The following is a 65,435-nucleotide window of genomic DNA, read 5'->3' as shown; positions in this document are numbered from 1 at the left end:
GGGGGCGCAGGGTCCGGAGGCAAGGGGGCTGCCCAAAGCCCAAGCGCTACCGGCTTCACGGTTTGCCGGGCAGCCTCCAGACCCTGCACCCCCAGCTGGGCGCTTCCTCTCCTGGACTCCAGCTGCGCTGGGGAAGCGCCGGCTGGGGGCCCAGGGTCTGGGGGCTGCCCGGCAAACCGTGAAGCCGGTAGTGCGCGGGCAGCCCTTTCCGCCTGGCTGGGAGTGGGAGGGAGGAGGGGGTGGAGTTAGGGCGGGGTAGGGGTGGGGAAGGGGTGGAGTTGGGGTGGGGCTGAGGGTGGGAAATGGGCGGGGCCAGGACCCCATGGAGGGTCCTCTTTTTTTATTTATTAGGTATGGTAACCCTAGGAAAAGCGGATGCACCAGTTACAGCAGGTTCCCCATAAGATGAGCTGTTAGGATTGTATCAGCTGCAAAAGTCTGTGTTGACTGTGTATTGAAAGTCTGGACTTCACACACGGAAGCCGAAAACTTTGGGGCCTTCTTCGTTGCCTTTGAGCAGAAGTGAGCCCTAAAGGTCTGCACATGTATGAGCAAATGCTGTAGCAGCCCACCTTGATCATGACCAGAAGGTATTGTCTGCTCTCAGAAAGAGTCAGTCAGCTCCCTCAGCCAACTCTACCTTATGCCAGCCATTCAATAGGGAGGAACTGGAATCAGCAATTTCCTTCTTAAAACTTTTCAAGGCTCCTGGGCTTGACAAAATCTAGGGGGAGTTCCTGCAGCACACGAGCTCATCTTGATGCAACTTTCTGCAGCACACGAGCTCATCGTGATGCAACTTTCTGCTAATACTCTATAATACTTGTCTGGAATGCTGTCCAGTTCCAAAGGTCTGACAAAGATCATGAATAGTGGACTTCTCCAGCCTGGAAAGAAGGCAGATGACCCAAAGAACTATTGCCCAATCAATCTGATCAGCCTGTTGCCGGCCCAGAGGGCCCCGAGGGGGCAACAGGGTTCGTTGCCCGGTGTGCGCCGCACCAATAGACACACCAGGGTGGAAAAGCAAACCAAATTTATTCGAGATATCGAAAAGGTGCTCAGGAGACCAACATGTCTCAAATCAGAAGTGCAGCAAATACAAGCAAGTTTCCCATTTTATATTCCAAGCTGTTTTGAGTAAGCCTTTGTTCTGTTTCTCCCTCCTATCCCTCCCTTCCCGAGCAGTTACAGCAGGCAGTACATTGTGGCATGTTAGAAAAGTTCCCGTTTGCATGCTTCTCTTCGACCTTGCAAGCTAAGACGTAGTAGGCTTCTTCCTCCCCCTTATCACTACTGTTTTTGCTAGTGTGAGTGAAACTGCAGCTGTCTGCTAAAAAGCTGTCTGTTACATATTCTGCTTCAGCATTTAGGCTGTTAGCATGGAGGCTGGTTAAAGTTCACAAGATGGAGTTACTGTGGCTCACTTAGACCCAGAGCAGGGGAGTTTCATTGGCACTTATGGCCTTCCCCCCCCCCCCCCCCCGAGTTACCTGGTAGCTATGCCTAGTGACGCCAACAAGCCTCTCTTTGTACAAAAGACTGGTACTTAAATTACTGTTTTCTTTAATCAACCCACAGTTACCTCATTACCAGGCAGAGTTCTGACTGGGCTGTAGTGCTGATGATCAGATGATAGACTGGCATCTTTTATTGAGGATGCCTTGGAGGCAAGACAAAAATTGCTACTGTTGTTGTTGACCTTCCATCAGCATAGGACACAGTTTGGCACTGTGGACTAATCTTAAAATTATAGTCCATGTATTACACAAGAAACTTGTAAATTTTATTATGCAGATGATTTCTTACAGAGCAGTGATTGTCATGTGTTGTGATGGTTCAAGTCACCCACGTCAGATCTATAGCTGACCTGCTGCCCACCTCAGCAACTAAGTTCACATACACTGATAACATCTGCCTGGCCCCAAAATGAGTTTCAAGGAGCTGGAGTCCTGCCTGTCATCTGACCTTGATACCTTGGCCAAGTACTTTTTGAAGTGGTGACAAATTAAATGCACTGAAGACAGTGTCATCTTCTTTCCATCTTGCTAACTAGTTAGCTCAATAACAGCTGCTAGTCCTTCTGAACAATTTGCCAATTGGGACTCGATAGTGTAGACATATACATTATTAGCTTGACTTAACAGGGCTTATGTTGACCTAAATTTGTAGTGTAGACTAGGCCTTTGTTAAGTTAAATAGATTGAGCTGTTTACGTCACAATAAGGCATGTTTTCTAATCCTTTAATCATTCCCGTGGCTGTTCTCTGAAACCTCTCTAATCTCTTAACATCTTTCTTGATTTGTGGACACCAGAACTGGACACAGTCATAGGCGTGTGCACGGGGTGTGCTGTGTGTGGCCCGGCACACCCTAATGCCCTGAGCTCTGGCTGGGAAGGCTGCTCCTCCTGCTCCCCTTCTCAGCTGTTTGCCGGGCAGGCTCAAATCAACTGCTTCCTGCCTCCCTGCTCCGGCAGGGGCCGAGTGAGTCTCTCTCTCTCTCTCTCTCACACACACACACACACACACACACACACACACACACACACACACACACANCACACACACACACACACACACACACACACACACACACACACACACACACACACAAAAAGCCTTAGGGTTAGGTGTGGGTGGGAGTGCGGGGCTATCAGCAGCAGCACAGCCAGCCCCTGCTTGCCTAGGGCTGCCCCGCACCTCTTGGGCTGGTGGCCATGGCGTCCACGGGTATGGCTGCTTCCTGCCAGCCAGGCTCCACTCCGGCCACAGCAGGCAGCAGTTGACCCAAGGGAGCCCAGCTAGGCTAGGTCTGGGTGCAGTGGGAGAAGCTCCAGATACCGGCAGGAGCCATGCGGGGGTGGGGGAAGAGAAGCCCCAGACGGGGCTGGAGCCACGTGGGGGGAGGGAGTGGGTGTGGAGAAGCCCGGACCCGAGCAGGAGCTGCACTGCGGGGGGAGAAGCCCGGATCCCAGCAGAAGCTGCCCGGGGAGAGAGGGGAGAAGAGGAGAAGCCCGGACCCCGGTAGGAGCTGCACTGGGGGCGGGAGAAGCCCGGACCTTGGAGCGGGGGCGGAGGAGCCACAATGGGGCAGGGAGGAGAAGCCCTGGACCCTGGCAGAAGATGTGGGGTTGAAGTCCCCGTCTCGGGAGCCCCAGCCACCCTAGTGGCAAAAGTTGCAGGGCTGAAGCCCTGACCCTACTCTGTGTGGAGCTGGCCTGAGCCCCTCTGTCTCCCATTCCACTTGTGGAGCTGGGGCTGCATGCTTCTGTGGGGTAGTGTTTGGCTCCGCAGGGAGGCTAGGACCCTCATCTCATGGTAAGGGGCCCAGGGGGGTTGGATAAGGGGTGGGGGCAGTCAGGGGACGGGAGCAGGGTGGGTTGGATAGGGGGTGGGATCCTGGAGGGGTGGTTAGGGGCAGGGGGTCTCTGGAGGGGGCAGTCAGGGAGCAGGGGGGGTTGGATGGGGCATGGGAGTCCCACGGTCTGGCGGGGGGTGGATAGGGGTCAGGGCAGTCAGGGGACAGGGAGCAAGGAAGGTCCTGGGGGGACAATGGGGGGGTGTCTTTGGAGGCGGTGGTCAGGGGACAAGGAGCTGGGGGGGTTGGATGAGTCAGGAGTTTGGGGGGGCTGTCAGGAGGCAGGGGTTGGAGAGGGGTTAGGGGAGGCAGGGAGCAGAGGGGGTTGTATGGGTCAGGAGTTCTAAGGGGGGACTGTCAGGGGGTGGGGAGCGGTTGGATAGGCGTGGCAGTCCTGGGGGTCTGTCTAGGGGCAGGGATGTGGATAAGGGTCGGGGCAGTCAGGGGACAGATAGGGGATAGGGTCCTAGGGGGGCAGTCAGGGGACAAGGAGCAGGGAGGCTTACATAGGTGGAGGAGTTCTGGGGGGCAGTTAAGGGCAGGGGTCCCAGGAGGTGGTAGTCAGGGGACAAGGAGCAGGGGGGGTTAGGGGTTCTGAGGGGGGGCAGTCGGGGGCAGGAAGTAGGAGGGAATGGATGGGGGCAGGATGGGGGTGGGGCTAGGGCAGGGTGGGGCTCCCTGGGTGCACACCCTAATGAAATGGGCTGTGCATGCCTATGGACACAGTATTCCAACAGCAATCACACCAGTTACAGTTTAGAGGTAAAATAAGGTCAAGCAAAGGTAGGGTGACCAGACGTCCCGATTTTATCGGGACTGTCCCGATATTTCCTTGTTTGTCCCGCGTCCCGACTGACGTGCGGTCGGGACACTGGACAAACAAGGAAATGCGCCAGAGCCAGGAGCCCGGAAGTGCTCGCACTCCCCCCCCCCCCGCCCCGACTCCACCCCTTCCTCCCCTGATTGGCTCCCTCCCCGAATCCCCGCCTCTTCCCGAGGCTCACCATTCCTCCTCCCTCCGCAAGCGCTGGAGGGAGGCCCAGGAGACTCAGAGGAAGCGCGGGGCCGGGGTGAGTAAGAGTCCGGCCTGGCCCCGAGCAGGCAGGACTCAGTTGGGTAGTAGGGAGAGGAGGGGGGCGGCCCGCGGGGCCAGGCGGCGGCTGTTCTCCCCCCTGGGCAGCCGGACTTGGGAGCAGCCGCTGCTGCAGCTCCCACTGCCGCGGGGGGAGGAAGTGGCCATGGCGCTTGGCGGCTGCGGCTCTGGCGCCCCCGAACCCCCCGAGCCCGGGCCTGCTGCGGGGACCCAGCAGCACGCACGCTGGGCCCAGCCCCTGGCCAGTCGCATCTGGGCTGCTGCCCAGGTGGTGCAATCCCGCGGCGGCCCCAGGGCGGAGGCATCGGCAGCCCAGCCCCGTTCGTTCCCTGCGGGACCCGAGCGGGACGGGGGGGCTGGGGCCTGCTGCCCCCACTCCGGGGCCGCCGCGGGATAGTACCAGCTGGGCAGCAGCCCAGACATGACTGGCCAAGGGCTGGGTGCAGCATGCGCACTGCTGGGTCCCCGCAGCAGGCCCGGGCTTGGGGGGTTCGGGCGCGGGCGCCAGAGCCGCAGCCGCCGAGCTTGGCCATCGGCCGCTTCCTCCCCCCGCGGCAGTGGGAGCTGCAGCAGCGGCTGCTCCCAAGTCCCGCTGCCCGGGGGGGAGAACAGCCACCGCCTGGCCCCGCGGGCCGCCCCTCTCCTCTCCCTACTGCCCGACTGAGTCCTGCCTGCTCGGGGCCAGGCTGGGCTCTTACTCACCCTGGCGCTGCGCTTCCCCTGCGTCTCCCGGGCCTCCCTCCAGCGCTTGTGGAGGAAGGGTGGTTTTTTGTTTGTTTGTTTGTTTTTGCCACGCCCCCCCGCCCCCGCATCCCGATATTTGACTTGGGTGATCTGGTCACCCTAAGCAAAGGTAAAATAGAAATGACTTGAGCCACCCTCCAGCAAACCATGCAGGAGAATATTACAGTTTTCTGCTCTGATGTGTTTTAATCAAAGGGAGCTTTATTACTTCTGATTAAAGCAGGGTTTTCTCCCCCACCCCCAACTCTCTCTCCTTTGTCTTTTTCCTCCATTCAGATAGTTACAGATCCCTGTCCCACTCTCCTCTGTTTTTCCATTTCAGACAAAAGGAGTTAATGTTTTCCTGCTAGTTCCCAATCTAGACAATTAAGAGCCATCAGGACCAGCTCTAAGGGAGCAGAGAGGTTTCACCAATTATAGCCTTTCCTTTATTGTTCATAGTGTTCTCTAGGTTTTCCACTCCACTGGGTTAGCTTTCAAGGCTTCCCCTGTTGCAAGTGGGAGTGCTGCGGCCAATCCCAAGCTACTGATTCAGCTCACGAAATGATGGCTCTGCGCACAAGTTAACCTCTGAACTTCAGCACCACTGTAGTCTCTGACACAGTCATGCTTCAGTTTCAATGGAAAACCCAGCCTCATATGAGATGAAACTCACTCTGGTGCAGGGCAAGTGGGAGGTTCGCCATGCCTCTTAAGCCCCATCGTGCAGGTGCTTCCAATCGAGCAGACGTGCAGGATCACCTCCACTCCCCTGCATGCAACACACTGGGTCCAGGGCCGTCCTTACCCATACGCAAAGTACACAGCTGTGTAGGGCAGCAGGAAATTTGGTGCCCTGCGCAGCTGCATGCTGCTCCAGCTCTTCCCCAGGGCCCCCCACCCTGCTCTGCCCCGCCTCTTCCCACCCCGCCCCCCACTCCCCCGTAAGTAGAGCGACCTGGCCCCAGCCTGCTCTGCTCCCCTGGCTCCCAGCCATGCTGCCTGGCGAGTGCTGGGGGATGGTTCCCCGCTCCCCCCAAGCCAAGCCAGGGGAGCAGAGCAGGCTGGGGCCGGGTCACTCCACTTCCCGCAGGAACTGGCCAGCCCCACTCCCCCGTGGAGGCCTGGGGCGGGGCCCCACACAGCCCCCCCACGGAGGCCTGGGTCCAACCCCTCCCCCCCCCCCGCTCCTCCCCGTGGAGGCCTGGGGGGCTGCGTAGGGCGCCAAAATAGTTAGGGACGGCCCTGACTGGGTCTCCACAGCAGACTTGCATAGGTCAGCATGGGTAGGGGAAGGGTCACAGGGGCCACATTCGTAAGGACACGGTATCCTAAACTCACTGAGCTGGTGGTTCAGCCAGGGCTGGAGCAGAAGATGTGAAGTGTATATGTTGGGGTGGGGACAGTGCCATACCTTTGGTTGGGGGGTGTGTGTTGATTTAATCTCCCTAACCCCCACCACTGCCCTGCATTTCACCACATAAAGCCCGGTTACTCTGTCTCTTTGCCACTGTAACATATTTTACCCAGTGCAGTTGGTCTGAAGTAGGCCCTTTGATGGTCTGAAGCCCCACAATTCAGTGCTGTGCAGAGGTCTTATGCAGGGTGACTGTTACCACCAAAGAAGGCTTTTAAGTCTTCATTAGAGACAAGAAAGCTATATATTAAAAGGTGAAAAATTCTAAGAGTTTGTTCATGTCATTTTGACTTTATATTTCCCGTCCTGCAGTATCACATACATGTAAAGTAGTGTATGTATGTGTGAGAGTTTACCAGAGTAATCCAACAAATGCAGAGATTTAGCAATGTGCATGGAATTCTATGTTCATTGCATGCATTAAACATCCAAATCAAAGAAGTAAATTATTACCTTGAGGGGTTAATCAAGAACATCTGCTGCAGTGGAAAACTTTGTGGTTTTTTTTGTTTTGTTTTGTTTTGGGGTTTTTTTGCATGAGGAAGATAGAACCAAAGAACAAAATTCCTCCAGTCAATAAAAGATGTTGTCATTACAAAAGTGATACAGACTTCCCTGTTAATATGGTCTCAGATCAGCAGAGTTTTCTCCTCTCCTCTCTGTCAGGCTGACCAATCAAACAAATATCACTTCCCCAGATCTCACCTTGAAGTTTCAAATCTCTGTGACTCAGTAGGCGTTATCTCCCAGTAATTGACACACATACCTCAGAAACTCAGAGAAGTGGGGCAAACCCTATTTACACTACTTAAGTATTTTCCAATGGCTCTCTCACCCCAGGCTCCCCCTTTATTATTACCGTGTCTCCTAATCTCACTGCATCACTATGGACACTGCAGTCAGAATTCCATCCCTGTACTAAAAATGCTAGTGCTTTGCTAGGGAGCCAATACTTTATTCCTTATGTTAATCTTTTTTTACACCTTCCCTCCCCCCAGTATATTAGCAGTAAGCAGTAAAAACAAAAGTGCTGATGCCTTGGACAAACCATTATTTGCCAGACTTCGATTCTAGCTTTCAAGTTAATGAAACTTAACACCAGTATTGGAAATCATGTGTAGCTGAGATTAAGTAACGTTTCCAGATACTGCCAATAAAACAGTGATAAATTATGGGTCTATAAAACTCAATCCTGCGAGGTGCTCCGTCTTTGAAGTCAGTGAGAGTTGAGAGGGTCTCAGCCACTTGCAGGATTGAGAACTAATTTGGCAAAACGCTCAATGATTTAAAAAGTATTTATGAAAAATTACTCTTCTGCTTAAAAATGGTTGAACCATTTTTGCTCAAACTTTACAATACAAACACACAAAAAGTCACCTTTGGAAAGAGACTAAATTGGAAAATTTCAACTCAAAGCAGCTGGAAATGGGGGTCAGAAGAAAAACATTTAAGCAGCCTTAGCTATAGCAGGTTTCAGAGTAGCAGCCGTGTTAGTCTGTATCCGCAAAAAGAACAGGAGTAATTGTGGCACCTTAGAGACTAACTACTGCAGTAGTCCATGAAAGCTTATGCTCTAATAAATTTGTTAGTCTCTAAGGTGCCACAAGTACTCCTGTTCTTTTAGCTATAGCAGTCACTGCTGTTCCTGATAGAACCCCTGGTTCGGAAAGGTATTTAAAGCCCATGTGTAACTTTGAGCATGTGTTGATTCCACTGAAGTCAATGCCCTAAAGAATTCATGTAATTAAGTAATTCATGTAATTGCTGAAGTCGGGCCAGAAAGTGTTCTTCCATTTTTTCCTTCTTTCATTTATCCAAGACATATTTTTTTAAACTTTTCGGATTCTCCCTTTCTATTTAGCACCTTATTTTTCTGTTACTTATTTCCTTTTGAGATATTTGTTTTTATTGCTGGTTTTCTTTGCTTCTCGTTAAACTTTTCTCTCATTATATTACATACTTTTTCCCTCTCCTTCCCCCATGATCTCTTTCTCCTCTAACTCCTCTGTCTCTCCTTTCAGTCTCTCAATTACTTCCAACTTCCTTCTCAAATCCTCCATCTACCTCTGTTCCTGTTACCTCCTGCCCTCTTTTCCCTCCAGTGCTCCATGCCTAATACTTAAACACGCACATAACACCTTACAAATATGAAATATCACAGCACCCCTGGTGGGGGGGGGGGGGGGGGGAGGGGCGGGACACCACACATACTGTGGTTGCCACTGAAGAGGCAACATTTGCCAATGGCTCCCCCACTTTGTCTATATTTAGCACATTTATTTCCTGCTCTAGCTCAGGTCCCAGTTTGTTAACTGTTGGCAAATGCTGAGTTTCTAATGGTAAGAGCATCATAGGCAAATACAGAGGGGTGAAGAATGGGTTTCTAAGGACGGAGGGAGAGGATGTGGCTTTCTTTTATTCTAAAACCCAAATGTGTTGCTAAAGAAGATGCTGTGCTCGTGACCCAAGCTCGCAATAGTTCGTGGTTGCTTTGGAAACTGCCTTGTGGGCTCATAAGCTCCTGGACCTGGTATTTTCTATAAAAATGAAAGAAACAAGTAAGTAAATGAGGGAGATGTGTGTGGAATAAAGAACAATATACCCCATTAGTAGCAGTGCAAAAGGAAAATACGTATCATTATTACTACTTGTAATATTTATATTGCACTAGTGCCTAAGGCTGTAAATAGGGATCAGGCCTCATTGAGCAAACAGATAATAATACTTAGCTCTCGTATAGCAGTCTTCGGCTGTATTTGTCAAAACACTTTGCAAATGGGGTAGGTATCATGATCCCCATTTTACAGATGTGGAAACCAAGTCACAGAGCAGTGATATGACTTGCCCATAGTCACCCAGCAGGCCAGTGTCAAAGCTGGGAATAGAAACAAGATCTCCCAAGTCCCAGTTCAGTAATCTATCTTCTAGGTCCTGCTGCCTCCAATAATAAAGAGATGGTCCAGAAAGAGCTTACAAAGAGACCCCTATAGTTTAAATATTTATGCATGTGTGTAATCCAACTGATTTCAATGTATCTGCTCATGTGCTTAAAGTTACATATTTGCATAAGCATGTGCAGAATCAGTGCCAAAGTTCAAGATGAAAAACAAGAGGTGGATATGACAGTCTGACAGGGGAGAACAAAGTAATAATGAGATGATTCTGATCAGTGTAACAAGGAGCAGTCACATCACAGTAGCTGCCTGGTCATAGAAAGCTTCACACACTTTATTGAAAACACAAGGCAATGCTATTTAACATATGATGTGGCTCTACCAAAGAAAATGAGATTGTGGGAGGGAACAAGCTCTGTTCCCAAAGTTTATTCCTACTCAGAAACCCCATAATTCCCTTTCACATTCTTAATGTTTTTGAAGGCCATGATAGGTGGTCTATGACTCCTCAAGTGTGCAATCACTTTGCACCTCTTCGTCAGGCTACACTGACTTTCCTCAGCCTCCTGTATTCTCACACAACAATGTAATTTAGTTTTTCTCCAAAAGTTCTCTCTGTCTCCCTCCTTGCTCCCCAAGAAAAGCTTATAAACCAAATTGACACAACAAACCTATTCCATATAGGCCACCCAATAGCTGGCAGAGAACTAGGATGACTTTGGGTGGCTACCAACATAGGCTGGATTTACCCCAGTGGCTGAAAGGGGGAAATATTCCATAGCTCATACTAGTTTCCAAAGTTTTTTTGTAGCTAACATTCCTTTGAAGTGTGTTCTTTCTTTAGTCCAAAGTCCTACCTTTCTAATCACTAGTAACTGTCTCAGAGTGATACTTTGTAACTGTTGCTTTAAACACTGACTCTGCATGATTAATTTCAGGCAGTTGACATACCCTATAGATTGGTTCATATTTCAGAACTACTTACTGAACGGACTGGCTGCAACCTAGGCACTTTGGACTGGAAACATGAAGATACAGGATGAGGTGGTTTTTCCTTCATTTCATATTCACCTGGCCCTGGCCCTTCTTTCTACAACACAACCAAAAGTGGATTTCTTAAAGGTGCATTCCCACCAGCTGGAACAATTCATAGCTTCTCTTCTGGTGTCAAATTAAGGTGAAATATTCTGTTTACATATTTTATCTGATTACAATAATTAATGCTGTTATACTACACAAAACCCACACTAGTGCACATATGTACCATTTCTGCCATGGCTTTTCATCCTCCAGCCACAGTTCCTGTGTCAGAGCAGGTGAGCTCAAATCAACCAACTAAAGAGGACAGGACTACACTTAGAGCTATCAAGGCCTGTCAGAGGGCAGGCAGAGGAGGAATGACTTGATCAGGCTGGTGGCGGATCCCTGGAACAAGAGCTAGGTGCTCAGGGAGGTAACCCTGGGCTGGTGTTCCAGAAGGAGGGTAGGGCTGCCTGAATGAGAACTGGCCCTGAGAAGGCAACTGGCTGGCCCCGGGAGGGGAGGCTGTGAAACTCTAGGACACATGGTGAGCTGAGGAACTGTCTATCTGCTATGTGCTTATGTTTGGACTAATAAACCTCTCTAAAGGAGAGTGAGCATGGTAGTGAGTGCTGCGTCACACATTCCTTCATCATATTGGGAGGTCAAGCAGTCCAGGGGGCATGAGCAAGAGGACTGTAACTGCCTGTGGGTCCTCATATCTTCTAAGCTCCTTATGCCTGGGCCAGGCACAATCTACCCTAAAAGATTTCTGTAATCCAGTAGTTAAGGCAGCCACCTAGGAAGTGGGAGACCCACCCTTGCTCCAGCTACTTTCATTATTTCTCCACAATGAAATAGCTTCAAGAGGCAAGTCTGAGAGTATCCCACAGCTCAGTGGTTAGAACACCCTCCTGAGAGGTGGTGGGAAACTCTCGTTCAAATCCTTTCTGCCCCATTGGGAAGAGGGGGAATTGAATCTGGCTCTCCTACATCCCAGGTGACTGCTCTAACCACCAAACTAAAAGTTATAAGGTGGGCTCCTCCACATCTGGCTGTTTTGTGTGGACCAGGCACGTGCCTAACTCATACCTCCAAGGAACACTTTAGGTGCCTAAGCTGCCTGACTGCAGGTGGCATGTTGCCATTCATGGACTGCTAAGCAAAGATAGGTGACTATCTTCCTGAGAATGTTGGAGCTTAGCAGCTCCCTTTTTGTCAGCATCTCCTATGGGCTATCGTAGGCAGCTCCCCCCCCCCCATTCCCAGTGTGCTGCGTTTTGTGGATCACATTCTAAAGTGCCTCTCTCTCCCCATTCATTGTATAGGAGCTGGTGCCTAACTCAGCTTTGTGGATCAGTATTGTTCCTATGATTTTTCTAGGAGACTAAAAGTTAGGTGCTGTGACATTGAGCATTGCAATGCCTAAGTCCCTTTGGGGCTCTGGGCCCTACAAACTATATTTTGTTTTGTGAATGACATTTTGACTTTAAACAGTAGTACATCTTCACTCTTGTGAAGCTCCATTTTGAGGTCCAGTAGAAAGTCCTGTGCCCAGCAGAGAGCTAACAGTGGAAGGGGATCAAGAGTCATTAACTTGGATAGTCTTCCATTCAAATGGAAGATCTCTAAGTCAGCGAGCTGGCCACTACATAGGGGAAACTGTGCTTCCAGGTGAGCTTGTGACCAAGCAACAGATCACTTGATGAGGGACCTGAAGCAGCTCAGAGTGGTCGCCAGACAAAGAGGACTGCAATTTTTAAAAAGGACTCGCTCCAGCAAAGAAAAGGGGGAGCAACAACTGGGTGACTGGACAACAAAAAGGCAGATGATAATGTTGATAAATGCAAAGTAATGCACATTGGAAAACATAATCCCAACTATACATCTAAAATGATGGGGTCTAAATTAGCTATTACAACTCCAGAAAGAGATCTTGGAGTTATTGTGCATAGTTCTCTGAAAACATCCACTCAATGTGCAGCAGCAGTTCAAAAAGCAATCAGAACATTGGGAATCATTAAGAAAGGGATAGATAATAAGACAGAAAATATCACATTGCCTCTATATAAATCCATGGTACATCTTGAATACTGTGTGCAGATGTGGTCGCCCCATCTCAAAAAAGATATATTGGAATTGGAAAAGGCTCAGAAAAGGGCAACAAAAATGCTTAGGGGTATGGAACGGCTGCCATATGAGGAGAGATTAAGAAGACTGGGACTTTTCAGATTGGAAAAGAGATGACTGGGGGGGATATGAAACAGGTGTATAAAATCATGACTGGTGTGGAGAAAGTAAATAAGAAAGTGTTATTTACTCCTCCTCATAACACAAGAACTAGGGGTCACCAAATGAAATTAATAGGCAGCAGCTTTAAAACAAACAAAAGGAAGTATTTTTTTCACACAATGCACAGTCAACCTCTGGAACACCTTGCTAGAGGATGTTGCGAAGGCCAAGACTATAATAGCATTCAAAAAAGAACTAGATAAGTTCATGGAGGATAGGTCCATCAATGGCTATTAGCCAGGATGGACAGGGATGGTTTCCCTAGCCTCTGTTTGCCAGAAGCAGGGAATGGGCAACAGGGGATGGATCACTTGATTACCTATTCTGTTCATTCCCTTTGGGGCACCTGGCATTGGCCACTGTCAGAAGACAGGATACTGGGCTAGATGGAACTTTGGTCTGACCCAGTATGGTCATTCTTATGTTCTTATGAGTAAACCAGGGGCAGAATAATCCAGGATGTCCTGCGGCTCTTAGGGTGGTGAGGAAACTGAGGCAGAAATCTGCATGCAGTTCTTGTTTTTTCTGAAGATATACATATCTTTTGTACTGCCTAACAGCATGTGTGTACAATTTTTTTGCAGAGTCTGTTATGTGACTTCACTGTCACATAGCCCTTGTAGGGTAAAGCTGTAAAGCAGAGGGTCTGCAGTTCTGATGGGACTCAACAACTGCTTTGGGAGAGCTGGAACTAGCTTCTGGGCCCTTTCATTTGGACTGTTGGGTCGCACTAGCAAGAGAGGTATCAGACATGGGGTCTGCACCTGGAGCATATGATTAGAGGTCCAGCACCAGAGAGATACTGCCTAAACTCTGCCCAGCCCGAGAAAGAGAAGAGCACATGGGACACAAGCCTAGGTCCACTACAGCAGCCTGGTGAGTGCCCACCAGATGGAGCCCATCCTGGGTTGTAACAACTTCTTGTTCTCCTGTGGGTTTGATAGCTTACGTTGTGATAACAGATGCAGATTTTTGTTTCCAATCACTTAAAAATGCACATGTTTAGGCTACAGAGAGTCCAATATTGGGCCAAGTGCATCCCTAGTGTAAATCCACTGAAGTGAGAGGAATGCAGGGCTAAGCACTATCTGTGAGCTGAGGAAGCTCAGCTGCTTGCAGAAGGCATCTCCACAGCATAGGAACCACAGCATAAGTAGTCCTATTTACTTTACTTGAGGGCAGAATTTGGCCTTATGTATATAAAAAGAGTGCATAAGACAACACAGAGCAATGCAAATACCTGAGAATCATAGTTATAAATAAATGTACCTTACCCATATTTGAGTCACTGTCATCAGCCAGCCTGAAAAGGACCCACCCACTTCCCTCATCATAGAGCATTAGGAATACACTGGGTCCCATGATTCTCACAAGCCAACATGATTCCACTGAGCCCAGCTGGGCAGGGTTAGACTGTGAGTGAAATTTTGATTCCATTTAAAACAATGGGAGTTCTGCCATTGACTTCAGTTAAGTCAGGATTCTCCCGGTGTCAAATTGCTCACAGCTGTGCTACTGTAAAAAAATACAATTATTTCTCACTTAAATAGAGGACAGCAGTAGCCACAGTGGTTACGTGCCTTGAGTGACTCATGGACTTTCTGTTGGCCATCAAGAGCAAATGTAGTTTGGGGCTAGATAATCCCTTAAAATGCATAGCTTGAAAAGTTAGCTCAAAATATTTTAACAATCTGATATGAATTCTCTTAATGCATTAAAAGTTCTTGTTTTCAGCTTTAAACAACCTGCATGTTTAATAGCTCTTTGAAACTGTGGCACCAATCACACTCTGAAGACTAAGCACAGATGTTGATTAAGAGGGTTTTTGGTTTAATGTATTAAGTTTTAGTACTTTGGCTTTCCAATATGCCTGGAATGTACCTGTAGATCCAAAACCTCCCCAGTGCAACTACTAGAATGTGAATGAACCAAAGGAAAAATATTTTATAATGTAAATGCCAAACTACTATTTTAGAAGTGAAAGGAGAAGATTGTTTCTCAATTCTGATGGCGCCCTAATTTTAATACGCTCTTCAAACCATGCTCTTATATTATAAGCCATCGACATTTATATATTGGAGAATCACCCAACTTTTACACATACAAGTACACATAAGCCAATGCATGAGGGAGGAACTACTCATATGAGTAAAGCTGCAGAATCAGGCCCTTAGGGACAGATTTTTAAAGGTATTTAGATGCCTTTGAAAATCTCACTAGGCGTCTAAATATTTGTAAAAATCTGGCCCTTAGTGTATAGTACTGAGTTATGGAACATTTCTTCGTGAAGATAAGTAAATGTATTGGAATAGAATTGCAATCACAGCTGACTATATACTTACATTTACTTTAACTGATGCAGATGATAATGTCTAAGTCATAGCAAATGTTTTACTAAACATTAAATGAATGGTGTAATGAAAACAAGAAGCCGAGTACTACTTTAATTTCGCTGGTCTACAATTTTTGAGAAGTCGTCTGCTTCAGAGATAAAATGTGCTATTTATTATGTATTTTGATGTGCTGAATTCAAATATGACAATTAAAACAACTAATTGGGCTACTGTTTCTAAGGTATTTAAGTTTTTACATTTTATGTCTATGTATATTGTGTAGATAGTAGAGTTTTAATCATAAATCATAAACCTAGGTCTTTCCATGTGTTTATGGTTGCTTTACATGATAATATTTCACCTGTCCTGTTTAATCAGCAAAATGGTTATATAAATAAAATTTATTATGAAACAAAAGGCAAAAAACTATTATGTACATAGTTTAGTCCTATTCAGTGTCTACTCGGCACTTCTTGGCTTGTCTCTTGTATTCATTAAATGGAGCATCTCTTGTCACTGTCCAGCAATAGTCTGCAAGCATTGATGGGCTCCATTTGCCCTGATAGCATTTCTCCATTGTTGCAATGTCCTGGTGAAATCGCTCGCCGTGCTTGTCGCTCACTGCTCCGCAGTTCGGTGGAAAAAAATCTAGATGAGAGTGCAAAAAATGTATCTTTAGTCACATGTTGCAACCAAGGCTTTTGTATGCCTTGAGGAGGTTTTCCACCAACAAGCTGTAGTTGTCTGCCTTGTTGTTTCCGAGAAAATTTATTGCCACTAACTGGAAGGTTTTCCATGCCGTCTTTTCCTTGCTACGCAGTGCATGGTCAAATGCATCATCTCGAAGAAGTTCACAAATCTGAGGACCAACAAAGACACCTTCCTTTATCTTAGCTTCACTTAAACTTGGAAATTTTCCACGGAGGTACTTGAAAGCTGCTTGTGTTTTGTCAATGGCCTTGGCAAAGTTCTTCATCAGACCCAGCTTGATGTGTAAGGGTGGTAACAAAATCTTCCTTGATTCAACAAGTGGTGGATGCTGAACACTTTTCCTCCCAGGCTCCAATGACTGTCGGAGTGGCCAATCTTTCTTGATGTAGTGGGAATCTCACAGAGAAAACAGCAGTACTTTGTGTATCCAGTCTGCAGACCAAGCAAGAGAGCAACAACCTTCAAATCGCCACAAAGCTGCCACTGATGTTGGTCATAGTTTATGCACCTCAAAAGTTGTTTCATGTTGTCATAGGTTTCCTTTATATGGACTGCATGACCAACTGGAATTGATGGCAAAACATTGCCATTATGCAGTAAAACAGCTTTAAGACTTGTCTTCGATGAATCAATGAACAGTCTCCACTCATCTGGATTGTGAACGATGTTGAGGGCTGCCATCACACCATCGATGTTGTTGCAGGCTACTAGATCATCTTCCATGAAGAAGAATGGACAAGATCCTTTTGACGGTCACGGAACATGGAAACCCTAACATCACCTGCCAGGAGATTCCACTGCTGTAGTCTGGAGCCCAACAGCTCTGCCTTACTCTTGGGTAGTTCCAAATCCCTGACAAGCTCATTCAGTTCACCTTGTGTTATGAGGTGTGGTTCAGAGGAGGAGGATGGAAGAAAATGTGGCTCCTGTGACATTGATGGTTCAGGACCAGAAGTTTCATCCTCTTCCTCGTCTGACTCAAGTGAGAATGATTCTGGTGCATCAGGAACCGGCAGTCCTTCTCCGTGGGGTACTGGGCATATAGCTGATGGAATGTTTGGATAATGCACAGTCCACTTTTTCTTCTTTGACACACCTTTTCCAACTGGAGGCACCATGCAGAAGTAACAATTGCTGGTATGATCTGTTGGCTCTCTCCAAATCATTGGCACTGCAAAAGGCATAGATTTCCTTTTCCTGTTCAACCACTGGTGAAGATTTGTTGCACAAGTGTTGCAGCATATGTGTGGGGCCCACCTCTTGTCCTGATCTCCAATTTTGCAGCCAAAATAAAGGTGATAGGCTTTCTTAACCATAGTGGTTATACTGTGCTTTTGTGATGCAAAAGTCACTTCACCACAAACATAGCAGAAGTTATCTGTACTGTTCACATAAATATGAGGCATCTCTGCTCACTTTGGCTAAAGAGAAATGTGTCCCTTTGCAAAATCAAACACTGACAAATAAGAGAACACGACACTGTATGATTTCTAGAGCTGATATAGGGCAATTTGTTCAGCAGAGTGATGTAAGCTTAATTATGACTGCATCATCCATGACTTCTAGGAATAACATGATGCAATTCATATCATGTATGACGCAATACCAGCTTCAGATTGCATCATTCATTGTTTTGCCTAAAAAGCAAGTACTGTCCAAATCCAGTCATAGATTTATTCATAGATCCAGTCAAAGATGTATTTTAGTCATTTCTGGTTTAAATTGAGATCCCTTCCCTTTATAACTCACTGATCCTCCGCCATTCCCAAGTCAAGGGTCGTATATACTGACCCAATAGCATATCTTGAAAACTAGAGCCAATCAACAATTTTAAGCATCATTTTTGTTCTCAGTGACCCAGAATTAGTAAAATTTGACTACATTTATTTCAGAAGCATTTTGGCTGTAGAGCAGTGTTTCCAGTGCATCACTATCAAGCAATTCTAAAATATTTCATCATTGTGTAGGTGTATTCAGCTTGCTTGTAATAGCTAGGCATGATGGAAGTGACACAAAGTTGTGTAATTATTGTTCCAGTTCTTGTTAAACTCTTCAAAACTACTGTATGGAACTAATGGGATCATCATGTGAGGTTTAAGTTCATAGAATCATAGAAGATTAGTGTTGGAAGAGACCTCAGGAGGTCATCTACTCCAACCCCCTGCTCAAAGCAGGACCAACCCCAACTAAATCATCCCAGCTCTCAACAAGAATTAATTAATTGCTCACTGCTCCATCAACTGAATTTTGATACTATTTCAATGGTATATTCAAGTAGAGCCACAAGATAACCTTTGCTGTAGGGCCAGATTTACAAAAGTAGATGGGCCACTAATGGGATCTATAAAAGCACCTAAGCAGGTCAGGTTCCTAAATCCCATTGACAGACATATGGCTGGACAGCAGAACTATGGCAAACATCAACGGAAATGTTTATATCCAAACAAAAACTATTTTGATAAATTTAAAAACAAAGGGCCTTATCCACCACTGAGTTACTCTAATTTGATTCTCGTATAACACCACTGAAATCAATAGTTATACCGCCATAAAATTAGCACAGTGTACAGGTGAATCAGGCCGTACATGTTCATGTAAACATAATATTGCTAGAAATGTTTTGTAAAATTGTTAAAATAAAAGAACCAAAAAGAGACTAATGTTGGGGCCTTTGTTACCAGACAACGTAGCCAGTCCTCAGCTGGTATAAACTCATGCAGCTCCACTGAAGTCAGTGGAGTTATGCCAGGATCTGGCTTAATGTCTCTTTCCCTGTCTTTGATTACTTACATTTAATTCCACACATGCACAAAACTATAATAAAAAAAAAAGAACATTATTAAGGTTGCAAAATCAAGCACTCAAAAGTTAGGAAATGCCAGAATTAAGGTTGCCTATTCAGTATTTCCTTTCCTTCTCATTCAGTGGGTGGTCCCTGGCCTTATTTGCTGCATGCTATTCAAATCCTGCTCTGAAGAGAGAATGATTAATTTCCTCATGGGCTTTTCTATGGCACTCATCACTATAGTATCTGCGTGCTTCACAACCATTAATGAATTTATTTTTGCAGCCCTCTTCTGAGATGAGGGTAGAGCCATCCCTTGGGCACGGTGAATCGGGGTCACTGCCATGGGCTGTGCACTTTGGGAGGCCCCACGCTTCAATAAAATCGTGAAGAGGTGGGCGGGGAGGTGAGGCAGGAGGCGGGCAGGCAAGCCGGGTGAGGAGGCAAATGGGAAGGTGAGTGGCAGGTGGGCAGGGCATGAGGAGGCAGGCAGGCAGGCAGGCGGACGGTGAGGAGGAGAGCGGCTGGCACACGTGGGGGGGATGTGAGGAGCAGTGTTCCCTCTAATATTTCCCACCCATGTGTGGAATGAATTTTGTTATGTGCACTAATATGGAGGTGATGTGGGACACATCACCTTTAATATTGGTGCACATAAAATTCATGGGATGGGGGTGGGGCTGAGGGATTCAGCGTGTTGGAGGGGACTCAGGGCTGGTGCAGATGATTGGGGTGCAGGGGTATGTGGGCTCCAGCTGGAGGTGCGGGCTTTGGGGTGGGGCTAGGGTGACCAGATGTCCCGATTTTATAGGGACAGTCCCGATGTTCAGGGCTTTTTCTTATATAGGCGCCTATTACCCTCCACCCCCGTCCCAATTTTTCACATTTGCAATCTGGTCAACCTAGGTGGGGCTGGGAATGAGGTGCTCAGGGCTGGGGCAGAGGGTTGGGTGCAGAGGGTGCGGGCTATGGGGTGTGGCTGGAGATGAAGGGTTTGGGGTACAGGAGGGTGCTCCTGGGTTATGGCAGGGACAGAGGATTCCCCCCCCCCCCAGCTCTCTCTCCCTGCAGCAGCACCTGGGCCTGGAGGAGAGAGGCGCCATTCCCTGCCGCAGCAGCTCTGGGGCTGGGGCTGCAGGATAGCCATCCCTCCCCAGCCCCAGCAGGTCCGGGCCGGGGCTGGGTTTGGGCCAGGGGAGGGCCGCCCCAGCCATGCCTGCGGCCAGGCCACTCCAGCCACACCACCCCAGCAAGTCCGGGCAGAGTTGGGGCCATGGTAGGTTGGGGACCGGGCTAGGTGAGGGCCGGGGGAGGAGTGCCCCTTCCCTGGACAGGTTCCCTGAGTGCCTGCGTGGAGTTAAATAGGCTGCTGAACGGCTGCGCAGCTTACAGGGAACTTAGAGGTGAGGAGGTGAGTGGCAGCCACTGGCAGCTCCCCTCCCAGAACCTCCCCCCCAACATTTCCTGCCTGCCGGCAGGCCCTCCCAATCATCACCTCCTGCTCCCTCTCAGCACCTACCACCTATCTCATGTTTCGTGGCATCAGGAGGCACTGGTGGGGGATGGGAGAGGAGTGAGGGTGCAGTGCGCTCAGGGGAGGAGGCAGAACTGGGCGGGGAAGAGGCAGAATGGAGGTGGGGCAGGGGAGGGGCCTGAGCGGAACCGGGGGGGGGTGCACCCACTGGCAGATTAGAAATTCAGCGCCTATGTTCTGGGCCCCGCACCTCCCTAGGGATGGCCCTGGATGAGGGGTTATTATTAGCTTGATTTTACAGGCTGGGAACAGTGACATAGAGTGGCCCAGCCAGTCCCAATTCGCCCCCCTCAGCCCTTTTGGTTCCTCATCCAATCTGTCTCCCCCCCCCCCCCCCAACATTCCCGCCTTGCTCTGAGTCTCAATCTCTTTATCCAATCTCAGTCTCACTCATCCCTGGTTCTTTATCCAAATTTCCCCCAGGCCTGGCTCCCTGTCCCAGTCTCTTTGCCTAGCCAGTCACAGTTCTCCTCCTTCGTCCTCATCCGATATGTCTCCCTGGCCCTCCACCTGATTCCCCCTATCCCAGTGGTTCCCAGTCTCCTTCCTCAGCCAATGCCAGTTTTCCTCCTGCATCTTCATCAGATCTGTCTCCCCTCTGTCTGAGTTCCTCCTCCCACATCCTACTGGTTCCAAGTCTCCTTGCCCACCAAGTCCCAGTCTCCTCACCTAGCTCCTCCTCTAATTCAGTCTCCCTCCACCCACTAGCTGCCAGTCCCCATTTCCCTCTTTAGCTCCCAGGCCCAGTAGCTCGCCCATCCCAACTCCCAATCTCAGTTTTCTTCTCCCCCACACCAGCCTCCAGTCCCCCACTTGCTCCTTATCCAAACTTACTACCGCCATCTCCCACCCCTCTGGTCTGGCTCTTGTCCCCCCTGCATTTGAATCAGGCAGCTTCTTTCTCCACAATGCCTGGGCCCAGCAGAGGGGACATAGAGAGTTCTCTGTTCTGGTGCCCAAACCCACAGCAGTTCAGAGCTACAATTGCAGGGAAAACCTGCTAAACTCGGCTAGTCTATACCCAGTGTAGACAAAGTCTTCAGAGATTTTAGCTGCAAAGCTGTAGTAAGTCTCTACTGAGCATGTGCAAATGTAACCCACACACCTTCTGGGTTTGGTGCACTGTCCCATCTAGTGGCAACGAGACCACTTAGAGAGAGAGAGAAAATAAGTCTGCTCTACAGCCTTAGCTAACAGGCAGATGGATTTTAGCTTATGCAGTAGAGGCTCATGCGCTAAGCTCCAGAGATCCCTGGTTCAATCCTGCCTGCCGACGACTGGGGTTTGTCAGTGTTACAGAAACAAAAATTTTTCAAAAGCCTATAACTTGGCCAAATGTGGAGGGATTTTCACAGGCATGGCAAAAGGCATGTTCCTGATGCAAAGGCCGCTGCCTGCCAAATTTCATGTTCCAGCTTCCAAGCATAGGGATAGCTCAGTGGTTTGAGTATTGGCCTGCTAAACCCAGGGTTGTGAGTTCAATCCTTGAGGCCATTTAGGGAAGTGGGGTAAAAATCCATCTGGGGATTGGTCCTGCATTGAGCAGGGGGTTGGACTAGTTGACCTCCTGAAGTCCCTTCCAACCCTGATATTCTATGATTTGTGGTGTTGCTAAAATTTCTCAGAAAAAAGGACACCAGCTATTTTAACATAATTAAAACAATGAATTTTTCCCTAGCCTCATTCTGGGAAATGGCTGACATTTTCCCAAAAAATTCATCCCAAGGCAGATACCAAGCACCCAGATTAAATTTTGGCAAAGTTAGGAGCAAGTGAAAACAGGGTCTAATAATGCTACCAGCCCACCTATAATTTATGGTGCTTGATATTTTATGCTGAAAGGTTATGTTTTCTTACAATTGCTGAACTCTTTATTGATCTTTTAATTATTCTTTGCATGTGCTTATTTCTCATGTTACTCTTTTTTTTTTCATAAATAAACAAGTGGGCCAGATCCTCAGCTGCTGTAGATTGGCATATTTCCACCAAAGTCAATGGAACTACATTGATTTACACCAGATTAGCATCTGGCTCATAATATAAGGGTCTAGAATTTTTCTGTTCATTTGTTTTATAGCTTTCCAACCAATTGCAATGCACAAATGAAATATTAATTTATAAGAATGGGCTTAGTTTTGTCTATTTCACTTTTGAACTATCTTGCCTCTCCTTCGTCAATCGTGAAAATAAATGCAATGTAACAAACCACTTTCCATGCACTAAATATAGATCCATATTGTGGAGCTGAAGTATTGTAGGGTGTTTACCAAATTCTGGTCCTATGCACCATGTAAACGTCCCATTAAGGGCCTGATGCTGACCTCACATCAGTTTTACACTGGTGTAATTTCACAGATGTTACTTGTGATTTACTGCAGTGTAAGAGGACAATCAGGCCCATAATATGGAATTTAAATGATGCAGATGGCTTTTTTGCAGGACATCAGCACTGGAATGAACTTCCCCCTGAGTCATTTTCTCTCTTCCCCTCCCCCCAACTTTGCCCACTTTGTAGCCCAAACCTACAACTTTTGACAGCCAAAATTTCCACTCCAGTCAAGGAAAGTAAACAAGATCAGACTCTTTAACTAGAAAGTTATATTTGGAAGCTAATTTTAAGGCTTAGGAAAATGGACAGCAACTTTAGGGAGAGAAAAAACACTGGCATTAAAGTAGCTCATCGTATATATGTAATTTTGTTATTTTATATTTTCTTTAAAATATTTTTTCTAATATTCCTTTCATTCTCACTGAGACACAAGTTCTAGCCTAGATTTTGTACAAACCATTTTAGCTTCTTAGATTCCGTTCCAGACAAAATATTTTTTTAGCCACATCAAATCTGAGTAACATTGATCAATTATGACAGTTTTGTCTGCCCCTTGAGGAATTTCAAGATATCAGCTCTATCTTGAAATGAAAACAAGCCTTTTATGAACAACTGAAATGGATGTTGCAATGTTTCATACAATTAAAATAACTTATACCAGTCAATTTTAAATGACTATCGGGCATAAGTGGTTCTGATATGCCACACTTCAAACAAAAATATTGTCTCTAAAATTTGTAAATCCAACCAAATCTATTTATATTCATTAGGTAACTTAATGTCCGTTTGTTTATTTTCCTCCTGTTCTTATTTTAGCTTCTGTCATTTTCCATCAAGCACAAAAATTATGCTTTTTAATGCATTTGTACCATCTCATGCTTTTTTATATGGCAATTGATTTAGTTTGTCAATAGGAAAGGTTTGTGAAGGTAGGGTTTTGTTCAGATCACAGGAAATTTCACTTGTCCATCACATTTTGACATTTGACAAGAAATTAGAGGAAAGAACAGCTATTGAGAAAATGCCCAGCAATAGAATGTAGATGATTTAAAGCCAATTTCATGAATGACATCAACTCCATTTAAAGCTAAAATGGCATGATAGATACACAAACAATTTGCAACATGCCTTTGCAGTCTTACACGGATCTGGATGTCTTACTGTACAATCAAATAATTGTGGTATATTATCATAGGCTGAAACTCCCATACATCAAAGACCAGACCTGGGAAACTGGCCTTTAAAATAAATGACAAAGACTTAAACTAGAGAGACAAAAAATAACAGGAGAAGACAGCTTGAAATTAGGTGGGATTCATTTCTTAAATAGATGCAGCATTTTCCTTAACTTCAGTTTCATGATATAACATTTCTCCTGTTGATAATTTACAGCAATAAACCAGGTTTGTTTGAAACAGGTAAACTTGGGTCTAACATGAGTGGCAGTCAACATATAAAACTATGGCCAACAGATATGGAAGAGGAAAAAGGGGTAAACGATAAGGGTAAAAGTAGGACAGATGATAAAACAGCTTCTGAATGAAAAGCATACTGAAGAGTCAGCTGTGCAAGTTAGACTGGTACTTTGGCAGATCTGACTTACATAATAATTGACACAAGCAGCAGATAAACCAAGCTGATGCTGACTTAGGGCTACAAGGCTATCAACAAAAGGAGAATTAAAGCCCCTTCATTTCAAAGTGTAAAAGAGAAAATTCCTTGCCTGTTGTTCTGCTTCTCTGAAGATATCATTCTGGCAGGATTCTCACACCTGGATCTTTGCTACTTAGAGTGAAATGATCAGGAATTCTTCAACTCTTCAAGGTCTGTGGCTGACACTTGCCATCCTCTGCTAATGTATATAATGCCCCCTAATATCCCAGTCACTTACTGTGTTGAGAGATGAATTTTCCAGGACGATGAGGCAATTCAAAATGATTAATTATTTGGAGGGGCTCACTGTGGTTCTTCCACACTCATGGTGACATCTCTACGTATGCTCGCGTGCATGTCCTGGTCAACTCCTAAGCTGATGAAGCCATGAGCATGGCCATCAGTCTGGGATGGTTTTAAGCCACTGAGCACTCTTCCTTTCTCCCTTTAAAGAAAAGGCCATTGGGGAGGGGGGAATTACTCACTAATACTAGCACCAATAGCAAGGTCTTCCAACACTGAGAATTACGGAGCAGAGAGCAAAGTGCCAAGTGGCCAGCTAAACACAAAGCATTTCCATACTGGGAAAAGAGCAATCTGAGGTGCTGAGGGAAGAGAGCCATGTGCATATGCTAAGAAGGCGAAGCGTATTGAGACAAGCACTGAAGAGGTTGGGGCAACTGCTGATGGGCAGAAGGGCTGGAGCAGGCACTGAAGTGCCAGAATACCAAGGAAACAGGCACCGAAATGATACTGAAATGGACTGGAGTGCTCAGGGAAAAGGCCTCTTAAGTTAGGTAACTGTTTTTGGACTAACTGGAAGGGAAGAGACTACTAAGTGCAAGGGATCTCATTTTCATTTGGGGCCTGTTGGAGTGATGGAGACATGAAGGATCTGCCTAGGGATCTCCACTGACTGCTGTACTGGGACCATAGGCTAGTTTCAGACACCAGGTTAGGTCTGTAGTGCTGGCAGCTGGAAAAAACATGTTGAGGCCCAATCCACTGAAGTAAATGGAAGTTTTTTTTAGTGCCTTTAATGTAAGCAGTGTTTAATAAAGGATCAGGCTCCTGTTTTGTAAGATGAGCAAATGTGACTCAAGAGTTATTGATTAAGTAATATTTGATGGGAAAAGTCATCTTCTGGCAAGTACTGACTATCTGGAGGAGCTGAGGACCAAAGGTGAAAGTCACACCCTTTAATCCAGCCAGCCATTAACTACTAGAGTCATGACCATTAAAAACATTAATATATAAAAGCTGGAATACCAAATAAAAACCAATTACTATTTTATATGCTGAGAAACTGAACTGCACATAGCTATGAATGTGGGACTGTTAATGCTGCTTTTTTCCTAACAGTTAAATCAACCAACCGGAAAGTAGGACTTCATTCTGCATATACTGCTAGGTTTATAATTAAGAGTTAATATGGAAGGAACACTGACACACGTTTTTTTTTACAAAATCCTTTTCCTGACCATAACTACATTTGAAGCCTTTCACAGGATGCTGATATGTATTTATGAAATTGAAAAGCTAGCATCATACATAACACTGCAGTATTACTAGTGCACTACTGTATGTTATGCTAGGATAAGATTAAGAAGGGCAGCAATTGCTTATGAGATTACATAGAGTATATGATTAAAAATCTTATTGAGATTAATATTATTGATCCAACTGTGTGTTAGTCTGAGGTTAAATGAGAACATTTCTGACACAGAACAACCACCTGATAAAATAAACAGGAAGACTGACAAAATCATCTCCCGAGCAGCAGCCAAACAGATCTAATCTATCAGCGAAGCATACAGGTTTTGACTGCAATTCTGAAGCTGGAGGCAGAATTTTAAAGGATGTTAAAGCTCATTTGTTGCAAAATACTGTATGGCAGCTGTATCAATAACTCATTTAAGGAGATGCTGTTTACAAAGAATGGCTCTTTTATCACAAAGGGCCACCTGGCATGGAGAAGTTAATGAGGTCCTAGAGGATTTTCAAATAAAAGGTTAACATCTATTTAACAGTGGAAGAATATCTCTTGATAATTTACACTAAACACAATCAATCCTTTGCTGTACTTTCATGTACAGTTGCTCAGCATTTGCTGGGGTTTTTATTTTTTCAAGGATGATGTTCCTTCTAGAACAGATTGATGAGTGACTCAAATAGATTGTTTAATGAGTCAAAATCCTCTTCTAGTCCCCATTAGGAATCTGAAATTGCTGACGTCTGTACATTCTGATCTTCTATAGATAATTATATTTAAGCCCAAAGAAAAAGGGTGCATCTACTGAGAAAAACACAGCAAGACTGACAGATTTAAGCATGCATTCCTGAAGGGGGAAAGGCAAAGAGTACAGAAGCATTATCACTGCTGATACTGACTCTTAATCAGCGAGTCAGCTAAAATAAATTGCATTTCCAGAGGATCTCCTTGATAATATACGTATATTTTACCAAAGTAATTTCCGAATGTATCTCTCAGGCTCCCAGGAGCCATATGTTAATAACTGATGAGATGAGTCAGGGGTGAGTTCCCTGCCTCTGATGAAGCTCACCTCATGTTAGATACTGCAAAAAACACCATGGCCAGAGATGATGAATCGGTGGGATTCACAAAAATACTTCCAAAGAGCAAATGTTTTGCCTTTGGAATGAACCAGGCAACACTCAGCATCAGAGGGGGTTGGACTAGATGACCTCCTGAGGTCTCTTCCAACTCTAATCTTCTATGAGTCTATCAAACACCCCTTCATACACCACCTTCCATGTTTCAAATTACATAAACTGAATGCTATGCGCAGAGTATTTTTCCCTCCTCCGTTGTACTTGGAGAAGAGTAATCTGTCATGGATCTGCCTACTCCCCCCCCCCCCTTTTCTGCCTAGGGGATCACAGGGGAATACATGGCAGTGCACTCCCCAGACCACCGAGATGTACTTCTGCCATCCTTACATGAATCATACAAAGTGGTGGAGAAATTACTCCTTACTCCCTTCCCCTCATGCATGTGGTCTTGTGAGGAGTAGCTGGACCACAATCAAGCCTTTAATACATGTTGTCTAAATTATCTCTTGTGATATTGTATCAGTTTTTAAATCACCTGCATCTGTTTTCAGTTTGAGTGAACATTCTCTGTTAGAACTACCTATTAAGGAAGTTATCATGAGCAGGTGTCCAATGAGTTTTGACAACTCATCCCACTGTGAGTTATTACCTTCCCTTGTCTCAAGCTGCACATCTGAATTTCTCGCTGTTAGACTGAAGGGTCTCTTTTTATAGATTCCAGATTTTTGTGGCTAATTGTGTGTAAGGCCCATTTTTGGACTGCCTGTGTAATACATGCATGAATCATAGCAGTGAGCCATCACCTCTGTCTCCAACCATGTCCTACAGAACTACTCTCTTCCCTTTCTTTTGTAGTACAGTACATTCTACTCTATGAATCACCTTTATGTAAAAAATAGGACAGATGACGACTCTGTGTTCACTTAATAGAGAATCAAGAATAGGCATCCCAGAATTGCAACACCAGGTTTAGTGGCATTGTAACAAACTGCACAAAAGGAAGCTTGAATGGACAATGGTATCACCGGAACTATGGGATGTCTTGTAATTATCAGCTGTAACAAAATTAATAAGAGCACTGAGTAAGCATTTAGTAATAAAATATGAAACTTCAAAGCTCAAGTTTAGTCCCTTACTCCTGGGATAGCAAAGGACATAGTGGGGCACTGAGTAGTATGCTGAGCCCAGGGTCTTGTGTCTTAGTGAAGAATCTCCTCTCACCCACTTGGGAGCTATATTCGGGGCTCTGAAAGGAATCTTATCCAGACAATTCATCAAGAAGAGCAGTTATCACTATGGTTCCACTCCTGCAAAATGCTTAACTTCACACTCATGAATCATCCCATTGACATCAGTGGGATGATTCACAAGCTTAAAATTAATCACGTGTAAGTGTCTGCAGGGTCAGGGCATAAACTGGGCAACAGAAAAGTGCCCAGAGTATTCCTGGAGGGAAGAAAACACAAACAAAACCAAAACATCTTTTAAAAAATACTGTGTGTGTGAGAAATACTGTAATATATGAGTGTACAAAGTTTGTTTAATACACAATGGCAGCTGAGGTCCAGAACCGACTAAGCTTTGGATAATCACCAGTAAAAGTGCATCAAGCCACCTTGTTCTTTACTGGAATTCTGCAAATGGAGGGTTTGCTGGGTCAGGCCCAGAATTGATGGGTGTGATCCCCTGCTAATTCAGAATGATGTCAGAATTGCACATTAGTACTTTTATCCTATGTTTGGTTAGAGTAGTTGACAATTTAATAAACAACATATGGTATATTTTAAGTGAAATAATGAGGTAGTGGAATTATCATGGGCCTGATTCCTGTCTCCCCAAGTACAGTATAAATCAGGAGTAATGCAGCGGAAGTATTGCAGATAGACAACTGGCAAGATTAGAATCAGGCCTAAATGTTGCAAATGGTGGAAGCATTTTAAGCAGTATAACACAGGGGAGGAATTTTAGCTAATCATTCTCCTCTCACACTGGCATGATGCATGTCCAACCCCTCATTCCCTTTCTTCACAAGCTATTCACTTGAAGAAACATTCATACTTTGACTTCTCTTGAATCAGTTACTCATCTTACCCACATCCCCAGAACATACCTGGCAAAGAGGCAGTCCAAAGCTTTCAAGCCCTTACAGTATTTTCTCTTTCATGTATTTTTTTCCAGTGATGTTGAATAGCAACAATCTCTGTTGTTTTATAGTATACTCACCATACATGGCTTTTGAGATTGAATAATTGCCAAAGCAAAGCTGAGGTGTTTAATAATTTTCAAAAGTCATTTTGGTCCTGGTCTTGCAAACACTTAAGAACATGTGTCACTTTTCTCATGTGAATAGTCTTGTAGTAAAAGAAAAAAATCTGCTCATGTTCATAGTTACTCATGAGCTTAACTGTTTCAAGATCAGGGCCTTAGCATACTCAGAATACTAAATATACTGTACTACAAAGCAATAAAGACCATCCCTTAAATATAAAAAGGAACTACAAGATGTGTTTTTCCCCCATTAAACACCCCTCGCTTTTTATCATCAATTAATATTTGTCTACATAGTACTTACAGGAGTGAAGTAAGTTGTTGGGAATCTTTGAACTGCAGAACGAAACATAAACTGCCTGAGTTTTGAAAAAGAAGCAATTAAGATCATTTGAGACACACTCTTACTGCTACTTACAGTTTTACCAACAGTTTCCACCTGCTTCTATTTCAGTATAAGAAAATGTATCTGTCGTTCTTCTAAATCTCAATAGGTAATATAACAGAAATCATTATGTACTGGTGAAATATACTGTGAAACTAACAGACGTAACCATATCTTTCCCTAGGTATATAGAGAAAGATCGCTAAACCACTTTTATTAATTATAATTCACTACTACTACTATCTATAAAGAGCCCAGTTTACAAACTCAAATGACACAGGTATCTTAATTCATGTTTAGGCACCTGCAGATGTAAAAGGACTTTTTTTTCCAGAGGCGCTGAGTACAAACAAGTCTCACTGGAATCAGTATTATGGCCCCAATCCAGCAAAGAACATAAATTCATGTTTAACTTGAAGCACATGCTTCAGACCCTGAAGTCTGTGGAACTGAAACATGTGTTTAAATACATGCTTATTGCATGGGCATGGGCTTAATCATGTGTTTATATGCTTGGTCAAATCAAGGCCCTATAACAAAGATGGGAGTCAGGACACTGACTATGGGGCTGATTCATTGAAGTTAATGGGAGATTTCAATGGGCTTTGGACAAGACATTAATGGGAGTTGTAGATGCACAGTAGCGCTGAAATTCGGGTAAAAATACATGAAAATAAAACAGTCTAAGAAAATGAGAAGATAAGAACATTGATTTACTTACTTGGATGCAAATGTAGGCACTGGAAGAGGGAAAAGATCATACTGCCCCGGTGCAGTGTCAATATCCTGGAAGAAATGGGTAGTATAGACAGGACAGTGACAGGTAATCAAGGTTTGACTTCATATTACTGATTTCTTCTCTAACATCTGGAGTCACAGACACAACTCTCCTTTAAATCAACAGGAAAGGTATGCATGTATCTGAGGGTGGAATTTGGCTCATGTACCAGGCCCATCATTTTGTATTGCTATGTTTTAAGGGTCTGATCCGACTCAGCTATAGCTCCCAATGAAGCCAATGGCATATAGCACCTTTCATCTAACGAGCTAAAACCTCATTCCAAGAACTGATTGGTTAAGCCTTGCAACACACCTCTGAAGAGCAGAAGAATGTTTATACCCACTTAAACGTAAACATTTTTAGAGCAGGATGCTGAAAAACTAGATTTAAATTATATGGTTAAATTTTCAGATGTGGAGGGAACAGATGCATTCGTGAATACATGTGTGCACAGCTGCAAAACCTCCACAGGGCTAGTCCAAGCAAACCCATTATATTGGTGCCCCCAGCTGAAAGACTCAAAGTTCATATATAACTTACTCTTACTCTCTCTACCCACTCCTCTGAAACTACTATGTTGTGCCAATTGGTGAGAGGGTTCAGACAGAGGATGAAGGCCTTTCCCATGGCAATTGCAGGGGTCAGGGGAAGAGAAAGAAAGAGAGCCTACACTCAGTGTTCTCATCCACTAGGTAACATTTTGTTTGTATTATAAGCCATCGTAGGAACATGAACCCTGTTCCTTCTTCGCCTGTGGCAGTTCTGCAGACATTACTAAACCTGGAGGTTGCAGGTGGCATGAACAATACATGAGCAAATGGTGGCCGGATCTTCTGAGGACCATCTGAGCGGTGAAGAGCTCTTTTACAGGGGAATCCTATCTCCTCCAAATCTAGCTAGGCATAGAAGCCCCTCTTGGCCTCCTTTCTGCCCTAGATACAGAGCTGGTTGACATGGAAAGGAGAGACCGAAGTCCCAGTGACAGCTATATCACTCATTGGAATCTTGAGGGGTGCTGGGAGCCATCTAAAAAGTCTAACCCTTTCCTATATTTGTTGCAGGATTAAGGTATCTGACAGGAACAGGCTGAAAAGATCAAGGTGGCTGGAGAAGATCAAGGTGGCTGGAGCCCATCAATCAGCAAGGCTCAGCTGCTTTATATACTGAGCAAAATGAGGGAGCCGGAGGGGAAAGTTGGTCACAGAGAAGGAAGCTCTTATTCCAGACTGCACCTATTCCAGACATCAAGAGGTTTCTTCTCACTCAGTGACTGTTTATCTGGGGACTGTTTGTACTTTGGGAGGGCCAGCGGGTGGGCCTGAAAAAGCCTAGCCTGTGACAATAGCATTCAGGGCTTGTCTAGTCTGGGATCAAAGGTACATTTTTAAAATATGACACCAAAAACATATAAAATAATACATTTTAAAGTTCTAGACAGGGCAAATTGTATTTAATATGTGCAAGCTGGGAGAGATGACCTTAGGCTCCCCCTATCTTTTTTCACTTAGAGATAGCTCTGACCACTATTTTGTTTTTACCTTATCTTTAAAACATAAGGCGCTGGGACTTTTCCTTGGTGTGCTTTTAAATGAGTATGTAGCTGGCTTTTTTCCTGCCAAATCTACAAAGCTAGGAGGCGTGTATGTATAAACATCTGGTAGCGTAAGATCAGCTGTTGGTTGGAAGATGGAAAATCTCTTTCTGCCTTCTCCTTTAAAATTATATGTCGCTTTCACTGGGTTGAGCTGGGCTTCTTCAATAAAATCCCGTACTACATAAGTACCTGGCGTAGGTGTTGGCTAGTAAAAACAAACATTATTTAGGCTGAGATTCTTGTGCAGTTCTGCATTTCTACTAAAAGTGTATTTGAAATGTTATTTCGAACTAGCATTTGTTTTTAACTAAATCCAGTCATTCAAAGCCTGACAAACGCTCACATTTCAGAAGTTATTGCATCCTAGTAATTTCATCTGTGAAATGGTAAATGACAAATATTTCTTTTTCTAAAGAAAATAATTAAAACAGCCATTTGAACTATCAGCATGATGTTCCAACATGTAAGCTACCCACAAGAAGCATCTTTCTCTTGCTCAGAAAGACTTATGCCCAAGAGCTGCAATCAAGCCTCCAACTTAAATTGCTGTAACAATGAATTTCTACATTTCAACATGACTGGCAAGATAGTGACTGCTTCCTCACTTCAAGGGACCAAACCACAACGGAACTGGAACACACCATTCAGATGACTGTTTTCATCTTTGCTTTCTACCAGTGAAAACATCCAATTTGTATTAGGTACAGAAGAGCAAGAGAAAAAAAGATACAAAAAATAATATAAAAAATATTGGCTACAGAACATTTCACTGTCAGTCCTGCTATAAAATTTAATGGAGTCAGATGTGTTTCTCAGTGGAAACTGCTGATTTGCTTAGGGCTCTCTTCAGCTGCAAATTACTCCATGGCTGCTGGCCTACAGAGGCTCTCTGAGTATTCTGCACTCCACAGCCACAGAGACTATTCCAGACTGCAAGAGGTTTCTTCTCACTCAGATGCGGCTGAAAGATGAGGATTTTGGATTTACCGCGATGACCCGAATCTGCTTCTTTCTCAACATGTTCTCTGTATTTTCTGAAGTGCTAACATGGGAAAATAGGTTGATTCTTGCTGGGTGTCAGCCAAGAAAGACATTTTAAAGGGGTTGTGTTTATGAAGGCTTCTCCCCAGCTGGCAGCTCCAAAATCAGTTGTTTTTGTAGTGTGGATTGGACCTTTAAAAAGCAAGGTCATTTTAGACCTTACCTATGATGGGCAAATAAAGTATACTAGAACCTTTAGAACAAGAACTGGGGCCGGAGCTGGTTGGAGCGGAGCAGGGGGTGGAGGTTGAGCTGCGACTGGGGCCAGAGCTGAGCTGGGGATGGTGCAGAGCTGCAGTTGGAGCTGAGCTGTGGGTGGGGTCAGAGCTGGGCTGGGGATGGTGTAGAGCTGTGGCAGGGGCCAGAGCTGGGGCAGAGCAGAGCTGCAGCTGGGGCCGGAGCTGGGTTGGAGCTGAGCTTGGGTGGAGGGGAGCTGCAGCTGGGGCAGGCCGGAGCTGGGTTGGAGTTGAGCTGGGGCTGGAGCTGGGTTGGGGTGGAGTGGAGCTGCAACTGGGGCCAGAGCTGGGCTGGGGCAGAGCAGAGCTGCGGCAGGGGGCAGAGCAGGGCTGGGTGGTGTTCCCTCCCTGCCCCCCCATGGGGGCTGGCTGAGGCCCTGCCGTGCGCCCTCCTGAATGCTCCGCCGCACTTCCCTAGTGGGGCGCACCCCACAGTTTGGGGTAGTTTGGTTGCTCTAAGGCATCCAAAGAGTAGAACACAAGTCATTTATGCATACACTCACAATTCTAACATAAAACAGGATGGACACTCATATAGCAGCTGTGGTGATATATATGAAAAATTCTTTAAAAATCTAACCTGTTCAATTCCTTTGTGAACTGATTCCAAGTTATAATGATAAAAAGTCATACATTTTTAATCCATTAAGAAACTTTAGTTCTATGCACAATCCATTCAAAGCCCATTGAACTCAGCGGAGATTCCCATTGACTTGAAAGGGCTTTAGATCAGGCCCCCTATGAATGTCTAGATCAGGGGTCGGCAACCTTTCAGAAGTGGTGTGCCAAGTCTTCATTTATTCACTCTAATTTAAGGTCTCACGTGCCAGTAATACATTTTAACGTTTTTAGATCTTTCTATAAGTCTATAATATATAACTAAACTATTGTTGTATGTAAAGTAAATAAGGTTTTAAAAATGTTTAAGAAGCTTCATTTAAAATTAAATTAAAATACAGAGTCCCCCGGACCGGTAGCCAGGACCCGGACAGTGTGAGTACCACTGAAAATCAGCTCACGTGCCACCTTTGGCACGCGTGCCATAGGTTGCCTACCCCTGGTCTAGATTATCATTTCCCAGCTCTATCTGAATTAATGAATTTCCAGCAAAAGGCTCTGCCATTGCTCCACCACTTTGGATGCAGGTGGTGTCATTCAAAGATTACTGAGTAAGTCAAGCAGTGACCTCTTGAAAAAAGGTTCCAGTGTTTGTTTTAAGGGAAAAATGAACATGTTTACTATCACTGAAGGTTTAAACCTAGAAATAGAAATGAATGATAGAGAAGGATTAACCCACCCTTTCTGGGCTGGCCATTCACCCAGTGCCTGACGATTATTAGAGCATGTGGATGTAGTGGAGGGGGTGGGGGGAGAGGAGCTTGAATGGCTCCTCCTTTTGTGTCTTCTTTTGTTTTAATATTAAGTTTAGTTTATTGTCCTTGTTGTATTACATTTGGGGAGGGGGTATTTTTGAATCTAGTATGGAGCCCCCACTTCACATATCACCAATGTGAAAGGACCAGCCCTCTGCCCCAGAGGCTAGGGAGCAGGCAGGAAATCCCACTACTACTTCATGCTCTCCTCAAACTGGAGGAGGGGGATGCCTTTCAAGAAGGGGCTGCACCGGCATCATGGCGCGCATGAATGTTCTGGCCGATGCCCTTAAGAGCATCAACAATGCAGAGAAACGTGGAAAACGTCAAGTTCTCATTAGACCGTGCTCTAAAGTAAACGTGCGGTTTTTAACTGTGATGATGAAGCATGGTTACATTGGTGAATTTGAGATCATTGACGATCACAGAGCTGGGAAAATTGTTGTTAATCTCACAGGCAGACTGAACAAGTGTGGTGTGATCAGTCCCAGATTTAATGTTCAGTTGAAGGACCTGGAAAAGTGGCAGAACAACCTTTTGCCTTCACGTCAGTTTGGGTACATAGTGCTGACAACTTCCGCTGGCATCATGGACCATGAGGAAGCAAGGCGAAAACACACAGGAGGCAAAATCCTGGGATTCTTTTTCTAAAACTTGTAAAACAGGCATACTAATAAATTGTTCAAATGGAAAAAAAAAAAAAAAAAAAAGAAAGAAAGAAGGGGCTGCATGTGCTGCCAGTCAGCTCATGTGCTGCTGCTGCAAGGAGATAGCCGGCTAAGAGTCTGATTCAGGGCTGGGGACCAGATCCATGGGCCAGCCTGTCTCCATGGCCACAACGAGCTTTCACAGCACATGGTCATAATCAGCCAGGGCCCAAAGGGAATAAGGTGCTGTGAGCAGTTACTGAGGGACTGATGCTGGAAGGGGCACTGGGCCTGTTCATAGAATAATAGAAGATTATATTTTATCAGATCAATAAAACAGTCACTTTTTCACGCAATACCCCTTACCTCCTCCGCACACATTCCCTCCTAACTCTCCATCTCAGCCTGAACAGATTTGTACTGGATACGATGTACCTGTTTGAGCAGTCTTTCAGAGATACATCCTATTATTAGAGCTTTAGGCTGGGCTTGTCAAAGGGGCCTACGAGAACTAGTTCCTATAGGCTTTTTTGAACATCCCTGCCTTAAAATTTTCTTTTAAGACTGAATGTTAGTGAAGAGTTACTTGTTCAGGTTTTATCAAACACAGTCAGGGATTCTGTAATCAGTCAAACTCTGGGCCAGATTCTCAGCTGCAGTGGCACTGGAGCAATTTTTATAATGAGGATGCTGAGAGCCATTGAACAAAACTGTAAATCTGTATATGATGGAAACCACTTCAAGCTAGGGGATGCTGCCACACCTCAGCACCCTTGCTCAGCTGGTACAAATCTGCAGAGTTTCATGATTTCAAAAGAACTATGCTGATGTACACTAGCGGAGGAGCAGGCCCTTTGACTTTAAATAAAGTAGCACTTCAGGAAAATTAGAAAGATGGATTATTTTCACCTTATGGTGTTTTCTCCCTGAACATTTGTTTATTTTTCCCATTTAACAGAGTATGTTTAGTGTGAGTTATTCAAGATCCATTTATTCTAACATATTGGTGGCTACTAAGGCCCAATATTGCAAATACATGCAGTGAGCAACTTTAGTGAAGTCAGTGGGACTATTCCTGTGTGTAACATTACTCATATGCACAACTGCTTTCAGGATTGGGACTTAAAACAGTGCGTACATAATGGCTATTGTTCCCATAACAATTAGAATTTTGCATAAGTGACATAATGCTAAGAACAATGAGAAAAAGTGCTGAAAAAATATGAGCTAAAGTATGCATACTCTAAGTGAGAGACTCCACCATGTATCTCTCCGTCCCAAAGGTGTTCCTCTTTCTCTTTCCTTCTCAAAGGCCTATTAAGAAACAGAGATTTATTGCACAGCATCCACATATTTCTACAATTGTTCCTTTAGGCTAAATATGACAGTTTATAACTTATAATTATACTTTGAGATATACAGTCTACATAACCTGTAATCCCAAACACATAACTTCATCACTTGACACAGAATTAGCCTACGTTTAAAGATTTCTTTTAGAGTAGTTCTTTGTTAAACTAAATGTTATTTTTAATTGAATTTTTGTATTACTGAATCATTGTATGAACTTTCCAGTTATATGATCTGAATTAGAATGAAAACTAAGTGTCGTCTAAAACACAAGAACTCACGATGGGAAGAGAATTTTAAAATGGGTACAACATCTGTGAGCATAAATGAGCATTTCTAGCAGAATCTCTTTGGTAAGTTATTTGACTTTCCCAGTGGCAGAGATGAGATGACGGATAATAAAAATGTAGTGGAGGGGCAATCTCCTTGTCCATACTACAGTTGAAACCATGGTAGTCAAACAACATGTTATAACAGTGCTGTGGGCATTGGCTGACCTATTGTCTGAAAACCACATTATAGTTATGTTATAAGCCTGTACTATAGACAAGGCCCTTCATTTTTGATTTTTACTGAAAAATTCCTGGGTTTTCTGAAAGCTATTATTTGGAGGTATTATTATACTGATTATGTTAAGAAAATCCAGATGTGTTCATTAATAATGAATTACTCTAATTCCTGCTACTCAAGGAATTTGGGCACTGCCAAGTCTGAGACAGTTTCTGCCTGACCAGCTGGTTGACTGCTCCACAAGGAGCTGAAGGCATATGCCTAGAGCCAAGGCAGAAGACAAAACAGAATAATGCAAGGCTGGTCAGGGAGAAAAAACTCTTAGAAGCCAAATGGTCACTCTAACTAGGGAGTCTGAACTGCAGAGAGAAGTGCAATTGATCCACCGTGTTAAATGAGTAGGTGTAGAAACTGCCCTTATCCCCCAGAGCAAAGTACTAAAACTTCCTAGGCCACTTTAAAACCCCCAATGGATTTCCCTATCAACCTCTTTAAAAGAGGCCACCCCACTGTCATCTATTACCCCTGTCCCTTTAGACTCACCAACTGCTCCAGCCCCAGAGGATGTTACTCCCTCAACTCAACAGCTGTCACCCTATCGCAGGCCCTCCCTGGCTCACTAGCTGGCCCCAGGCTTAGCACGCCAAGTCAGTTCACACAGGTTCACCTGCTATTCCCCAGTCAGTATTATATCCCTCAGAAAAAAAGGGGTGTAACAGCTAAGTACCTTTTCCAGTAGACTCTCAGTTTCCTCCTCAATGTTAATCTTGGTTTGTGGGGAGCGTCCACCCAACATCTTCCCTCAGTGCCTATATTCCTCCTGCCTCCATAGTAAGGGCTACTATACTGAAGGGGGAGCAGCAGGAGCCTGAGGTAGCCTTGCTGGGCTGCTCCCTGCCCGACTAGCAGCCCTGTTGCTAGGAGATCACTGTTCTGTGCTTTGACTGATCATTTCTGATCTTGTCATCAACTCTCAGGCCTACTTTGGGGTGATCTCCACCGCCACCCCTCCCCCATACAGTTACACTGAAGGAGATGGCAGTCAACAAATCCCTGGAAGGACAATGCACGCTTGTGAATAGACAAACACAAACACAACCAAGCTGCCACCCCTCATCCTCTGGAAGCTAAGTAGTCAGTTGATATTCAATTTCTGTTGAAAGGGGCCATTGTGATGTAATGCACATCATAAACACCTAAAAGGAGGCTGGCTTTGGACACATGCAGTGCCATTACACTTCTACGAAATGCAGTTTCTTAGCTTTTTAGTTTATTCCATTGCCATCAGTTCATGACACCCTATACAGTATATACTGCCTGCTCACTTTTTCTTGAATCCTCAGTCTAGTTACCTGTTTTCATCACACTGATTTCTGCTAGTTTACTTTCTAAGCAATGCATCTTTTCAGGCAGCGCTGCATACAGCTAGTTCTCTTTCATGGTCCTGATAGAGCAGGGGTGGGCAAACTACGGCCCATGGGCCGGATCCAGCCCCTCAGGACTTTGGACCCAGCCTGCGGCGCCATGTCCCTGCGGCCCCCGGGCAGGGGGGCACAGGGCTCCATGCGTTGCCCATGCCGCCAGGCACCCCCCCCCTGCAGCTCCCATTGGCCAGGAACGGGGAACTGTGGCCAATGGGAGCTTCGGGGAGGTACCTGGAGGCACAGCAAGGGCAGCGCACACGGAGCCCTCCGCCCCCCACTCCCGCAGGGGCCGCAGCGCTTCCTGGAGTGGCGCGGGGCCGGGGACTGGGCAGGCAGGGAGCCTACCCTGGCCCCAGTGCGTGCCACTGCCACCCTGGAGCCGCTTGAGATAAGCAGCGCCGGGCTGGAGCCTGAACCCCTCTTATACCCCACTCCAACTCCCTGCCCTAAGCCCCCTGTCTGTACCTCACATCCCTCTTGCACCCCAACCCCCTCCTGCAGTCCACACCTCCTGCACCCCTGCCCTGAGCCCCCCTGCACCCCAACCTCCTTCCCTGAGCTCCCTCATACACCCCACACCCCTCCTCTGCCCCAATCCTTTGCCCTGAGCCCCTTCCTGCACACCACACCCCCTACCCCACATACTATTTCCCCACCCAGATGTGGCCCTTGGCCCAAAAAGTTTGCCCACCTCTGTGATAGAGCCTCACTTTTAAATATTAGGAAAATTTATCCATGCTTACCAGAAAATGTCCTTTATTCAAGTAATAAGGTCCACACATCTATTACAATGGGGTACTTCAGCATGCTTGACACCTGGGGGTGGAACCAGATCAGTCAGTCACTGCCTCCCTCAGATTTCAAAGCCAGAAAGGTTTATTGTGATCATATAGTCTGACCTCCTGTATAACATAAGCTACAGATAGGGTTGCCAACTTTCTACTTGCAGAAAACTGAACACCCTTGCCCTGTCCCTTCTCTGAGACCCCACCCTCACTTACTCCATCCCTCCTCTCGCTGTTGCTTGCTCTTCCCACCCTCACTCACTCGCTCCATTTTCACCAGGCTGGGGTAGGGAGGTGGGCTCTGGTGTGAAGCTGGGGATGAGGGATTTGGGGCACAGGAGGGGGCTCTGGGCTGGGGATGAGGTTTTTGGGGTGCAGGAAGGGGCTCTGGGCTGGGATTGAGGGGTTTGGAGGGCGATCAGGGCTGTAGAAGGGAGTGAGGAGTGCAGGCTCCAGGCAGCACTTACCTCAAGCAGCAGCATATCACCCCTCCAGCCCCTACACAGAGGCACAGCCAGGCAGCTCTGCACACTGCCCTGTGTACATGCACCACCCTTGCAGCTCCCATTGGCTGCAGTTCCCAGCCAATGGGAGCTGCAGAGCAGCACTTGGTGCCCCAGCAGCACATGGAGTCTCCCAGCTGCTTCTAAACCTAGGAGCCAGAGAAGGATCATGCCACTGCTTCTGGAGCTGTGTGGAGCCAGGTCCTGGCTGGGCTGGTTCCCTCAGTGGTGCTTAATAGGCTGGTGCATGGTTGCCCAGTTTACAGGGAATTTAGATACCTAGGGCTGTCCTGGGCTTGGGCTGCAGGCTAACTGCCATGTAGACATACCCTGGTGACCCTGTTACCAAATTATTTTATCTCAATCTAATGCATTATCTCCAACACCCCTGCAAGATAGGGAATTACTATTATTACCATTTTATGATGGGAAACTGAGGCACAGATTAAGGCCAGGATGCTCAAAAGGTATTTAGGCCCTTAGCTCATTGAAATTTTAATGACGGAGGATCTGGGCTTAAGTTGTTTGTCCAAGGTGTGTCAGATCTGCAGCAGAGCAGGGAATTCATCATGGGTATCCCCAAGTCCAATGATGGAGAGCCCTAATCACTGGACAAGCCTTCCTCTCTTGAATAGATGTTTTAAGCCAGGTGCAGAGCTATTTAGCCTAGTGTGGATGTTGAAAGTTGATGCTGGATTTACATGAGACTCATTAGCTTGGGCTGGAAGAGTCCCCCTGACTCAGTAAGGGGTAGCTCTGGTGCAGGTTTAACCACATTTGTAGTAGTGGGTATTTTGTTTAGAAAGAGAAAGGTGTATCACGCTAAAAGTAGCAACATCCAATGTATTGAGAAAGTCCTATAGGAGGTTTTTAAGCATGCTGCTTCAGTTAGTCCATTAGTACCCTCAATAATTTAGGTCACTGGCCTTGTTTCGAGCTCTTTCAGGATATGTACACACTTTACACAACAGCCATTCATGAGTAAACTAAAAGTATCTAAATTACATTGGTTTTAGGTAATCATTGTGCCTGTTAATGTTACACAAATCTAAGATGTGAAATGGAAAGGAAAAAGGCACTTTAATTTTTAGCTTTAAGAGGTTGTGCATTTGTCCCCCACATCCATCCCATTCCATCAGCTCTTCAGTCTGCCAACATGCATGGCAATGTGTAAGCACTATTGGTTTTTCCTGAGGTGTTGTTCCAAGACTATGTGGCAGGAAGAGAGCACGAAAGCCATATCCACCTGCCCAGACGATAGCGTAAGTACTGAGTGAACAGGGCTGTCAGCTATTACTCCTGCCCCTCTGGCATGAGAGCCCCCTCACCATTACTGCTTTTCCAAGTGGAAGATGTGATGCAGCTGAGAGTAAAGCTACATGGTGCCCTCTGTGTTGTGGTACATGTAGGGTTCAGGGTTCTATTAAATTAGTCCATATCCAAGTGAAGTGAATTTTCTTGTGTCCTGTTTACTTGCAACATACCTCAACTTTGCTAATGGCTACAATCCACAATCATGGCCAATCTATAAAACAGGACTTTTCTCTTAGTAACTTTTTTAAATATCTGGCTTTAGATTAAGTCTAAGTCATAACCCTAAAGTATTTACAAGCACATGCTCTCTGGAGTTTCCTTTTGATAAGATCTTGAGACTAGTAATTACTTTGAGTATTGACTAAGTCCCATCAGTCTCAAGGAAAGCAAACAATTTTAATTAGGTCAACTACAGATTCACCACATGTTTGACAGCAGGAAGGCTTCAGACAGTGGACAGGGAGTCAGACCATAGTAACAGGTTCTATAAAAGTTCCAGCCTTCCAAAATATTGCAGAAAGTCACAGGGGGGAGGGATAGCTCAATGGTTTGAGCATTGGCCTGCTAAACCCAGAGTTGAGAGTTCAATCCTTGAGGGGGCCACTTAGGGATCTGGGGCAAAAATCAGTATTTGGTCCTGCTAGTGAAGGCAGGGGACTGGACTGACCTTTCAAGGTCCCTTCCAGTTCTAGGAGAGAGGATATCTCCATTATTTTATTTATTTATAGAGCTACCTAGAATAGTTTTGCCAAATTTAGGATTAACATGATAAAAACGGCCACTTCCCCAAGACACTAGTTCTCAGCATTCTTTACAAGCCATTTTAACAAATATCTAATCCACTACAAGCAAATCATGGGTTGCATGCTGAGGCTGTTAATCTCATTGCAGAGTTGCTAGTCTAATGCCATAAATAATACAAGGATACACAAACAATATGGGTAAGTTGAAATTTTTTTTATTGGAAAACAAATATACAACTTGGAATGGATTTGAGGCAAATTGTGCCATAAGCAGATTCTTTTGAAAATAAGTGGCTAAAGAAAAGTTTAAAAAGCATAGTAATAGGAGAAAATGTTTTTCCGGTACAGGACCAGTAGTACAAAAAAATAGTGTACGAGTACCTGGATAATACACCCGTTTTGCAATAGTGCAACTTTTAAGTTTCATATTGTTAACTATCAATAGTCCACGCAGAGTTAAGGCTCCACATTTCAACAACATGCTAAGTTTCCTAAAGAAAGCTACTTTAACAGGCATAACCAAGATGTTCCCTCATTTGATCAACTCCAACTAACTTTAGATGTGCAGAAGGGCTTAAATATCCAGAGTAAGCCACATGCAACATTTGTAACTTTGATCAATTTTCCAAAAAATTATCAGAACAATGACAGTAAGATAAAGGGAGAAAAACATAGAGGAATGGAATTCTAATTGCTATACATGCATATTCTTTTGACAGTAAGGGAAAAACCTTTTACAGATAAGTTACAAACAGAAGGCAAATAAACAATTTTGTACAAGAAATTTAACACATTCTGTACAATCTCTTCACTTTGCTGTCATCATTTGTACAAACTCTGCAAAGGAAAAGAAAGTTGTATTAGTATTTTACAAATTAAGTTCTTATGCAATTAGACTACAGGCTCTCAGAACAGAAAGGAATCACCCTCTCTACAAATGGTAAGGATTACTGTATTTACAGAGCTACTGTGCTAGTGAATGTTTGAGATGACTCTTGCAGGAAGAGGTTTGAAGTTATGCTATCTTCTCCAGCACTCTATTCCAGAAGAACCCTGTGACCGGCATATCAGCATGTCATTTGCTGGAGTTTTAGTTCTAAACTTACTAGGGGTCAGCTTGTCCCACAAAACATAAGGGACATTTGTGGTATTGAGTCCCATAATGTTTTGGGGCCTTATCTTACACTTCATACTAGAGTTAGGAAATAATGTTTCTAGCAGACCTCTAGAAGGCCATAATTAAGTTTTCAGAAGGTTTCTTTGACATATCTTTAGCAAATGCTTAGCAGCTGCAGATATTTGTCGGCTTTGAAGAGACTTCCACTCTGTACAATACTATTTCCCTTCATTTTACTATTTTACCTGGCCTGCTTTAACTACTGGGCAAAGGCTGCATTACCAGTCACTTTCATAGGAGAGGGAAAGTTAACTGCCATGAAATACAAAATTGAAATAACTAGCTTTTGTTTATTGTGTTTGCACAGAAGAGGCTGCAATATGAACCAATGAAGCAATTGATGGTTTAGGGGTGACTTGATTACAGTCTAAATATCTACATCAAGAGCCCATTAACAACTATTTTGTTCACCAATACAGCAGAGAAAGATAACAATCCAATGGCTGAAAGTTGACACTAGAGAAATTCATACTGGAAATAAGGTGCACTTTTTGACAGTAAAGGTCATGATGGAGAATCCATCACTGAATTTTTAAATCCAGATTGAATGCTTTTCCTAAAAATACGCTCTAGGAATTATTTTGGGGAATTTCTATGGCATGTGTTACACAGGAGGTCAGAATACACCACCACAATAGTCCCTCCTGACCTTAGAATCTATGAATCTGGGTTTCATTGACCTAGGGCTAAGCATGCTGATGGGGTGGAGTTTGAGGGCATCTGAAGACATTAACTGGCATGCTCTTGGGGGCATTGACTAGCCACTGAGCAGCACAGGGAGAAGGAGCCACAAAGACTGCTGGAAGAAAGGGGACCTGCTCTCTCAAATGAGCAGCACACTTCTCTTTTGGTAGGGGAGGGAAGAATGGCAGGAGAGGTGGAACAGGATAGCAGTCCTTAATTGCATGCGCTTTCTTCATACTCTGGTCTAATTTCCCTGTTTTAGCTTCAAGGTAGGGGACTAGCCATTCATAAGGGGGAAGAAAAGAAAAGAAAATTACTAAAATAGAGCTCTCAGGGTTTAGATTTTATGTATGCAGTGATACATGACTTATTTGGTCCTGGCCATTGAAGTGTGCTTAATGTTAGTTGCCCTCTAAAAATTTGCCTTTTTGCTTCAGGAAAAAGTGGAACCTTTTCTGTGAAAAAGGTCTCAGATGTAGAGAGTAAAAGGACTAGTGCTAGACTTAGCCAGTTATTTCCATTTTGACAATCTATAGGATTGATAGTGTACAGAGTTATAGAAACAAGCAACTAATTGCTAGAAATCTAAATGGTTGTTTGCTTACCCTCTTACTGCCATATAAATTGGAGTAGCAACTTTGGTCCCATTAACAGCAAGTCTAATTAAATGGCTTCTCACTCCAAAGCCAAAGCTTACAAAGGTAAAGATATACAGAAAGGTGGGTAATCTTAGCTGACTAAAAATATTAAGGACTGTTACAGCTGAAGGATTTGATTCCTTTTTAGGTATCCATGAAGACTCCCTTGGTTGCCCTAGAGTTGAACTAGGAATTATCTGTGGACATGAGATCAACTAGGGTCCTTACAATATGTATAGTTCCCAAGGATAAAATGAAATCTTAACACTATCTAGCTTCATTCCAAACAATAGTACCTCTTCGGCACTATGAACAGATGTGATCAAGCACTCACATTTAAAATTTTCATGGATTTAAAACAAACAAACAGTCTCAGGATACCAGTGAGTAAGGAACACAAACTTGGTATAAGTAGGTCACTGCTGTACTATTTCACATGAAATACTTTATATATTTGTTAAGTCTAGAGTTCTTTAGACTACTGGATTTAAGGGATTTTCTCCTCCTGCCAAGTTAGTCTAAGATTTAACTCCTGACAGATTTCAACAGACTAGATTTCCTAGTATGGTTTTTCTATTAATAGCTTTAATTGGGGCAGAGCTGAAATGCAATATATGTACAGCCACTCATCTCCTCATTCTGTACAACACTGTACTGGAAGGAGCTACTGGTTCTGGTTGAGTTAGTTTTGGGAAGGATTTTATGACACTGCATTAGCCACCTGAATTTAACCGGTCTGTATAACTGTTCCACTGCCATCCTTCATCTCTAGAAGCAAAATCAGTAAACTGGTATCTATAATTGGGAGCCAAAGAATCACTTATGAAGCTATTTAAGAAGTTGGAGTGATTTAAATTGTACCAAATATATACAGGAGACATTTCCCACATAAACGTAAATTCTTATAATCTGGTGTAGCTGAATGAAGCTTGACTTCAGTTGAACACTTCAGATCATCCTTATCCACCAAGTAGCTCCTCAGACCAGAAAACAAGAATCCATTGTTTCTAGTGAAATTTACCTTCATAGTTTACTTGACCATCACCATCAATGTCTGCTTCCCTAATCATCTCATCAACTTCTTCATCTGTTAGCTTCTCTCCAAGATTTGTCATCACATGGCGAAGTTCTGCAGCACTAATATACCCATTTCCATCCTAAAGAAACAAGTTTAAAACAGTTTCAAGAGAATTTCAGTGTAAACCAAATAACCTCTGAAATTACTCTACATACAGTACTTCTGGACAAAATTTAGGAGCTTCTCTAGAACAGAAGAGTTGCTAATTGCTCTCCCCATCACATCACCACTTCCAGAGGGCAAGTGACCATGTCAGATTTGTTTTCAGTAGTATCTCAGTAATTCATAACTAAATGCAGAGCCAATAAATTAACTGTACAACTGACTTAATATGCATATATCAGCTATACCATTCAAGAAAATTTAAGTGGTCTGGTTTGATATTTCCTCTATAAACAATTATGTACACGCAAGAAGTTGTTGCAGTTCTCAACCCTACTTTGATATCGTACATTTGCAAGTATGAGGAACAAGCCATTGTTTGAATTTAAGCAGCTTTAGTGCAGCCAAAGTGTTTAGTACTGCTGAGAGCCTGTAAATGTATGGATGCTGTATTTCCAGCTTTAACAAGTATGTGGACCATTTAGATAGGCACTCAAATGCCTTACTGAAAGATCTCCTGAAATGTGACTACTGCGTGAAACGCCTGAAAGGGATCTCCACGTAGACATTAAGTGTTGTAACATGCCTCCCAATGAGGTTTACGATTTCACAGCCACCCCAAATAGGAGACGTACTTTCCCACTGACTAGCACCTAAAATACGTCCAGGCCTTCTATTTGTTACATGAAAGGATCATCCGAAGTCCAACAATAGTGGCAATTAGTGACTAGGTATGATCTTACTATTGTATAAAGGATTTCTAGACTAGTCATTTGGGATTTAGTGGCAAGAGTTATTTGAAATCTGTTTTATTCAATCCCTCAACTAACTTGCAAACCTTATATGATACTTTAGTACCTTATCAAACACACGGAATGCTTCTCTAATTTCTTCTTCACTGTCTGTATCTTTCATTTTTCTTGCCATCATTGTCAGAAATTCTGGAAAGTCAATTGTGCCATTGCCTGCAAGAGAATTCTGTTATTAGTAACACATTTAAGAAGCTTATTTTCAACAAATTGCTTTTTAGAAAGCTTACCATCAGCATCTACTTCGTTGATCATATCCTGTAACTCAGCTTCTGTTGGGTTTTGACCAAGTGACCTCATCACTGTCCCCAATTCCTTTGTTGTTATAGTACCATCACCATCCTTGTCAAATAGTGAAAAGGCTTCTTTGAATTCTGTTTGACAAGACAAGAGATTAGGCGTTTTAATAATCAAAGTCTAAAAATGTATCACCTGTGATCAATTATAAACATTTACGGTTTCCTGTTTTAGATTACAGGTTATTGGTTATTTCAGGAACTGAATTTAGTTTTCTAGAATATTGAATCTAGAGCCCTTGCTTTGAAGGAAAATTACCCGAGGGCATTCTGTGCCAAAATAATTAAGTTCTGCAAATTGTGTTAAATGTGGAGGGCTCCAGCATGGCATAGGGAGCAAAGGCCACTGGCTGCACAGAGGTGGAAGATCAATCTGCAGCTCCCCCCGGGACACTGATTCAGCAGTGAGGCTGCACCCAACACTGACAGCACAAGGACCAGGCCTGCCCCAGAAACACCCCAGGGACCTGCTCCTCCATGCTAGGTGCAGGCAGGCTTGCTCAGTCTGGCAGGGTCCAAATATGGAGGGGCTTAGTGTGGGGGGAGCCAGGAATGGGTTGAGAGGGTTCTGCGTGGAGCTAGCTGGGTGCAGGCACCTCAGTGGGGGATCCAGGTGTGGGGCAATCTGGCTGCACAGGGGCTTGTTAGGAGGGTTCTGGGTGCAATGTTAATGAGATGCTGCGAGGGTCCAGGTAAAGATTGTTGGAGCTTAGCGGGGGGAGGGGTGTGTGTGTGTGTTCCAGATGCTGGGGGAATGAGGGTGGGATCCAGGTGCAGCTGGTTGGGCTCATTGGGGTGGGGATCCAGGTACAGGGGGAATGGGACTCATGGGGTGGGAGGGGTCTGGATCCGGCAGAGTGAGGCTCTGCAGAAGGGTCTGGGTCTGAGGGGGTTTGGCTGCACAAGGATTGGGCGGAAGGGGGAGCAGCTCCCTGTACAGTGATCCCTCCACAGCTGAGGAGGGATGTGTGCGGGGGACATTTCTCTGCAGGGGGCAGCAAAGAAATCTGTGAGGGGACAAATTCTGCATGTGTGCAGTGGTGCAGAATTCCCCCAGGAATAGAAAATCTCCCAGCAGAGTCTTTGGGTCTACCAGGCTTATCTACAGAACAATTCAATTACAGTTTGAAGGAGAGCATAGTAAGTTTAAGAAAAGCTCTTAAATATTTGCTGGAGTGAATTCCACCTAGAACTGGAAACCCTAAATGTAATTCAATCCTTTCATGCATAAAAATGGAGAGGCCATCTATCAGTACCTAGTGAGCTTTCTCCCTAACTGAAGGAGTTGTGTTTAAGAAATGTGCCTATTTTTCTAATATGAAAAGGTTAGCCATAGATTAAAGTTTAGTATTAGAACTAGTAACAGTCAAAATTAAACAATTTCTATGGAAATTTCAGTTTTCCAATTTGTTTTGATTAGCCCTAGCATTAGTGTATTCTATACTCCATCTTAGAGAATTTAAAGTAGAGCCATCCAGAAATTGGCTACTTCTGCTGATCTAAAGGAAGCATGCTTGACATGAATAAAACCATTTGAGTCTACTTGCAAAACCTCTGCAAGTAGACATGCAGCTTGATTTTAACTGGTAAGTCCTGTTACATAAGATACTTGAAAGCAGTAGGTTCAAGCCATCTCTTACGATGAGAAGCCAGAAGAGCTTCAGGTACTTATGGCTAACTCAAAAACAAGTCACCTGAGTTTTAACTCAAATGCAAGTCAATGAAATATTCTAAAAATGAAAATGCATCATGATGCAATCAAAAGGAAGGTGGCCACCTAAAATCAGGACATTCTTGCTGGAATATTTAACATTTGACTTTGGTCAAATAGATGGTCAGCTGACATTATTTGATCCACTTGACAAACTTAACCAAGCAAGGCCATGTTTAAGACTTGTGACTATCAGCACCGTAAGTCACTAAACCACAGGAACAATTTGAAAACAGAATAGACTTGGAACAAAAGATTGAGACTTCATTAGCAGCTTTTTCATATACTACTGTAGATGAAACATTAATACTTTTGTACATTACTAAAGTAGGTAGTTACAGCTATTTCAGTCACAATATCCTAGACAAAAGTAGCTTTTGAACAGCAACCTTTCCTCCTTAAGGGAAAGGAACTCAGAAGTATTTGGCTCTTGTACAATTGTAGAATAGTTACAGCTCAATTTGAGGGCTCAGTTGCATTTTATTCTTCACTAGAAATAGTATTCAATCCACTCAGGTGGTTAAGTGCAATTGTGAGCATTTCCAGTAGGTATTAATTTGCTTCAGTTCTAGCCCTGCTCAAAGTAAGCATTCAAAGCCCTAAGAAACTGTGATTAAGGATCAGTTTAGAGATGAGTGCCTCACTGCTACCTACTGTACCAGAGACACCTGCAAGTACTCCCAAATACCAAGTACATTCCCCAAGGAAGGTTAGTACAGTAACTCTTCACTTAACATTGTAGTTATGTTCCTGAAAAATGCGACTTTGAGCAAAATGATGTTAAGCAACTCCAATTTCTCCATAAGAATTCATGTAAATGGAGGGGTTAGGTCCAGGGAATTTTTTTTTTTTTGGCTAGACAAAAGGCATTATATACTTTTTACACAAGCAATTTAATACATGTAATAAAGAAGCTGGCAGACCCCTACAACACCCCAATGCCTCCCGCCCGCTGGCGGATCCCACGGATCAGTGCCTTCCCCTTAAACTCCCCGCCTCCTGCCCATGGCAATCAGCTGTCTTGCGGCATTCAGGAGGCTGAGGAAGGAGCGAGGATGCGGCACACAGCCTCCCCCCTCCCTCCCCTGCCTCCTGAATGCCACAAACCAGCTGACTGCTGTGACAGGAGGCAAGGGGAGCAGGGGGGAAGGCACTGATTTGCAGGTGGGCAGGAGGCACTGGGGTGGGGGTGTAGGGGAGCTGATAGGGGGCTACCAGCTGTGGACAAAGCAGGCAGCCAAACAATGTTATAGTGGAGCACTGCACAACTTTAAATGAGTATATTCTGTAATAGAGGAGGGACGTAACATCGAAACAATGTTAAGCAAGAGGACGTTAAGTGGGGAGTTACTGTACAAGAAACACTGTTTGGCTGTACAATCCAGTAACAAAGCGGTTTGAGTCCATACCAAAAACATCTACCTTTGGCAACAGGCACCTAATTTAAACTTAAAAGTAAGGTTTGACTACTAATTTACATTTTCTTTGCATGAAGCTGGTTTGAGCCTTAATGACTAAAATATTCTGAAAATTCTGCTAGCTAAGCGCAAGGCAGGCCACCTCTCCAAGAGGCAGTAGCTAGGTGAACAGGAAAGTTCAAAGTTCTCCTGTCAAGCAAGCTCTGTCCACAACAGGTGTTAAGTCAGTTTAACAGTGTCATTCAGGGGTGTGGATTTTTCCTAAGCTTCTCAACAGTAAGTATTCAAAAAAACTCCACACCCACCTCCAGGAGGGGCATAGCTCCCAGCACTGGTGCACTGTCTACATTGGCACTTTACAGCGCTGAAACTTGTGGGCTCAGCAGGGGGCGGGTGTCTCACACCCCAAGTGAAAAAGTTGCAGCACTGTAAATTGCCAGTGTAGACAAGCCCTAAGACTCTCATGTTGTATGCTGAATATCCCAAGACAGTAGTTCTCAACCAGGGGTACATGTACACAAAGGTCTTCCAGAGGGCTCATCAACTCATCTAGATATTTGCCTAGTTTTACTACAGGCTATATAAAAAGCACTAGCAAAGTCAATAAAAAACTAAAATTTCATACAATTTTTATACTATATAGAGCAGTATAAACACTAAAATGGAAGTACAATATGTATATTCCCATTGATTTTATAATATGGTAAAAATGAGAAATCAACAAGTAATAGTGTGCTATGACATTTTTATGTCTGATTTTGTAAGCAAGTCATTTAAGAGAGGTATGTTTAAACTTGGGGTATGCAAGACAAATCAGACTCCTGAAAGGGTTACAGTAGTCTGGAAAGGTTGAGAACCACTGTCCCAAGGCACTTTAACAAAAGCATGAATTTAACTTCTATTGAAGTGAGCACAGGCACATGTTAACAGAAAAAGATCAGAAGTGCACTATAACAGGGGTTCTCAACCTCTCTTTTTCTGAGCCACCACTCAAAACTCAATGGCCCAGCTGTGCCCCAACAACTTTTTTTCTGCATATAAAAGCCAGAGCTAGCATTAGGGGGTACAAGCAAGGCTACTGCCCAGGGCCCCACACCACAGGGGCCCCTGCAAAGCTGTTGCTCAGGCTTCGACTTCAGCCCCAGGCCCCCAGGTGACAGGGTTCTGGGCCCCAGGCTTCAGCACTGCATGGCAGGGCTTTGGCTTTCTGCCCTGGGCTCCAGTGAATCTAACATTGACCCTGCTTGGTGGACCCCGTGAAACCTGTTTGCAGCCCACCAGAGGGCCCTGGACCCCTGGTTGAAAGCCACTGCACTATATCACCAGTTTGCAACTCAACATTTATTTTACATGCAGCTACCTGTTAGCATGCTCCACAAGAGTTACAGTTAAGTCATTCCCTGTGAAAAGGGACACTCCCACCTCCATTACAGCAATGAGAAAGTCTAGGAAATAGGCTTTAACATGTTCAGGGTCCTGTGGATCAATAGTGGGGAGAGTAAATTCCAGTGTTCTGACAACTATTGCTGTATCTATCACAATGAAACATATGAAAGCGTTTGAAGCCAGGGTAATCCCTCTATAGATCAAAGGTATATAAAACACTCTACAGAAAACAGTGCTAAGTGGGCAACTATATTCTGTACCAGCTGAAGTTTCCAAATGGTCTTCAGGAGTAGCCTCAAGTAAAGGACATTGAAATAGGTCAATTTGGAGGTGACAAAGCCATGGCTAACTGTGACAAGAGCTGCATCACAGAGAGAAGATAGACTCCTGGCCAAGTCTCATACAAGAAAACACATTCTTGGCCAATACAGCTACCTTGACTTCTGGAGGCACCTGTGGACCTCACATTGCCAACTCATGATTTTGTCATTGGTCTCATGATTACTCCAGGAGCTGTGGATATTTGATGATTTCAGCCCTCATTCTTAAAAGAAACTTTCTAGCCCTCGTGGCTGTGGAGAGTTTCAAAATGTGACCCCAGTGCATCCTAATGGATCAAAAAGCAGAAGGCAAATAAAAAGAACACCAAATCTATTATTTTTAGATAACTATGCTTTTTGATAAGCCTGACTCAGGCTCAAAAATCCTGACTCATGATTTTTCTATCTACTTGAGTAATAAAAGTCAGACTTCATCAAAAAGTCAGTATCTCCTTAGTCATTTTCTATTAGATTAGCTGAATGGAGGGTAATGCTAATGATTATATCCACGCTAACACTAATCCAAGTGAACTCATCTAGACCCCAGTGCCAGCCTGACACAGAGGCAAGCCATTTGTGGTCCAAAAATGGTACAGATGGTCATCTACACATTAGAGCACTGTAGCACACAAGTATGGTAGTGCCTTTCAGCCTTGTGGTACCCACAGTGATCACCCAGTAGAATCTTCTTCATACTCAAATTGCAGGCATTCCAGGGCCACTCTGGCTATCCTTGCCAATGTCCACAAGTGTCAATCTCTTGTGTTCAACAATATAAAAAACAGCTGATAAGTGAGAGACTGTGCACTCAGCTATATTGATGTTGACCAAGAGATGAGAGCAGTCTATCATACCCAGGCTAAAAACATGACTGGCTCGGTTAAAGAAGCTTAGATTCTCCAGGTGTTGACCAGGTACAGGTATCACTTTCTCAGTCTTCCCCGAAACAGAAAGTAGGCTTGGCAAGCTGGTCAACTGACCAGTCAAATATTCCAGCAAGAATGCCTTGACGTAGACAGTGGCCTATGCTTTGGATGGCACCATGATGCAATCTGTTAGCAAGCCTATTTAAGTGTCCTGATCTCTCATTTCACTACATGCTAATGACATCTGTTCAAAAATGAACTAACTGAAAGTTAAGTATCTTGATTGTTCTAGATTTGACCCAAACATTGCATGTGGGCCTGGCATACAAATATATACAAATGTACATGGATGTTTACAAAGCACATTAACAAGTTAAGACAGTTCCTGCCCTGAAGATCTTGCAATTTAAACTAGATAAACATACAGACGTTAACTCAGAAGGGAGTGGAAAGGGTTTACAATCATAAAGGGCCTATCTATGCTTAAAACGCTATAACAGTGCAGCTGAGATGCTACAGTGCTTCAGTGTACAACAGAGGTTCCTCAACTGTGAGATGCGCCCCTCTAGATGGGTGAGGAGGAATGTTCGGGGGAGTGCAGCAGGCCAAGCCAGGCCAGGGAATGCCACCCAGCCCTGCCCCACCTTTAGCTCTGCTCCTGACTGCATGCCAGATGTCCCCAGCTTTGATACAGCTCTGCACTTGGTCGGTGGCCCGGCTGCCAGTCCCCACTGTGGCCCACCCACAGCCACCAACCCCAACTGTGCCCCACATGCAGCTCAGGCCCCTAGCTGCCTTACCCCAACCCCTACCTCAGCCTGCTCCTAGCCCTAACCCCAAAATGGGGTGGTGGGGGAAGAGGGGAAGGGGCACGACCCTCAAAAGTTTGGAGACCACTGGTATAGACATCCTACACCAGCAGGAGGTGTTTTCCCATTGACGTAGGTAGTGCACTTGAGAGGCTGTAGGTAGGTCAATGGAAGAATTTTGTTGCCCTAGTGCTATCCACACTAGGGCCTTGGCTACACTCGCGGATTCACAGCGCTGCCGCGGCAGCGCTGTGAAGCGCAAGCGTAGTTGCACCGCCAGCGCTGCGAGAGCTCTCTCTCAGCACTGCAAATACTCCACCTCTCCGAGGGGAATAGCTTGCAGCGCTGCAAGCGAGCGCGCAGCACTGCAGGCGCTGATTACAGTGGTGCTTTACAGCGCTGCACTCCGGGGGGGGGGGGGGGGGGGGGGGGGGGGGGGGGGGCGGGGTGTTTTTTCACACCCCTGAACACAGCAAGTGCAGCACTGTGAATTGCCAGTGTAGCCAAGGCCTGTGTCACTTTTTGTTGACATAGATAAGTTGTCTGTCACTTATCTATGTCACTTAAGGGAGTGATATATCTGGGTTAATCTAATTTCCTAGTGCAGACCAACCTTAAGTCTTCTCCCCAACACAGAGAAAAGATGCACAGCATCAGGCTGCTTGAAGAGCTTCCCAACTCCTTATCTAGCATACAAGCATTTAAAAAGGACTATATAGATATGAGTTATTTAATTTCTTGTATAACTTCAGTTTTAAACATTCATATTTAAATACTAACCTAACACTGCAAAATGAGAGAATTGTTGTGTTCTTTAAGAGCTTCACTTCATTGTGTTTTTCATTTTCTATGCTAAAGGAACTCAGTCAAATAACTTATTTGTAATTAGGCTTAATAAGCCTATTGCAGACCATAAAGTCTTGCTCTGTTCCTATTCTAAGAAATTGTTAGTGATTTAAACTTTGACCATGAGACAATATTTGACCAATATTTGACTAGTCAACTGTCCAGTTTTTTTGGACAAATACTCAACTGAGGGAAACTAGCAAATCAGCTAGTTTATTGTTACAACAGCTTCCTGAGCCAATGCCTAATCATCTCAGAAGTACTAGTACCCTGTCCTCCTACTGGACAAAGAAGTGGTATCCTCCACTAATGGACCCATACACTGATCCACAAGGTATTCAGGTGCCTGATTCCTTGTTTTAGGCTCCATAAGACTCCCAAACTATATGCGCCTAAACTGACTAAGTTCTTGGGCTCAGAGTTCCCTATGGGATCTATTGACTGAGCATGTGCACGGCTGCCTCCCTCTAGGTGTCCAGATAACTAGCTCCTGCGAAAGCACCAGAGATTCAGTCACCTAAGCTGCATGCGGGGCCTAATCAAGTAGGCATACTCAGAGGCTCCCTACTGGAGCAGGTACCATGTAAAATCTGTACAGAGGAAAGGGTACCACCACCTCCAAGCTTTCTGCCTGAGGGAGTAATTGAATATGGTCTCGCACATATCAGGTCACTGTTCTAGCTACTGGCCTAAAAGAGAAGGTGGGCACTGCTACCACCTCCTCTGATGGTTGTGGGGAGTTAAGACATTTAGTTCCCTTTCATCTTCATTAGCAAAGAGATGCCTTCTGTAAATTGCAGCCCAAATTTAGATGGGCATCACCAAGAGAAGGATAGGGCTTAGAATAAATCCCTCTCACCACCATCTACTATTGGATAGTTTAGGCAGCTCTTCACCAACTTTGCTAGCTTTTAACTCCTGTTCTAAGGCACCTCTCTCCCCATTCATTGTAGAGGGAAGCCTAGGCATCTGAAATTCAGGCTTTGTGGACCTCAGTGTTTCTTTGATTGTCTAGGTGTTGCAACTCCCTTGGTTGATCTGGTCCCCAATATCTCCTTCCCAGATTGGGTCAGCCAAGAAAGATAGCTCCTGCTCAGAAGTGGTATGCTAGACAGGTAGACCAACTACTTCCAGAAATTAGTTAAGTTGGTGGCAGAAACTTTGAACAATTCTTGTTGTTGACCTCTTCCCCATCCTCACTGAAGAAGGCTGTGTACCTGTACAGGCTAATAATCCAATCTACATATCCTCCATGAAGCAGAAAGGTAACTTGTAGTACCAAGCAGTAACTTCAGCATAAATTAAGACTACATGGCTCCACCAAGCAGTTCAAAACTGGTAACAGTTCTACCAACTGTGACTTCAGATGCTTTAATAAAGAAAATAACTTTTCTAAACAGCCATGAAAAAGTTTCAAGCCTTCTCTATATCATTGTGAGACTAACCTCTGCCACTAACGCTATGTCTACACAGGCAATTGTCTTTCAGAGGGGTTGAACCTGCCCTCCCCCCTCCAAGACAAAAGTTTTGGGGTGACAAGTGCCTGTGTGAACAGCATGTTGTCGGCTGAAGCACTCTCCTGCCGACAACGTAAACGCTGCTCATTGTGGTGGAAGTTTTTTGTTGGCAGAAGAGCCAACAAAACAGTGGCTACACTGCACGACTTAACGTCACGGCTGTAGCAACATAGCCATGTTGCTAAAAGCTGTGTAGTGTAGCCATAGCTTAACTCTTCGGAAGCCTTCTTCCATTTATGTATTACTGGGACTTCAGGATTAAATGTGGGCATCACCACCAAGAATAAAAAGTTCTTGCCTAAAAGGGATCTGTCAATCTTCCAATGCCAAATCCAAGTCTCAACATTAGTATTAGTATTATTGGGTCTCAAGCCACCTGGTATATACCAGTTGTCAGTCTGAACACAGATGAAGACATTTGTTGAATAAGCTACCACTTAGTCACTTCTCAGACAAGTGACACTGTTTGAAGAACTCAAGCCCCTACTACCATCTCAGATGCACTGAAGTACGTTTACTACACAATGCAGTTACTAGTTGTATACCACACATTCAAAGTGTATCCCATATGTAACATTTTAGGAGACAAAATTGAAGTGTCAGGACCACAATTTCAATCCAGTTTTTATTTCCAGGCTGTGCATTCTCTTCCTTGAGAAGATCTCCATCGAATTTTACTATCTCAAGATCTAACAATGTGCTTAGACAGCCACACTTATGTACGGATAAGTTTCTCCATTTGGCTAGAGAACCTGCACTGGCTTTTCCACAACTGTTTGAGGATTTCATGCCCATGTAAAGAGTCTTTTCTTGCGTCAAATACATTTGTAAATGAATGCTGTAGTGTCATGAAAATACCAGTAACACCATATTTTCCCCATATTACTGCCTGCAAGAGAGCTGTCAAATGCATAAAACAAACACTAAAAGTGTACTCTCTCAGAAGACAGAATTTTCAAAGTTTGACTTCCTTGAAATGGACTAATGTGAATTTTCAGGATGAAACTAGACATCAAATGATGGAAAGATCCTAAACATCTCTAGATCCACTTTTTCTATCTTAGTGCACCAATAAAAGCTTGTCATGGACATGCATCCATAATCAAACCTGGCAGACAAAGTGATGTAAACTAAATGGATTATGTTATTTATATGCATTACAGAATCAGTAATTTAACACTTATGACTAGCATAACAGAACCTTAGACACGATCATGGCAAGGCCATAATTGACCTATTTTTCAAACTCTCTACTCCAATATGTAGGTGTCAAGTTGTCCTCCCCCCCACTTTTGGATTTCAAAGCCACCAGGCAGTCATTGCTGTCCAATCAAATCAACACAGGGCTGTCAACGTTTGCATTATCCCTGAAACAGTGTCAGATATTGAACTTCCTGTGTCCTCGCAGAGGTCACCAGTACAAAAACGACTACAGCCTGTAAGAGAGGACCACTAACACCGTAATTTAAGCAACCAGTAAAGAAGTCAAACAAAACTTGTCTACAACAGATGATCAGACAAATCACTAATCTTTAGCTATAAAACCTTAGAAAGTCAAAAGATATAAGCAGCTATCTATAAAGACCTGAGGCTGAATTAGATTGGTCTTACTGCCACAGTACCTATTCTACAAGTATTAGATAAACCTTAGACTTTGATTTCTAAGTCAGTTTAACTTCCAAAAATTAGCAAGAGTTTTCAGACTTCAGCATAAATACACAATACGGTCCCACTGCTCTTCAGTTTCGGAATTGTGCTCAAAACAAAATACTGAGAGAAGATACCCAAAGGTTTGAGAATATAAACTGTGCTAGGAAAGGGGTTACATGCATCCAAAATTTAATTTATCTGAATATGGAATTAATGCCTAGGAGTAATCTTAAACATGGGTACCAGTGATTTGTTTATATTTAGGACTCAGATAAGATTAGACTTCAATGTTTATTTTGAACACACAAACATATTTACCTCTAATTCTAATGCTATTTAAATATACTTTTAATAGCAGGAAAGTGCTTCAAGATTTATCAGGATCTACTGAAACAGTAGGCCCCATTCAAACTCAACCATTTTAACAAGATCTGCAACCTCTATAGCTAGATAACACAATATAGTAACAGACTAAGACTAAGTGAAATCTGAGTTAGTTCATCTTCTGCAAAAGCAGCAATAATCATTAAAGCCACTTGTCACCCCACCCACAAGTAGTCAATGTTTAACTCAGGATGTGGGGAAACTTAGTGCCTGGACCATACTTTTGAAATTCTTTATCCCACACCTCACTTCAAGAGTAACAGCATTAAGCAAGAAGTCTCCACATGTAACAACTCTGCTTTTTGCATAATAGTGTAGCTTCCCCAGTTAAAATATTACGCAAAAAGCAAATTAAAATATTAGTTCTTATGCTATCTTGAATTTGCAAATGAGCAACAAGTAGAAGGCAAATAAGACCAGTTAAGCAATTATTAGTAATAAGCAGAATTCTCAGAGTTCATGAATCTTATATTTGATGTTACAATAAGCACTGACAAAGCTTCAGGATGAACAATACCTAGTGCTTTACTTTTAGAGATGTACATACCTGCACTGACACTAAAGTTAACAATAATTTTGTAAAACATTTAAAGGAACAGTTAGTAAGTATTGAGCCAAAGTAATATTTAAACCAATTATTTAATATTTATAACAATTAAGGAATATGGTGCTCTACATTATATTGAGGCTGTCACAAAATAGGCCTAATTTAACAATGCAAAGTAGGACTGAAAGAACAGGCTTCCCCATAATTAAATAAAATACTATGGGGTCTGAACAGTTTTAAGGAGAGAATTATTATTCAGAATCTCAAAATTAGACAACTCATTTGCATCCAATATTATCTGAAGGGAAAGCCAAGCCTAAGTTTCACTTGCAAACTAAAGACAGCAACTTCTTGTTTGTATTTTCTATATTTAGAGACAGGGATGCTTGAACAATTTGTATAGTGAGGGTGCTGAGAGCCATTGAACCAAACTGTAAACCCTGTATATAATGGAAACCACTTCAAGCCAGGGTGTGGGGCAGCACCCCAGTTCTAGCACCTGTTTAGACATTTAACTCACTCATTAATTATGACTTGCCACATGAACTAAGATCAAATCAATTCAGTGAAACATCAAGTGTGGAGTTTTTGGGGTTTTTTTGGTTAGTTATAGCATCTCAAAACTCACCTGCAATCTGCTCTTCTGTCAGTTGATCAGCCTATAATAGAAAAAATAATGTTATATGCCAGCAAGTCAAGAATGAACAGAGAGTCACAAGTGAATATGCTTTTGCAAATAAGTATTCTTAGGTACCCGAGCCTCAGGGCTTACTTATTGCATTTCAATGTTCCAGCTTAGTCCTAAAGCTACAGAGCTGATTCAAAAAATAGTTTGCCGTTAACAAGTTACAATACACATCTTGATTACAACAGGACTAGTCACCAGCTTATTTCCTAGGTTGTTAAAATACCAGCTAGTAATGACCAAATACTGAACAGCGCTAATATAGAGCAGTTAACCTAGGTAAGAGCCTACAGCCAATTACTAGACTCCTGAGCCATCGGGTCCCCTCTAGACCATGTTTATAGGTATATCAGTATTATCTGTAGTGAAGACCTAGGAATTTAGGTCTCTATAAATTTAATAGGTAAGGTCTATCCATTGTTCTCTTCCAAGTTCCATGCTAGGTTCAGAAGCAGACTACTGTCTATTTTGAAGCGAATAATAAAGTCATCACTAAAACAAAACATTTCCTAAAACAAATTATCTTGATGTGGCCATTGAAAGATTCCTGCATGAAAGGCTGGTGATCAAATACCAAGCTTGTACTTGACAGTTACTAGTGATATTTGTATTCAAATAGTTACCAGATTTTTATCTGACAAGTTTGATTAAAACAGTCTTAAATTTTTTATTTTAATGCCTTTTGACTTTTGTCTTAGGCACCTCAATCTATTCTGCGATAGGTTTATAGGTATGCATCTTTAAACTCTATTAGTTTTAGTGTCGGGGCCCTACAGTTTGCCAGCAGCAAGGACAAACAGTGTCATTAAAGCCAATTTTAAATAAGTTCCCCTTTTGACAGAATGCAATGGTGTGAGGAGTTTAGTAAGTCTCTTTAATTTTCAAGTCTAGGTGACCTTTAAATAAGCTTCAGACATTTATTATCAGCATTCAGCTTAGGTTGTGCTGTTCCAACTTTAAGGAATTTTTCTAGAAATTTACCCATTAAAATTCCATTGACAGAAGATTAACCTAATAATCTACAGCTACTCTAAACACTTACTGATGTGTCAGGCTTGCAGTGTTCCATCTAATTTTTCCCACGCATGTGTGGAATGAATTTTGTTATGTGCACCAATATGGTGGTGTGTGACATCACCGTCATATTGGTACATGTAACAAAATTCATGTGGTGGGGCTGAGGAGTTCAGAGTGTGGGAGGGGGCTCAAGGGGTTGAGGTACAGGAGGGTGCTCCAGCAAGGAGAGAGGACTCCCTGCAGCAGCACCTGGGCTGGGCTGGGCGGAGGGGGAAGAAAAGAGGTGGGGGAAGAGGTGCCTCTCCCTGCCACAGGGCTGGGGCTGCAGAATAGGCACCCCTCCCCTGGCGGGTCCAGACCTGGCTGCCCCAGCTGCAGCAGAGTTGGGGTCGGGCCGCCTTGGCTGCAGCAGGATGGGGCTAGGCTCAGTTGGGCCCAGGGAGGGGTGCCCCTCCCCCAGCAGGTCCCCAGGTGAGTTCCCTGAGTGCCTGTGCAGCACTAAGAAGGCTGCTGTGCAGCCAGGCAGCTTAAAGGAGACTTAGCAGGCTTGTTTAAAAATTTTGAGATTTCAGCACTGATTCTCTTATCCCGATTTTTATTGTGACCACTCATTTAGTGATGTTGACCAAGCTAGTCTTAAAATTAAGAAATGGGAGGACAACTGCATGACATTACAGTTTAATGTTGCCATTATTCTTAAACTCATTTCACTTATGAGAACAGAGATCTTTGTCCACTCCATCTATCAATGGAAAAGGAATGAGTGAATTAAATAGGTAATTTACAGAAAGGAAAATGGGAAAGTTTCATGTATTCAATTTTTTATTTTGAAGAGTGACTATGGAAAAAGTACAACTGGAATATTCAGAAGTTGGTATAACCCCTTTTAATTCATGAATTTATTCATGAATTTGCCCAACGCTTCAGGAAAATTGGGCTATGATACACAGATTTTAGAGGGGAAGTGGACTATAAAGTGAATGGACAATGCAGTAATGACCACAGGAAAAAAAAAAAAAAAAAACCAAAAATAGCTGCTCATTGCATCCCTTAAGTTACCTGTGACCCATCCCACAGCACTGAATCAAGTCACACCACCTCAGTTTGGCAGAGTAACAGACATGTACACTATTTTGTGAGCTTCTCTAGCTACAGATGCAAAAAGCTAGACAGGCTCAACATCAGGTCCAGTTTTTTTAAACAAAAAGTGTATTAGACAAAATTTGGACAGATTCAGACAGTCATCCAATTCTTACATGGCATATTTTCAAACTCTAGTGCATTACTGTAGTGTCAGTCAAGTTCATAGAAAACATCCTTGCACAATTATAGCTGTCTGCCTTTAGAGTGTCATTCAAAGCACATACACTACAAAACAAGCAATACTTTCTCAGTTACATTTATAGCTCAAACAGACTGGAGCAGATGTACCACAGTTCTGTTAGATGATTTATACCCACTAAACACTCCACAAACCAGTTCTGGTTAAGTAGTGAGCATGTCACTCACTAGTAAACAACAAGTCAGTACCTGGGAGTTTCTAAATCCTATACACTGTTTACATATCCAGCTCATGTGCTGAGTGTTTCCCCCTCCCCTAATTTAAGATTCCCAAGTATTTCCTGCCTCTGAAAGTGACCCATGCAAATCATCCAATAGATCACTATCCAGAACATTTATCCTGCTTGTGGCAGTATTTGAAGTGGACATAAGTTTTGGAATAAGAGAGATGGTCTATTGAAGGTGTAGTCAGCAAGTCTGCTGCTATATGTCCCCACCAGCCATTACAGCAGAGGTTATGTCTTCAGCTCTGAAGCTGGAGTAGCAGCTACTGAAATAGTGCACTGCCACAGTTGCCTTAGGAAACTTCTCAGTGCATTAAGGCCAGTATATACAGACCTTAGGTTATTCACACCTTGCTGCAGGAACACCTGTTTACCCATCAGGTTGTTCTGAAGGCATGATCTGACCACTCTGCAAGGCTAGTTTCCTACCCACCATTGGTAACTGATAAGTCAAATTCTGCCTGAAAGCCTCCTCCACCTCTGACTTTTCTTCTAAAAATATCATCTTTTAAAGAAGATCATTGCTTAAGTTGATCTGTGTGACATGAGGATGATTTTTTGTTTGCAATCAAAAACCTTCAACTTCTCTAATATATTTCAATGCACCCACCCTCAAATATGTTGTTTCCTTAAAGTTTTGTTCAAGTTTACAAGCTAGTTGCGGTATCATTAGATTAAATCTTTTCTGTTAGGTTGCTGAACTGCAGCTCTAATACTGAGTGCCTATCTGTGGTCAGGTGATTAAAACAATAACTAGAGAGCTTAAAGCAAAGACCTACAGGACTAGTTCTACAGTGCAACTCCAGAACAGTGTATGCACCCCCTAGAGGTAGAACTGTGTAATAGTTAAGTCAAACCTTTTGACTATTCCCAGCAATAGCTACACAAGAGAACTAGCTATCCTGTGCAGACTTCAACAGTTTTAAGCTGGTTCCACAGCAGGCAGTGGAGGAGCCAAATCAGAACAAAGTTAAGCAAGCCACAGAAACAGATGCCACTGTATTCCAGAACCTAGCATTTAGGTGAAACACCTGTTAACTATAACCAGTGCTGACACAGTCATGCTGCTAGGAAGCACGGAATCAGCAACTAGATAGCTGGATTCATATGTAATTATGTATATATTGTCACAGTGTGGATTTGTGAGCAAAGCATTATGCACAGTTTAGTACATTCAATTTGAGTAATACTCTCTCACGAGTTTAACCAAGTTTGGTCTGTTGGTACTGACCACAGCCATACTGAAGATGCCACCATGTCCCCTGGTCACACCCATCTCTATATTAAGAACTTGCTTGACTCTTGCAAGCTAATCCAATTTTGGTTTGGTAGGAAAAACAGATACTAGCAAGACAAAGTAAGCATGAAATTCTTTCATTGCTATAATGAAAACCTATTTCTGATATACAGTATTTGTTCTGGTATTTATCCAGCTCATTTAGAGTAGTGGCATAATCTGGAGTCTTGTTAAACTAGCATCTTCCCCCACCAAAAGGGGCTACTACAGTTATATTGTAGCCAGCACCCTACTTTAGGGGGTGGCTTAAGAATCAAACTGATACTCTGAGAGCTGCTACTGACATAAGGACTCCTTCGCACGGTAAGCCTAATTTCCTTTAATGAGACGAGCAGTAATAGGCACTTGCTAGTATTGTTTTTTCTGATTAGGCAAAGTACTTCTCCCTGGACACCTCACCATCGCTACGGTAACTGTACCCAGGACACGCGCTCCTGAGCTTGTCCGGGACACGCTAAACGAACAGATGCTGGGGAGACAAGCCCACGGCCACCGAGAGGAGCGGCTGGGTGGAAGCCGTCACCGAAACGCAATGAAAACCCTTCGCCACGGGAAGAAAGAAGATTCCCGCTGAGAAGCCCCCGGCGAGCCCGCCCCGGAACCCTGCCCCAGCCCGGGGACAGATGGCGCGGGGAGGCAGCCCCTCCCCAGCGCCGCGGCAGCCGCAGGGCTCCGCGGGGCGCTGCGCTGCCAGCGCTCGGGGCCGGCTCCCCGCAACCCCGGCCACACAGGCTCCAGGGGAGCGAGATACGGCTAGTGCCACCGTTGCCGGCGCCCCCCACCCCAGGGGCCTCTTTCCACGAGAAACCGTTATGTGCCCCCCGCACCCCCCCAGCATCATGGCGCTCCCAGCCAACTGAACTGACAGTTTGAATTTTGAATCGGCACCGGCGCCACTCGCTCCGGGCGGGAAGGCCGGGCCGCGCGCGCGAGTCGCCTCCCACCCACGCACAGACCCCAGCACTGCCCCGCCGCCCCCTCTCTCTACTCCCGCCCCACCCCACCCGCCGCAGCCCGGCGAGCCGGCTTCTCCCCTCGCGGACCGGGACACGGAGCTAGTCCTAGGGGACCCGCAGCCCACCCCATCCCCACGCACTCACCATGGTGGCTCGGCCTGGCGGCGGGGGTGTACTAGCTCAAAATACTGTAGCTAACCACTCACTAACTAACTATCCACTCTGCGGCTCGGCTCGCCTCACAGTCACACTGAGCCCAACCCGCTGCCCAGCAGTGCCTCATAAACCTCCTCACTCCCCTCCAAGATCACTCCGCGCCCCACCCCCGTCGGTGAAGCAAAAACGAGATCCGGCTCTCCGCTCTCCTATCTACAAACCCTGCCCCCATCTCGAATCTGTACCCGCACTGTCCCCAGGCCCCAGCGGAGGAAAGCGTAGCGTCGGACACAGGAGAGCGGGAGGGTTCCTCTTGGAGGAACGGCGGGAGCAAGGGCGAGCGTGGCGCTACTTTTCCTGGCGGAGGAACATTTAGGAAAGTGTCTCTGAGGCAATGAACTAGAGAAGGAGGGCGCTGATTGGCGGGTTCGTACCTGCAATGCGTCACTTCGGACATGCACAGTCTGGGCTAGAAGCGACGCCCTCCCATTGCGCCGCCTGGGGGGCGGCGCTTAGAGCCTACAGTGGTTCCAGGGCTGGCGGCAGAGCGGGGTTTTGGGGAGGTCGTGGCACAGGCAGAGCAGGGCCAGCTGGGCTCTTCGTGACTGCATTGCGGCTCGGTCCCCGCCTCCCCGCTGCAGTTGCTATGACAGGAGGAGTCCCTACCTTCCCTACCCAGGGAGTCAGGCTGTAGCTGGTTGGGTAGGGTGCGTCAGGCCCATAGCTCCCTTCTCCCACGCGGGCCTCGCCTATGCATTGAACTTAGGTTGATCTAGAGACCTCATTGTGAAAAGTGTCATGCCCCGTGCAGTGTACTTAGGTCGACCTACACCGCGCAGCAGGGCGTGGATTTATTGCAAGGGGAAGACCTCTTTAGGTCTGTAGCAAGTGTCTATACTACAGTGTCATAACTGCAGCTGCGCTGCTGTTGGTGGGAATTCCAGAGAGTGAGTCTTGCAGTTACCCCCCTCCTACCCCTTTGAGATGAACGGAAACAGCTAGGTCTTGGAAGCAGTGTTTTAGACTTAGGCAAATGTTACTACATCCATTATGCTTGATTCACATACTCAGGCTTTTCACAACCATAAAGGCAAGAAACTTTTTTCCTAATGAAAAGGTTAGATTCTGATGTAATCACATGACTCCAAGGGCTATAGTGACTATGCTTTAATTTGGCTGGGAGTGTGGAGGAGGACACACAAAGTTAGACACTACAGTAGTAAAAATGTGGTGGATGGTATATATTAATGTTCCCATCCTTGTCACAACTGCCAGTGCCGGTGAGAGAGAACAATTTTTAAAAATTCTAGTATAAATACAGCCCTATGTGAACGAGAGAGAGTCTCCTTTACACTGTAGGCCAGAGGGGTTCTCCCACACAGAATACTCCAAAGAAGTTCTCTAATATGCACTGTGAAGTAGTGACAGCCCCTTCCCATCGTGACCAAAAGGGGCCCTCTCATAATCTAGAGAGTATCAGGGGGTAGCCGTGTTAGTCTGTATCTACAAAAACAACAAAGAGTCTGGTGGCACCTTAAAGACTAACAGATTTATTTGATTTATTTATTTATTAATCTAGAGACTTCACCTACAAAGTCATTCTGAAAAATTTCAGAGTAACAGCCGTGTTAGTCTGTATCCGCAAAAAGAAGAACAGGAGTACTCGTGGCACCTTAGAGACTAACAAATTTATTAGAGCATAAGCTTTCGTGGACTACAGCCCACTTCTTCGGATGCATATAGAATGGAACATATAATGAGGAGATATATATACACACATACAGAGAGCATAAACAGGTGGGAGTTGTCTTACCAACTCTGAGAGGCCAATTAATTAAGAGAAAAAAAA

The 65,435-nt window shown here is 44.4% G+C and overlaps 3 protein-coding genes across 3 annotated transcripts; 1 reads left to right on the top strand and 2 right to left on the bottom strand.

Annotated features, from left to right (window-relative positions):
• Nucleotides 1-8,858: 8,858 nt before the first annotated feature.
• Nucleotides 8,859-37,819, bottom strand: STPG4 (sperm-tail PG-rich repeat containing 4). The gene is made up of 7 exons (XM_034764407.1): nt 37,631-37,819; nt 36,286-36,357; nt 31,691-31,951; nt 30,093-30,157; nt 29,291-29,345; nt 10,473-10,577; nt 8,859-9,130 (listed from the first exon to the last, which is right to left on the bottom strand). The coding sequence occupies exons 1-7, from the start codon at nt 37,697-37,699 to the stop codon at nt 9,014-9,016; spliced, it is 744 nt and encodes a 247-aa protein (XP_034620298.1). The 5' UTR covers nt 37,700-37,819; the 3' UTR covers nt 8,859-9,013.
• Nucleotides 34,646-35,085, top strand: LOC117874360 (40S ribosomal protein S15a-like). The gene has a single exon (XM_034764409.1). It carries the CDS (start codon nt 34,655-34,657, stop codon nt 35,045-35,047), a length of 393 nt encoding a protein of 130 aa, XP_034620300.1. The 5' UTR covers nt 34,646-34,654; the 3' UTR covers nt 35,048-35,085.
• Nucleotides 37,820-41,865: 4,046 nt separating the features above from the next.
• On the bottom strand, nt 41,866-63,731 carry CALM2 (calmodulin 2). Its single transcript, XM_034764406.1, has 6 exons — nt 63,575-63,731; nt 58,539-58,569; nt 46,391-46,534; nt 46,210-46,316; nt 45,193-45,328; nt 41,866-42,509 (listed from the first exon to the last, which is right to left on the bottom strand). Exons 1-6 carry the CDS (start codon nt 63,575-63,577, stop codon nt 42,481-42,483), a joined length of 450 nt encoding a protein of 149 aa, XP_034620297.1. The 5' UTR covers nt 63,578-63,731; the 3' UTR covers nt 41,866-42,480.
• Between the last annotated feature and the right edge of the window lie 1,704 nt (nt 63,732-65,435).

The sequence above is a fragment of the Trachemys scripta genome, chromosome 3 (genome assembly GCF_013100865.1).
Source record: "Trachemys scripta elegans isolate TJP31775 chromosome 3, CAS_Tse_1.0, whole genome shotgun sequence".
Lineage (NCBI taxonomy): Eukaryota > Metazoa > Chordata > Testudines > Emydidae > Trachemys > Trachemys scripta.
This window is presented reverse-complemented; position numbering and strand designations above follow the sequence as displayed.

Bases quoted from the DNA above. Each gene is read 5' to 3' on its own strand.
- CALM2 (XM_034764406.1), bottom strand. The intron at 46,317-46,390 runs GTAAGCTTTCTA...ATTCTCTTGCAG, and splicing joins CAACGAAGTAGATGCTGATG to GCAATGGCACAATTGACTTT. The intron at 42,510-45,192 runs GTAAATTTCACT...TTTCCTTTGCAG, and splicing joins TGGTCAAGTAAACTATGAAG to AGTTTGTACAAATGATGACA.
- LOC117874360 (XM_034764409.1), top strand. From the start codon at position 34,655: ATGGCGCGCATGAATGTTCTGGCCGATGCCCTTAAGAGCATCAACAAT.
- STPG4 (XM_034764407.1), bottom strand. From the start codon at position 37,699: ATGTTGGGTGGACGCTCCCCACAAACCAAGATTAACATTGAGGAGGAA. The intron at 31,952-36,285 runs GTATGCATACTT...TGTTTTTACTAG, and splicing joins GGTGGAGTCTCTCACTTAGA to CCAACACCTACGCCAGGTAC. The intron at 9,131-10,472 runs GTAAGTAGTTCT...TCATTTTTATAG, and splicing joins GGTTGCAGCCAGTCCGTTCA to AAAATACCAGGTCCAGGAGC.